Source organism: Lagenorhynchus albirostris, chromosome 17 (assembly GCF_949774975.1).
Source record: "Lagenorhynchus albirostris chromosome 17, mLagAlb1.1, whole genome shotgun sequence".
NCBI classification, from domain to species: Eukaryota; Metazoa; Chordata; class Mammalia; order Artiodactyla; family Delphinidae; genus Lagenorhynchus; species Lagenorhynchus albirostris.
Genome location: NC_083111.1, coordinates 55,325,373 through 55,397,461, shown reverse-complemented (window position 1 = coordinate 55,397,461; position 72,089 = coordinate 55,325,373).

The window sequence follows — 72,089 nt, the reverse complement described above, 5'->3', positions numbered from 1 at the left end:
TACGCTCCCCCTAAAGCGTTTTTGGACCCTCACCTGGACCCTAAACCGTCCCCGTCCCCTAACCCTAACCCTAGCCCGAACCCTAACCCTAACCCTTCCCCGAAGCGTGACCCTCACCCATCCCCTAATCCTAACCCGTACGCTAACACTAACCCACGTCGTCACACGTACACTCCCCCTAAAGCGTTGTCGTACCCTCACCTGGACCCTAAATCGTCCCCGTCCCCTAACCCTAACCCTAGCCCGAACCCTAACCCTAACCCTTCCCCGAAGCCTGACCCTCACCCGTCCCCTAATGCTAACCCGTACGCTAACACTAACCCACGCCCTCACACGTACGCTCCCCCTAAATCGTTATCGGACCCTCACCTGGACCCTAAACCGACCCCGTCCCGTAACCCTAACCCTAGCCCGAACCCTAACCCTAACCCTTCCCCGAAGCGTGACCCTCACACGTCCCCTAATCCTAAACCGTCCGCTAACACTAACCCACGCCCTCACACGTACGCTCCCCCTAAAGCGTTGTCGTACCCTCACCTGGATCCTAAACCGTCCCTGTCCCCTAACCCTAACCCTAGCTCGATCCCTAACCCTAACACTTCCCCGAAGCCTGACCCTCACCCGTCCCCTAATCCTGACCCGTACGCTAACACTAACCCGTGCCCTCACACTTACGCTCCTCCTAAAGCGTTGGCGTACCCTCAACTGGACCCTAAACCGTCCCCGTCCCCTAACCCTAACCCTAGCCCGAACCCTAACCCTAACCCTTCCCCGAAGCCTGACCCTCACCCGTCCCCTAATCCTAACACGTACGCTAACACTAACCCGCGCCCTCACAAGTGCGCTCCCCCTAAAGCGTTGTCGGACCCTCACCTGGACCCTAAACCGTCCCCGTCCCCAACCCTAACCCTAGCCCAAACCCTAACCCTAACCCTTCCCCGAATCCTGACCCTCACCCGTCCCGTAAACCTAACCCGTACGGTAGCACTAACCCGTGCCCTCACACGTACGCTCCCCCTAAAGCATTGTCGTACCCTCAACTGGACCGTAAACCGTCCCCGTCCCCTAACCCTAACCCTAGCCCGAACCCTAACCCTAAAACTTCCCCGAAACCTGACCCTCACCCGTCCCCTAATCCTAACCCGTGCGCTACACACTAACCCGTGCCCTCACACATACGCTCCCCCTAAAGCGTTGTCGTACCCTCACCTGGACCCTAAAACGTCCCCGTCCCCTAACACTAACCCTAGCCCGAACCCTAACCCTAACCCTTCCCCGAAGCCTGACCCTCACCCGTCCCCTAATCCTAACCCGTACGCTAACACTAACCCACGCCCTCACACGTACGCTCCCCCTAAAGCGTTTCCATACCCTCAGCTGGAACCTAAATCGTCCCCGTCCCCTAACCCTAACCCTAGCCCGAACCCTAACCATAACCCTTCCTCGAAGGCTGACACTCACCCGTCCCCTAACCTAACCCGTACGCTAACACTAACCCGCGCCCTCACACGTATGCTCCCCCTAAAGCGTTGTCGAACCCTCACCTGGACCCTAAACCGTCCCCGTTCCCCAACCCTAAGCCTAGCCCGAACCCTAACCCTAACACTTCCCCGAATCCTGATCCTCACCCGTCCCCTAAACCTAACCCGTACGCTAGCACTAACCCGTGCCCTCACACGTACGCTCCCCCTAAAGCGTTGTCGTACCCTCACCTGGACCCTAAACTGTCCCCGTCCCCTAACCCTAACCCTAGCCCGAACTCTAACCCTAACCCTTCCCCGAAGCCTGACCCTCACCCGTCCCCTAATCCTAACCCGTACGCTAACACTAACCCGCGCCCTCACACGTACGCTCCCCCTAAAGCGTTGTCGGACCCTCACCTGGACCATAAACCATTCCCGTCTCCTAACCCTAACCCTAGCCCGAACCCTAACCCTAACTCTTCCCCGAAGCCTGACCCTCACCCGTCCCCTAATCCTAACCCGTACGCTAACACTGACCCGCGCCCTCACACGTGTGCTCCCCCTAAAGCGTTGTCGGACCCTCACCTGGACCCTAAACCGTCCCTGTCCCCTAACCCTAACCCTAGCCCGAACCCTAACCCTAACCCTTCCCCGAAGCCTGACCCTCACCCGTGCCCTAATCCTAAACAGTACGCTAACACTAACCCGCGCCCTCACACGTACACTCCGCCTAAAGCGTTGGCGTACCCTCACATGGACCCTAAACCGTCCCCGTCCCCTAACCCTAACCCTAGCCCGAACCCTAACCCTACCCTTCCCTGAAGCCTGACCCTCACCCGTCCCCTAATCCTAACCCGTACGCTAACACTGACCCGCGCCCTCACACGTGTGCTCCCCCTAAAGCGTTGTCGGACCCTCACCTGGACCCTAAACCGTCCCCGTCCCCTAACCCTAACCCTAGCCCGAGACCTAACCCTAACCCTTCCTCGAAGCCTGACACTCACCCGTCCCCTAATCCTAAACCGTACGCTAACACTAACCCGCGCCGTTACACGTACGCTCCCCCTAAAGCGTTGTCGGACCCTCACCTGGACCATAAACCATTCCCGTCTCCTAACCCTAACCCTAGCCCGAAACCTAACCCTAACCCTTCCCCGAAGCCTGACCCTCACCCGTCCCCTAATCCTAACCCGTACGCTAACACTAACCCACGCCCTCACACGTATGCTACCCCTAAAGCGTTGTCGTACCCTCACCTGGACCCTAAACCGTCCCTGTCCCCTAACCCTAACCCTAGCCCGAACCCTAACCCTAACCCTTCCCCGAAGCCTGACCCTCACCCGTGCCCTAATCCTAAACAGTACGCTAACACTAACCCGCGCCCTCACACGTACGCTCCCCCTAAAGCGTTGGCGTACCCTCACATGGACCCTAAACCGTCCCCGTCCCCTAACCCTAACCCTAGCCCGAACCGTAACCCTAACCCTTCCCTGAAGCCTGACCCTCAACCGTCCCCTAATCCTAACCCGTACGCTAACACTGACCCGCGCCCTCACACGTGTGCTCCCCCTAAAGCGTTGTCGGACCCTCACCTGGACCCTAAACCGTCCCCGTCCCCTAACCCTAACCCTAGCCCGAGACCTAACCCTAACCCTTCCTCGAAGCCTGACACTCACCCGTCCCCTAATCCTAACACGTACGCTAACACTAACCCGCGCGGTTACACGTACGCTCCCCCTAAAGCGTTGTCGTACCCTCACCTGGACCCAAAACCGTCCCCGTCCCCTAACCCTAACCCTAGCCCGAACCGTTACCCTAACCCTTCCCCGAAGCCTGACCCTCACACGACCCCTAATCCTAACCTGTACGCTAACACTAACCCGCGCCCTCACACGTATGCTCCCCCTAAAGCGTTGTCGGACCCTCACCTGGACCCTAAACCGTCCCCGTCCCCTAACCCTAACCCTAGCCCGAACCCTAACCCTAACACTTCCCCGAAGCCTGACCCTCACCCGTCCCCTAATCCTAACCCGTACGCTAACACTAACCCTTGTCCTCACACGTACGCTCCCCCTAAAGCATTGTCGGACCCTCACCTGGACCCTAAACCGTCCCCGTCCCCTAAACCTAACCCTAACTCGAACCCTAACACTAACACTTCCCCGAAGCCTGACCCTCACCCGTCCCCTAATCCTAAACCGTAACCTAATACTAACCCACGACCTCACACGTACGCTCCCCCTAAAGCGCTGTCGGACCCTCACCTGGACCCTAAACCGTCCCCGTCCCCGTCCCCTAACCCTAGCCTGAACCCTAACCCTAACCCTTCCCCGAAGCGTGACCCTCACCCGTCCCTTAATCCTAACCCGTACGCTAACACTAACCCACGCCGTCACACGTACACTCCCCCTAAAGCGTTGTCGTACCCTCACCTGGACCCTAAATCGTCCCCGTACCCTAATCCTAGCCCGAACCCTAACCCTAAACTTTCCCCGAAGCATGACCCTCACCCGTCCCCATCCTAACCCGTACGCTAACACTAACCCACGCCCTCACACGTACGCTCCCCCTAAAGCGTTGTCGGACCCTCACCTGGACCCTAAACCGTCCCCGTCCCCTAACCCTAACCCTAGCCCGAAGCCTAACACTAACCCTTCCCCGAAGCCTGACCCTCACCCGTCCACTAATCCTAACCCGTAACCTAACACTAAACCACGCCCTCACACGTACGCTCCCCCTAAAGCGCTGTCGGACCCTCACCTGGACCCTAAACCGTCCCCGTCCCCTAACCCTAACCCTAGCCCGAACCCTAACCCTAACCCTTCCCCGAAGCGTGACCCTCACCCGTCCCCTAATCCTAACCCGTACGCTAAGACTAACCCACGCCGTCACACGTACACTCCCCCTAAAGCGTTGTCGTACCCTCACCTGGACCCTAAATCGTCCCCGTACCCTAACCCTAACTCTAGCCCAAACCCTAACCCTAACCCTTCCCCGAAGCCTGACCCTCACCCGTCCCCTAATCCTAACCCGTACACTAACACTAACCCGTGCCCTCACACGTACGCTCCCCCTAAAGCGTTGTCAGACCCTCAACTTGACCCTAAACCGTCCCCATCCCCTAACCCTAACCCTAGCCCGAACCCTAACCCTAACCCTTCCCCGAAGCCTGACTCTCACCTGTCCCCTAATCCTAACCCGTACGCTAACACTAACCCATGCCCTCACACGTATGCTCCACCTAAAGCATTGTCGGACCGTCACCTGGACCCTAAACCGTCCCCGCCCCCTAACCCTAACCCTAGCCCGAACCCTAACCCTAACCCTTCCCCGAAGCCTGACACTCACCCATCCCCTAATCCTAACCCGTACGCTAACACTAACCCGCGCCCTCACACGTGCGCTCCCCCTAAAGCGTTTTTGGACACTCACCTGAACCCTAAACCGTCCCCGTCCCCTAAACCTAACCCTAGCCCGAACCCTAACCCTAAGCCTTCCCCGAAGTCTGAACCTCACCCGTCCCCTAATCCTAACCCGTACGCTAACACTAACCCGCGCCGTCACACGTACGCTCCCCCTAAAGCGTTGTCGGACCCTCACCTGGACCCAAAACCGTCCCCGTCCAATAACCCTAACCCTAGCCCGAACCGTAACCCTAACCCTTCCCCGAAGCCTGACCCTCACCCGTCCCCTAATCCTAACCCGTACGCTAACACTAACCCACGCCCTCACACGTATACTCCCCCTAAAGCGTTGTCGTACCCTCACCTGGACCCTAAACCGTCCCTGTCCCCTAACCCTAACCCTAGCCCGAATCCTAACCCTAACCCTTCCCCGAAGCCTGACCCTCACCCGTGCCCTAATCCTAACCCGTATGCTAACACTAACCCGCGCCCTCACACGTACGCTCCCCCTAAAGCGTTGGGGTACCCTCACATGGACTCTAAACCGTCCCCGTCCCCTAACCCTAACCCTAAACCGAACCCTAACCCTAACCCTTCCCCGAAGCCTGACCCTCACCCGACCCCTAATCCTAACCCGTACGCTAACACTAACCCACGCCCTCACACGTATGGTCCCCCTAAAGTGTTGTCGGACCCTCACCTGGACCCTAAACCGTCCCCGTCCCCTAACCCTAACCCTAGCCCGAACCCTAACCCTAACCCTTCCCCGAAGCCTGACCCTCACCCGTCCCCTAATCCTAAACCGTACGCTAACACTAACCCATGCCCTCACACGTACGCTCCTCCTAAAGCATTGTCGGACCCTCACCTGGATCCTAAACCGTCCCCGTCCCCTAACCCTAACCCTAGCCCGAACCCTAACCCTAACCCTTCCCCGAAGCCTGACCCTCAACCGTCCCCTAATCCTAACCCATACCCTAACACTGACACGCGCCCTCACACGTGCGCTCCCCCTAAAGCGTTGTCGGAACCTCACCTGGACCCTAAACCGTCCCCGTCCCCTAACCCTAAACCTAGACCGAACCCTAACCCTAACCCTTCCTCGAAGCCTGACACTCACCCGTCCCCTAATCCTAACCCGTACGCTAACACTAACCCGCGCCCTTACACGTACGCTCCCCCTAAAGCGTTGTCGGACCCTCACCTGGACCCAAAACCGTCCCCGTCCCCTAACCCTAACCCTAGCCCGAACCGTAACCCTAACCCTTCCCCGAAGCCTGACCCTCACCCGACCCCTAATTCTAACCCGTACGCTAACACTAACCCACGCCCTCACACGTACGCTCCCCCTAAAGCGTTGTCGGACCCTCACCTGGACCCTAAACCGTCCCCGTCCCCTAACCCTAACCCTAGCCCGAACCCTAACCCTAACCCTTCCCCGAAGCCTGACCCTCACCCGTCCCCTAATCCTAACCCGTACGCTAACACTAACCCGCACCCTCACACGTACGCTCCCCCTAAAGCGTTGTCGGACCCTCACCTGGACCCAAAACCGTCCCCGTCCCCTAACCCTAACCCTAGCCCGAAATCTAACCCTAACCCTTCCCCGAAGCCTGACTCTCACCCGTTCCCTAATCCTAACCCGTACGCTAACACTAACCCATGCCCTCACACGTACGCTCCAACTAAAGCATTGTCGGACCCTCACCTGGACCCTAAACCGTCCCCGTCCCCTAACCCTAACCCTAGCCCGAACCCTAACACTAACCCTTCCCCGAAGCCTGACCCTCACCCATCCAATAATCCTAACCCGGACGGTAACACTAACCCGCGCCCTCACACGGGTGCTCCCCCTAAAGCGTTGTCGGACCCTCACCTGGACCCTAAACCGTCCCCGTCCCCTAACCCTAACCCTAGCCCGAACCCTAACCCTAACCCTTCCCCGAAGCCTGACCCTCACCCGTCCCCTAATCCTAACCCATACGCTAACACTAACCCACGCCCTCACACGTACGCTCCCCCTAAAGCGTTGTCGGACCCTCACCTGGACCCTAAACCGTCCCCGTCCCCTAACCCTAACCCTAGCCCGAACCTTAACCCTAACTCTTCCCCGAAGTCTGACCCTCACCCGTCCCCAAATCCTAACCCGTACGCTAACACTAACCCACGCCCTCACACGTACACTCCCCCTAAAGCGTTGTCGGACCCTCACCTGGACCCTAAACTGTCCCCGTCCCTTAACCCTAACCCTAGCCCGAACCCTAACCCTAACCCTTCCCCGAAGCCTGACCCTCACCCGTCCCCTAATCCTAACCCGTACGCTAACACTAACCCGCGCCCTCACACGTACGCTCCCCCTAAAGCGTTGTCGGACCCTCACCTGGACCCTAAACCGTCCCCATCCCCTAACCCTAACCCTAGCCCGAACCCTAACCCTAACCCTTCCCCGAAGCCTGACCCTCACCCGTCCCCTAATCCTAACCCGTACGCTAACACTAACCCACGCCCTCACACGTACGCTCCCCCTAAAGCGTTTCCATACCCTAAGATGGAACCTAAATCGTCCCCGTCCCCTAACCCTAACCCTAGCCCGAACCCTAACCATAACCCTTCCTCGAAGGCTGACACTCACCCGTCCCCTAATCCTAACCCGTACGCTAACACTAGCCCGCGCCCTCACACGTATGCTCCCCCTAAAGCGTTGTCGGACCCTCACCTGGACCCTAAACCGTCCCCGTCCCCCAACCCTAAGCCTAGCCCGAACCCTAACCCTAACCCTTCCCCGAATCCTGATCCTCACCCGTCCCCTAAACCTAACCCGTACGCTAGCACTAACCCGTGCCCTCACACGTACGCTCCCCCTAAAGCATTGTCGTACCCTCACCTGGACCCTAAACCGTCCCCGTCCCCTATCTCTAACCCTAGCCTGAACTCTAACCCTAACCCTTCCCCGAAGCCTGACCCTCACCCGTCCCCTAATCCTAACCCGTACGCTAACACTAACCCGCGCCCTCACACGTACACTCCCCCTAAAGCGTTGTCGGACCCTCACCTGGACCATAAACCATTCCCGTCTCCTAACCCTAACCCTAGCCCGAACCCTAACCCTAACTCTTCCCCGAAGCCTGACCCTCACCCGTCCCCTAATCCTAACCCGTACGCTAACACTAACGCACGCCCTCAGACGTATGCTCCCCCTAAAGCGTTGTCGTACCCTCACCTGGACCCTAAACCGTCCCTGTCCCCTAACCCTAACCCTAGCCCGAACCCTAACCCTAACCCTTCCCCGAAGCCTGACCCTCACCCGTGCCCTAATCCTAAACAGTACGCTAACACTAACCCGCGCCCTCACACGTACGCTCCCCCTAAAGCGTTGGCGTACCCTCACATGGACCCTAAACCGTCCCCGTCCCCTAACCCTAACCCTAGCCCGAGACCTAACCCTAACCCTTCCTCGAAGCCTGACACTCACCCGTCCCCTAATCCTAACCCGTACGCTAACACTAACCCGCGCCGTTACACGTACGCTCCCCCTAAAGCGTTGTCGGACCCTCACCTGGACCCAACACCGTCCCCGTCCCCTAACCCTAACCCTAGCCCGAACCGTTACCCTAACCCTTCCCCGAAGCCTGACCCTCACACGACCCATAATCCTAACCCGTACGCTAACACTAACCCGCGCCCTCACACGTATGCTCCCCCTAAAGCGTTGTCGGACCCTCACCTGGACCCTAAACCGTCCCCGTCCCCTAGCCCTAACCCTAGCCCGAGACCTAACCCTAACCCTTCCCCGAAGCCTGACCCTCACCCGTCCCCTAATCCTAACCCGTACGCTAACACTAACCCGTGCCCTCACACGTACGCTCTCCCTAAAGCATTGTCGGACCCTCACCTGGACCCTAAACCGTCCCCGTCCCCTAAACCTAACCCTAGCTCGAACCCTAACACTAACACTTTCCCGAAGCCTGACCCTCACCCGTCCCCTAATCCTAAACCGTAACCTAATACTAACCCACGCCCTCACACGTACGCTCCCCCTAAAGTGCTGTCGGACCCTCACCTGGACCCTAAACCGTCCCCGTCCACGTCCCCTAACCCTAGCCCGAACCCTAACCCTAACCCTTCCCCGAAGCTTGACCCTCACCCGTCCCTTAATCCTAACCCGTACGCTAACACTAACCCACGCCGTCACACGTACACTCCCCCTAAAGCGTTGTCGTACCCTCACCTGGACCCTAAATCGTCCCCGTACCCTAATCCTAGCCCGAACCCTAATCCTAAACCTTCCCCGAAGCCTGACCCTCACCCGTCCCCAATCCTAACCCGTACGCTAACACTAACCCACGCCCTCACACGTACGCTCCCCCTAAAGCATTGTCGGACCCTCACCTGGACCCTAAACCGTCCCCGTCCCCTAACCGTAATCCTAGCCCGAACCCTAACACTAACCCTTCCCCGAAACCTGACCCTCACCCGTCCCCTAATCCTAACCCGTACGCTAACACTAACCCACGCCGTCACACGTACGCTCCCCCTAAAGCGTTGTCGGACCCTCACCTGGACCCAAAACCGTCCCCGTCCGATAACCCTAACCCTAGCCCGAACCGTAACCCTAACCCTTCCCCGAAGCCTAACCCTCACCCGTCCCCTAATCCTAACCCGTACGCTAACACTAACCCACGCCCTCACACGTATACTCCCCCTAAAGCGTTGTCGTACCCTCACCTGGACCCTAAACCGTCCCTGTCCCCTAACCCTAACCCTAGCCCGAATCCTAACCCTAACCCTTCCCCGAAGCCTGACCCTCACCCGTGCCCTAATCCTAACCCGTATGCTAACACTAACCCGCGCCCTCACACGTACGCTCCCCCTAAAGCGTTGGGGTACCCTCACATGGACCCTAAACCGTCCCCGTCCCCTAACCCTAACCATAGCCCGAACCCTAACCCTAACCCTTCCCCGAAGCCTGACCCTCACCCGTCCCCTAATCCTAACCCGTACGCTAACACTGACACGCGCCCTCACACGTGCGCTCCCCCTAAAGCGTTGTCGGACCCTCACCTGGACCCTAAACCGTCCCCGTCCCCTAACCCTAACCCTAGCCCGAACCCTAACCCTAACCCTTCCCCGAAGCCTGACCCTCACCCGTCCCCTAATCCTAAACCGTACGCTAACACTAACCCATCCCCTCACACGTACGCTCCTCCTAAAGCATTGTCGGAACCTCACCTGGACCCTAAACCGTCCCCGTCCCCTAACCCTAACCCTAGCCCGAACCCTAACCCTAACCCTTCCCCGAAGCGTGACCCTCACCCATCCCCTAATCCTAACCCGTACGCTAACACTAACCCACGTCGTCACACGTACACTCCCCCTAAAGCGTTGTCGTACCCTCACCTGGACCCTAAATCGTCCCCGTCCCCTAACCCTAACCCTAGCCCGAACCCTAACCCTAACCCTTCCCCGAAGCCTGACCCTCACCCGTCCCTTAATCCTAACCCGTACTCTAACACTAACCCACGCCCTCACGCGTACGCTCCCCCTAAAGCGTTTTTGGACCCTCACCTGGACCCTAAACCGTCCCCGTCCCCTAACCCTAACCCTAGCCCGAACCCTAACCCTAACCCTTCCCCGAAGCGTGACCCTCACCCATCCCCTAATCCTAACCCGTACGCTAACACTAACCCACGTCGTCACACGTACACTCCCCCTAAAGCGTTGTCGTACCCTCACCTGGACCCTAAATCGTCCCCGTCCCCTAACCCTAACCCTAGCCCGAACCCTAACCCTAACCCTTCCCCGAAGCCTGACCCTCACCCGTCCCATAATGCTAACCCGTACGCTAACACTAACCCACGCCCTCACACGTACGCTCCCCCTAAATCGTTATCGGACCCTCACCTGGACCCTAAACCGACCCCGTCCCATAACCCTAACCCTAGCCCGAACCCTAACCCTAACCCTTCCCCGAAGCGTGACCCTCACACGTCCCCTAATCCTAAACCATCCGCTAACACTAACCCACGCCCTCACACGTACGCTCCCCCTAAAGCGTTGTCGTACCCTCACCTGGATCCTAAACCGTCCCTGTCCCCTAACCCTAACCCTAGCTCGATCCCTAACCCTAACCCTTCCCCGAAGCCTGACCCTCACCCGTCCCCTAATCCTGACCCGTACGCTAACACTAACCCGTGCCCTCACACTTACGCTCCTCCTAAAGCGTTGGCGTACCCTCAACTGGACCCTAAACCGTCCCCGTCCCCTAACCCTAACCCTAGCCCGAACCCTAACCCTAACCCTTCCCCGAAGCCTGACCCTCACCCGTCCCCTAATCCTAACACGTACGCTAACACTAACCCGCGCCCTCACAAGTGCGCTCCCCCTAAAGCGTTGTCGGACCCTCACCTGGACCCTAAACCGTCCCCGTCCCCAACCCTAACCCTAGCCCGAACCCTAACCCTAACCCTTCCCCGAATCCTGACCCTCACCCGTCCCGTAAACCTAACCCGTACGGTAGCACTAACCCGTGCCCTCACACGTACGCTCCCCCTAAAGCATTGTCGTACCCTCAACTGGACCGTAAACCGTCCCCGTCCCCTAACCCTAACCCTAGCCCGAACCCTAACCCTAAAACTTCCCCGAAACCTGACCCTCACCCGTCCCCTAATCCTAACCCGTGCGCTAACACTAACCCGCGCCCTCACACATACGCTCCCCCTAAAGCGTTGTCGTACCCTCACCTGGACCCTAAAACGTCCCCGTCTCCTAACACTAACCCTAGCCCGAACCCTAACCCTAACCCTTCCCCGAAGCCTGACCCTCACCCGTCCCCTAATCCTAACCCGTACGCTAACACTAACCCACGCCCTCACACGTACGCTCCCCCTAAAGCGTTTCCATACCCTCAGCTGGAACCTAAATCGTCCCCGTCCCCTAACCCTAACCCTAGCCCGAACCCTAACCATAACCCTTCCTCGAAGGCTGACACTCACCCGTCCCCTAATCCTAACCCGTACGCTAACACTAACCCGCGCCCTCACACGTATGCTCCCCCTAAAGCGTTGTCGAACCCTCACCTGGACCCTAAACCGTCCCCGTTCCCCAACCCTAAGCCTAGCCCGAACCCTAACCCTAACACTTCCCCGAATCCTAATCCTCACCCGTCCCCTAAACCTAACCCGTACGCTAGCAGTAACCCGTGCCCTCACACGTACGCTCCCCCTAAAGCGTTGTCGTACCCTCACCTGGACCCTAAACTGTCCCCGTCCCCTAACCCTAACCCTAGCCCGAACTCTAACCCTAACCCTTCCCCGAAGCCTGACCCTCACCCGTCCCATAATCCTAACCCGTACGCTAACACTAACCCGCGCCCTCACACGTACGCTCCCCCTAAAGCGTTGTCGGACCCTCACCTGGACCATAAACCATTCCCGTCTCCTAACCCTAACCCTAGCCCGAACCCTAACCCTAACTCTTCCCCGAAGCCTGACCCTCACCCGTCCCCTAATCCTAACCCGTACGCTAACACTGACCCGCGCCCTCACACGTGTGCTCCCCCTAAAGCGTTGTCGGACCCTCACCTGGACCCTAAACCGTCCCTGTCCCCTAACCCTAACCCTAGCCCGAACCCTAACCCTAACCCTTCCCCGAAGCCTGACCCTCACCCGTGCCCTAATCCTAAACAGTACGCTAACACTAACCCGCGCCCTCACACGTACACTCCCCCTAAAGCGTTGGCGAACCCTCACATGGACCCTAAACCGTCCCCGTCCCCTAACCCTAACCCTAGCCCGAACCCTAACCCTACCCTTCCCTGAAGCCTGACCCTCACCCGTCCCCTAATCCTAACCCGTACGCTAACACTGACCCGCGCCATCACACGTGTGCTCCCCCTAAAGCGTTGTCGGACCCTCACCTGGACCCTAAACCGTCCCCGTCCCCTAACCCTAACCCTAGCCCGAGACCTAACCCTAACCCTTCCTCGAAGCCTGACACTCACCCGTCCCCTAATCCTAACCCGTATGCTAACACTAACCCGCGCCGTTACACGTACGCTCCCCCTAAAGCGTTGTCGGACCCTCACCTGGACCCAACACCGTCCCCGTCCCCTAACCCTAACCCTAGCCCGAACCGTTACCCTAACCCTTCCCCGAAGCCTGACCCTCACACGACCCCTAATCCTAACCCGTACGCTAACACTTACCCGCGCCCTCACACGTATGCTCCCCCTAAAGCGTTGTCGGACCCTCACCTGGACCCTAAACCGTCCCCGTCCCCTAACCCTAACCCTAGCCCGAACCCTAACCCTAACCCTTCCCCGAAGCCTGACCCTCACCCGTCCCCTAATCCTAACCCGTACGCTAACACTAACCCTTGCCCTCACACGTACGCTCCCCCTAAAGCATTGTCGGAACCTCACCTGGACCCTAAACCGTCCCCGTCCCCTAAACCTAACCCTAGCTCGAACCCTAACACTAACACTTTCCCGAAGCCTGACCCTCACCCGTCCCCTAATCCTAAACCGTAACCTAATACTAACCCACGCCCTCACACGTACGCTCCCCCTAAAGCGCTGTCGGACCCTCACCTGGACCCTAAACCGTCCCCGTCCACGTCCCCTAACCCTAGCCCGAACCCTAACCCTAACCCTTCCCCGAAGCTTGACCCTCACCCGTCCCTTAATCCTAACCCGTACGCTAACACTAACCCACGCCGTCACACGTACACTCCCCCTAAAGCGTTGTCGTACCCTCACCTGGACCCTAAATCGTCCCCGTACCCTAATCCTAGCCCGAACCCTAACCCTAAACCTTCCCCGAAGCCTGACCCTCACCCGTCCCCAATCCTAACCCGTACGCTAACACTAACCCACGCCCTCACACGTACGCTCCCCCTAAAGCGTTGTCGGACCCTCACCTGGACCCAAAACCGTCCCCGTCCGATAACCCTAACCGTAGCCCGAACCGTAACCCTAACCCTTCCCCGAAGCCTAACCCTCACCCGTCCCCTAATCCTAACCCGTACGCTAACACTAACCCACGCCCTCACACGTATACTCCCCCTAAAGCATTGTCGTACCCTCACCTGGACCCTAAACCGTCCCTGTCCCCTAACCCTAACCCTAGCCCGAATCCTAACCCTAACCCTTCCCCGAAGCCTGACCCTCACCCGTGCCCTAATCCTAACCCGAATGCTAACACTAACCCGCGCCCTCACACGTACGCTCCCCCTAAAGCGTTGGGGTACCCTCACATGGACCCTAAACCGTCCCCGTCCCCTAACCCTAACCCTAGCCCGAACCCTAACCCTAACCCTTCCCCGAAGCCTGACCCTCACCCGTCCCCTAATCCTAACCCGTACGCTAACACTGACACACGCCCTCACACGTGCGCTCCCCCTAAAGCGTTGTCGGACCCTCACCTGGACCCAAAACCGTCCCCGTCCCCTAACCCTAACCCTAGCCCGAACCCTAACACTAACCCTTCCCCGAAGCCTGACCCTCACCCGTCCCCTAATCCTAACCCGTACGCTAACACTAACCAGCACCCTCACATGTACGCTCCCCCTAAAGCGTTTCTGGACCCTCACCTGGACCCTAAACCGTCTCCGTCCGCTAACCCTAAGCCTAGCCCGAACCCTAACACTAACCCTTCCCCGAAGCCTGACCCTCACCCGTCCCCTAATGCTAACCCGTACGCTAACACTAACCCACGCCCTCACACGTACGCTCCCCCTAAATCGTTATTGGACCCTCACCTGGACCCTAAACCGACCCCGTCCCGTAACCCTAACCCTAGCCCGAACCCTACCCCTAACCCTTCCCCGAAGCGTGACCCTCACACGTCCCCTAATCCTAAACCGTCCGCTAACACTAACCCACGCCCTCACACGTACGCTCCCCCTAAAGCGTTGTCGTACCCTCACCTGGATCCTAAACCGTCCCTGTCCCCTAACCCTAACCCTAGCCCGATCCCTAACCCTAACCCTTCCCCGAAGCCTGACCCTCACCCGTCCCCTAATCCTGACCCGTACGCTAACACTAACCCGTGCCCTCACACTTACGCTCCTCCTAAAGCGTTGGCGTACCCTCAACTGGACCCTAAACCGTCCCCGTCCCCTAACCCTAACCCTAGCCCGAACCCTAACCCTAACCCTTCCCCGAAGCCTGACCCTCACCCGTCCCCTAATCCTAACACGTACGCTAACACTAACCCGCGCCCTCACAAGTGCGCTCCCCCTAAAGCGTTGTCGGACCCTCACCTGGACCCTAAACCGTCCCCGTCCCCAACCCTAACCCTAGCCCGAACCCTAACCCTAACCCTTCCCCGAATCCTGACCCTCACCCGTCCCGTAAACCTAACCCGTACGGTAGCACTAACCCGAGCCCTCACACGTACGCTCCCCCTAAAGCATTGTCGTACCCTCAACTGGACCGTAAACCGTCCCCGTCCCCTAACCCTAACCCTAGCCCGAACCCTAACCCTAAAACTTCCCCGAAACCTGACCCTCACCCGTCCCCTAATCCTAACCCGTGCGCTAACACTAACCCGCGCCCTCACACATACGCTCCCCCTAAAGCGTTGTCGTACCCTCACCTGGACCCTAAAACGTCCCCGTCCCCTAACACTAACCCTAGCCCGAACCCTAACCCTAAACCTTCCCCGAAGCCTGACCCTCCCCCGTCCCCTAATCCTAACCCGTACGCTTACACTAACCCGTGACCTCACACGTACGCTCCCCCTAAAGCGTTGTCGTACCCTCACCTGGACCCTAAACCGTCCCCGTCCCCTAACCCTAACCCTATCTCGAACCTTAACCCTAACCTTACCCGAAGCCTACACTCACCCGTCCCTTAATCCTAACACGTGCGCTAACACTAATCCGCGTCCTCACACATACGCTCCCCCTAAAGCATTGTCGTACCCTCACCTGGACCCTAAACCGTCCCCGTCCCCTAAGACTAACCCTTGCCTGAACCCTAACCCTAACCCTTCCCCGTAGCCTGACCCTCATCCGTCCCCTAATCCTAACCTGTACGCTAACACTAACCTGCGCCCTCACACGTACGCTCTCCATAAAGCGTTGTCGTACCCTCACCTGGACCCTAAACCGTCCCCGTCCCCTAACCCTAGCCCGAACCCTAAACCTAACACTTCCCAGAAGCGTGACCCTCACCCGTCCCCTAATCCTAACCCGTACGATAACACTAACCCGCGAACTCTCACGTACGCTCCCCCTAAAGCGTTGTCGGACCCTCACCTGGACCCTAAACCGTCCCCGTCCCCTAACCCTAACCCTAGCCCGAACCCTAACCATAACCCTTCCCCGAAGCCTGACCCTCACCCGAACCCTAATCCTAACCCGTACGCTAACACTAACCCGCGCCCTCACACGTACCCTCCCCCTAAAGCGTTGTCGGACCCTCACCTGGATCCTAAACCGTCCCCGTCCCCTAACCCTAACCCAAGCCCGAACCCTAACCCTAACCCTTCCCTGAAGCCTGACCCTCACCCGTCCCCTAATCCTAACCCGTACGCTAACACTAACCTGCGCTCTCACAATTACGCTCCCCCTAAAGCGTTGTCGGACCCTCACCTGGACCCTAAACCGTCCCCGTCCCCTAACCCTAACCCTAGCCCGAACCCTAACCCTAACCCTTCCCCGAAGCCTGACCCTCACCCGTCCCCTAATCCTAACCCGTACGCTAACACTAACCCACGCCGTCACACGTAAGCTCCCCCTAAAACGTTTCCGGACCCTCACCTGGACCCTAAACTGTCCTCGTGCCCTAAACCTAACCCTAGCCCGAACCCTAACCCTAACCCTTCCCCGAAGCCTGACACTCACCCGTCCCCTAATCCTAACCCGTACGCTAACACTAACCCGCACCCTCACACGTATGCTCCCCCTAAAGCGTTGTCGGACCCTCACCTGGACCCTAAACCGTCCCCGTCCCCTAACCCTAACCCTAGCCCGAAACCTAACCCTAACCCTTCCCCGAAACCTGACCCTCACCCATCCCCTAATCCTAACTCGTACGCTAACACTAACCCGCGCCCTCACACGTGCGCTCCCCCTAAAGCGTTGTTGGACCCTCACCTGGACCCTAAACCGTCCCCGTCCCCTAATCCTAACCCTAGCCCGAACCCTGACCCTAAGCCTTCCGTGAAGCCTGACCCTCACCCGTCCCCTAATCCTAACCCGTACGCTAACACTAACCCGCGCCCTCACACATACGCTCCCCCTAAAGCATTGTCGGACCCTCACCTGGACCCAAAACCGTCCCCGTCCCATAACCCTAACCCTAGCCCGAACCGTAACCCTAACCCTTCCCCGAAGCATGACCCTCACCCGTCCCCAATCCTAACCCGCGCCCTCACACGTACGCTCCCCCTAAAGCGTTGTCGGACCCTCACCTGGACCCTAAACCATTCCCGTCTCCTAACCCAAACCCTAGCCCGAACCCTAACCCTAACCCTTCCCCGAAGCCTGACCCTCACCCGTCCCCTAATCCTAACCCGTACGCTAACACTAAACCGCGCCCTCACACGTACGCTCCCCCTAAAGTGTTGGCGTAGCCTCACATGGACCCTAAACCATCCCCGTCCCCTAACCCTAACCCTAGCCCGAACCCTAACCCTAACCCTTCCCCGAAGCCTGACCTTCAACCGTCCCCTAATCCTAACCCGTACCCTAACACTGACCCGCGCCCTCACACGTGCGCTCCCCCTAAAGCGTTGTCGGACCCTCACCTGGACCCTAAACCGTCCCCGTCCCCTAACCCTAACCCTAGCCCGAACCCTAACCCTAACCCTTCCTCGAAGCCTGACACTCACCCGTCCCCTAATCCTAACCCGTACGCTAACACTAACCCGCGCCCTTACACGTACGCTCCCGCTAAAGCGTTGTCGGACCCTCACCTGGACCCAAAACCGTCCCCGTCCCCTAACCCTAACCGTAGCCCGAACCGTAACCCTAACCCTTCCCTGAAGCCTGACCCTCACCCGTCCCCTAATCCTAAACCGTAACCTAACACTAACCCACGTCCTCACACGTACGCTCCCCCTAAAGCGCTGTCGGACCCTCACCTGGACCCTAAACCGTCCCCGTCCCCTAACCCTAACCCTAGCCTGAACCCTAACCCTAACCCTTCCCCGAAGCGTGAACCTCACCCGTCCCCTAATCCTAACCCGTACGCTAACACTAACCCACGCCGTCACACGTACACTCCCCCTAAAGCATTGTCGTACCCTCACCTGGACCCTAAATTGTCCCCGTACCCTAATCCTAGCCCGAACCCTAACCCTAACCCTTCCCCGAAGCCTGACCCTCACCCGTCCCCAATCCTAACCCGTACGCTAACACTAACCAGCGCCTTCACACGGACGCTCCCCCTAAAGCGTTGTCGGACCCGCACCTGGACCCTAAACCGTCCCCGTCCCCTAACCCTAACCCTAGCCCGAACCCTAACACTAACCCTTCCCCGAAGAGTGACCCTCACCCGTCCCCTAATCCTAACCCGTAAACTAACACTAACCCACGCCCTCACACGTACGCTCCCCCTAAATTGCCGTCGGACCCTCACCTGGACCCTAAACCGTCCCCGTCCCCTAACCCTAACCCTAGCCCGAACCCTAACCCTAACCCTTCCCCGAAGCGTGACCCTCACCCGTCCCCTAATCCTAAACCATACGCTAAGACTAACCCACGCCGTCACACGTACACTCCCACTAAAGCGTTGTCGTACCCTCACCTGAACCCTAAATCGTCCCCGTCCCCTAACCCTAACCCTAGCCCGAACCCTAACCCTAAACCTTCCCCGAAGCCTGACCCTCACCCGTCCCCAATCCTAACCCGTACGCTAACACTAACCCGCGCCTTCACACGTACGCTCCCCCTAAAGCATTGTCGGACCCTCACCTGGACCCTAAACCGTCCCCGTCCCCTAACCCTAACCCTAGCCCGAACCCTAACCCTAACCCTTCCCCGAAGCCTGACCCTCACCCGTCCCCTAATCCTAACCCGTACGTTAACACTAACCAGCGCCCTCACACGTACGCTCCCCCTAAAGCGTTGTCGGACCCTCACCTGGACCCTAAACCGTCCCCGTCCCCTAACCCTAGCCCGAACCCTAACCCTAACCCTTCCCCGAAGCCTGACCCTCACCCGTCCCCTAATCCTAACCCGTACGCTAACACTAACCCACGCCCTCACACGTACGCTCCCCCTAAAGCGTTTCCGTACCCTCAGCTGGAACCTAAACCGTCCCCGTCCCCTAACCCTAACCCTAGCCCGAACCCTAACCCTAACCCTTCCCCGAAGCCTGACCCTCACCCGTCCCCTAATCCTAACCCGTACGCTAACACTAACCCACGCCCTCACACGTACGCTCCCCCTAAAGCGTTGTCGGACCCTCACCTGGACCCTAAACCGTCCCCGTCCCCTAACCCTAACCCTAGCCCGAAACCTAACCCTAACCCTTCCCCGAAGCCTGACCCTCACCCATCCCCTAATCCTAACTCGTACGCTAACACTAACCCGCGCGATCACACGTGCGCTCCCCCTAAAGCGTTGTTGGACCCTCACCTGGACCCTAAACCGTCCCCGTCCCCTAACCCTAACCCTAGCCCGAACCCTAACCCTAAGCCTTCCGCGAAGCCTGACCCTCACCCGTCCCCTAATCCTCACCCGTACGCTAACACTAACCCGCGCCCTCACACGTACGCTCCCCCTAAAGCGTTGTCGGACCCTCACCTAGACCCAAAACCGTCCCCATCCCATAACCCTAACCCTAGCCCGAACCGTAACCCTAACCCTTCCCCGAAGCATGACCCTCACCCGTCCCCAATCCTAACCCGTACGCTAACACTAACCCGCGCCCTCACACGTACGCTCCCCCTAAAGCGTTGTCGGACCCTCACCTGGACCCTAAACCATTCCCGTCTCCTAACCCTAACCCTAGCCCGAACCCTAACCCTAACCCTTCCCCGAAGCCTGACCCTCACCCGTCCCCTAATCCTAACCCGTACGCTAACACTAACCCACGCCCTCACACGTACGCTCCCCCTAAAGCGTTGTCGGACCCTCACCTGGACCCTAAACCGTCCCCATCCCCTAACACTAACCCTAGCCCGAACCCTAACCCTAACCCTTCCCCGAAGCCTGACCCTCACCCGTCCCCTAATGCTAACCCGTACACTAACACTAACCCGTGCCCTCACACGTACGCTCCCCCTAAAGCGTTGTCGGACCCTCACCTGGACCCTAAACCGTCCCCGTCCCCTAACCCTAACCCTAGCCCGAACCCTAACCCTAACCCTTCCCCGAAGCCTGACCCTCACCCGTCCCCTAATCCTAACCCGTACGCTAACACTAACCCGCACCCTCACACGTACGCTCCCCCTAAAGCGTTGTCGGACCCTCACCTGGACCCAAAACCGTCCCCGTCCCCTAACCCTAACCCTAGCCCGAACTCTAACCCTAACCCTTCCCCGAAGCCTGACTCTCACCCGTCCCCTAATCCTAACCCGTACGCTAACACTAACCCATGCCCTCACACGTACGCTCCAACTAAAGCATTGTCGGACCCTCACCTGGACCCTAAACCGTCCCCGTCCCCTAACCCTAACCCTAGCCCGAACCCTAACACTAACCCTTCCCCGAAGCCTGACCCTCACCCGTCCCCTAATCCTAACCCGGACGCTAACACTAACCCACGCCCTCACACGTACGCTCCCCCTAAAGCGTTGTCGGACCCTCACCTGGACCCTAAACCGTCCCCGTCCCCGAACCCTAACCCTAGCCCGAACCCTAACCCTAACCCTTCCCCGAAGCCTGACCCTCACCAGTCCCCTAATCCTAACCCGAAAGCTAACAGTAACCCACGCACTCACACGTACGCTCCCCCTTAAGCGTTGTCGGACCCTCACCTGGACCCTAAACCGTCCCCGTCCCCTAACCCTAACCCTAGCCCGAACCCTAACCCTAACCCTTCCCCAAAGCCTGACCCTCACCCGTCCCCTAATCCTAACCCGTAACCTAACACTAACCCGCACCCTCACACGTACGCTCCCCCTAAAGCGCTGTCGGACCCTCACATGGACCCTAAACCGTCCCCGTCCCCTAACCCTAACCCTAGCCCGAACCCTAACCCTAACCCTTCCCCGAAGCCTGACCCTCACCCGTCCCCTAATCCTAACCCGTACGCTAACACTAACCCACGCCCTCACACGTACGCTCCCCCTAAAGCGTTTCCGTACCCTCAGCTGGAACCTAAACAGTCCCCGTCCCCTAACCCTAACCCTAGCCCGAACCCTAACCCTAACCCTTCCCCGAAGCCTGACCCTCACCCGTCCCCTAATCCTAACCCGTACGCTAACACTAACCCGCGCCCTCACACGTACGCTCCCCCTAAAGCGTTGTCGGACCCTCACCTGGACCCTAAACCGTCCCCGTCCCCTAACCCTAACCCTAGCCCGAACCCTAACCCTAACCCTTCCCCGAAGCCTGACCCTCACCCGTCCCCTAATCCTAACCCGTACGCTAACACTAATCCGCACCCTCACACGTACGCTCCCCCTAAAGCGTTGTCGGACCCTCACCTGGACCCTAAACCGTCCCCGTCCCCTAACCCTAACCCTAGCCCGAACTCTAACCCTAACCCTTCCTCGAAGCCTGACTCTCACCCGTCCCCTAATCCTAACCCGTACGCTAACACTAACACATGCCCTCACACGTACGCTCCAACTAAAGCATTGTCGGACTCTCAACTGGACCCTAAACCGTCCCCGTCCCCTAACCCTAACCCTAGCCCGAACCCTAACACTAACCCTTCCCCGAAGCCTGACCCTCACCCATCCCCTAATCATAACCCGGACGCTAACACTAACCCGCGCCCTCACACGGGCGCTCCCCCTAAAGCGTTGTCGGACCCTCACCTGGACCCTAAACCGTCCCCGTCCCCTAAACCTAACCCTAGCCCGAACCCTAACCCTAACCCTTCCCCGAAGCCTGACCCTCACCCGTCCCCTAATGCTAACCCATACGCTAACACTAACCCACGCCCTCACACATACGCTCCCCCTAAAGCGTTGTCGGACCCTCACCTGGACCCTAAACCGTCCCCGTCCCCTAACCCTAACCCTAGCCCGAACCCTAACACTAACCCTTCCCCGAAGCCTGACCCTCACCCGTCCCCTAATCCTAACCCGTAACCTAACACTAACCCACGCCCTCACACGTACGCTCCCCCTAAAGCGCTGTCGGACCCTCACATGGACCCTAAACCGTCCCCGTCCCCAACCCTAACCCTAGCCCGAACCCTAACCCTAACCCTTCCCCGAAGACTGACACTCACCCGTCCCCTAATCCTAACCCGTACTCTAACACTAACCCGCGCCCTCACACGTACGCTCCCCCTAAAGCGCTGTCGTACCCTCACATGGACCCTAAACCGTCCCCGTCCCCTAAGCCTAACCCTAGCCCGAACCCTAACCCTAACCCTTCCCCGAAGTGTGACCCTCACCCGTCCCCTAATCCTAACCCGTACGCTAAGACTAACCCACGCCGTCACACGTACACTCCCGCTAAAGCGTTGTCGTACCCTCACCTGGACCCAAAATCGTCCCTGTACCCTAACCCTAACCCTAGCCCGAACCCTAACCCTAACCCTTCCCCGAAGCCTGACTATCACCCGTCCCCAATCCTAACCCGTACGCTAACACTAACCCGCGCCCTCACACGTACGCTCCCCCTAAAGCGTTGTCAGACCCTCACCTGGACCCTAAACCGTCCCCGTCCCCTAACCCTAACCCTAGCCCGAACCTTAACCCTAACTCTTCCCCGAAGCCTGACCCTCACCCGTCCCCAAATCCTAACCCGTACGCTAACACTAACCCACGCCCTCACACGTACACTCCCCCTAAAGCGTTGTCGGACCCTCACCTGGACCCTAAACCGTCCCTGTCCCATAACCCTAACCCTAGCCCGAACCCTAACCCTAACCCTTCCCCGAAGCCTGACCCTCACCCGTCCCCTAATCCTAACCCGTACGCTAACACTAACCCGCGCCCTCACACGTACGCTCCCGCTAAAGTGTTGTCGGACGCTCACCTGGACCCTAAACCGTCCCCGTCCCCTAACCCTAACCCTAGCCCGAACCCTAACCCTAACCCTTCCCCGAAGCCTGACCCTCACCCGTCCCCTAATCCTAACCCGTACGCTAACACTAACCCACGGCCTCACACGTACGCTCCCCCTAAAGCGTTTCCATACCCTCAGCTGGAACCTAAACCGTCCCCGTCCCCTAACCCTAACCCTAGCACGAACCCTAACCCTAACCCTTCCCCGAAGCCTGACACTCACCCGTCCCCTAATCCTAACCCGTACGCTAACACTAACCCGCGCCCTCACACGTATGCTCCCCCTAAAGCGTTGTCGGACCCTCACCTGGACCCTAAACCGTCCCCGTCCCCCAACCCTAAGCCTAGCCCGAACCCTAACCCTAACCCTTCCCCGAATCCTGATCCTCACCGGTCCCCTAAACCTAACCCGTACGCTAGCACTAACCCGTGCCCTCACACGTACGCTCCCCCTAAAGCGTTGGCGTACCCTCACATGGACCCTAAACCGTCCCAGTCCCCTAACCCTAACCCTAGCCCGAACCCTAACCCTAACCCTTCCCCGAAGCCTGACCCTCACCCGTGCCCTAATCCTAAACAGTACGCTAACACTAACTCGCGCCCTCACACGTACGCTTGCCCTAAAGCGTTGGCGTACCCTCATATGGACCCTAAACCGTCCCCGTCCCCTAACCCTAACCCTAGCCCGAACCCTAACCCTAACCCTTCCCTGAAGCCTGACCCTCACCCGTCCCCTAATCCTAACCCGTACGCTAACACTGACCCGTGCCCTCACACGTATGCTCCCCCTAAAGCGTTGTCGGACCCTCACCTGGACCCTAAACCTTCCCCGTCCCCTAACCCTAACCCTAGCCCAAACCCTAACCCTAACCCTTCCCCGAAGCCTGACCCTCACCCGTCCCCTAATCCTAACCCGTACGCTAACACTAACCCGCGCCCTCACACGTACGCTCCCCCTAAAGCGTTGTCGGACCCTCACCTGGACCCTAAACCGTCCCCGTCCCCTAACCCTAACCCTAGCCCGAACCCTAACCCTAACCCTTCCCCGAAGCCTGACTCTCACCCGTCCCCTAATCCTAACCCGTACGCTAACAGTAACCCATACCCTCACACGTATGCTCCTCCTAAAGCATTGTCGGACCGTCACCTGGACCCTAAACCGTCCCCGCCCCCTAACCATAACCCTAGCCCGAACCCTAACCCTAACCCTTCCCCGAAGCCTGACACTCACCCATCCCCTAATCCTAACCCGTACGCTAACACTAACCCACGCCCTCACACGTGCGCTCCCCCTAAAGCGTTTTTGGACACTCACCTGGACCCTAAACCGTCCCCGTCCCCTAACCCTAACCCTAGCCCGAACCCTAACCCTAAGCCTTCCCCGAAGTCTGACCCTCACCCGTCCCCTAATCCTAACCCGTACGCTGACACTGACTCGCGCCGTCACACGTACGCTCCCCCTAAAGCGTTGTCGGACCCTCACCTGGACCCAAAACCGTCCCCGTCCGATAAGCCTAACCCTAGCCCGAACCGTAACCCTAACCCTTCCCCGAAGCCTGACCCTCACCCGTCCCCTAATCCTAACCCGTACGCTAACACTAACCCACGCCCTCACACATATACTCCCCCTAAAGCGTTGTCGTACCCTCACCTGGACCCTAAACCGTCCCTGTCCCCTAACCCTAACCCTAGCCCGAATCCTAACCCTAACCCTTCCCCGAAGCCTGACCCTCACCCGTGCCCTAATCCTAACCCGTATGCTAACACTAACCCGCGCCCTCACACGTACGCTCCCCCTAAAGCGTTGGGGTACCCTCACATGGACCCTAAACCGTCCCCGTCCCCTAACCCTTCCCCGAAGCCTGACCCTCACCCGTCCCCTAATCCTAACCTGTACGCTAACACTAACCCGCGCCCTCACACGTACGCTCCCCCTAAAGCGTTGTCGGACCCTCACCTGGACCCTAAACCGTCCGCATCCCCTAACCCTAAACCTAGCCCGAACCCTAACCCTAACCCTTCCCCGAAGCCTGACCCTCACCCGTCCCCTAATCCTAACCCGTACGCTAACACTAACCCACGCACTCACACGTACGCTCCCCCTGAAGCGTTGCCGTACCCTCAACTGGACCCTAAACCGTCCCCTAACCCTAACCCTAACCCTAGCCCGAACCCTAACCCTAACCCTTCCCCGAAACCTGACCCTCACCCGTCCCCTAATCCTAACCCGTACGATAACACTAACCCACGCCCTCACACGTACGCTCCCCCTAAAGCGTTGTCGGACCCTCACCTGGACCCTAAACCGTCCCCGTCCCCTAACCCTAACCCTAGCCCGAACCCTAACCCTAACCCTTCCCCGAAGCCTGACCCTCACCCGTCCCCTAATCCTAACCCGTACGCTAACACTAACCCGCACCCTCACACGTACGCTCCCCCTAAAGCGTTGTCGGACCCTCACCTGGACCCTAAACCGTCCCCGTCCCCTAACCCTAACCCTAGCCCGAACCCTAACCCTAACACTTCCCCAAAGCCTGACCCTCACCTGTCCCCTAATCCTAACCCGTACGCTAACACTAACCCGCGCCCTCACACGTACGCTCCCCCTAAAGCGTTGTCGGACCCTCACCTGGACCCTAAACCGTCCCCGTCCCCTAACCCTAACCCTAGCCCGAACCCTAACCCTAACCCTTCCCCGAAGCCTGACCCTCACCCGTCCCCTAATCCTAACCCGTACGCTAACACTAACCCGCACCCTCACACGTACGCTCCCCCTAAAGCGTTGTCGGACCCTCACCTGGACCCTAAACCGTCCCCGTCCCCTAACCCTAACCCTAGCCCGAACCCTAACCCTAACACTTCCCCAAAGCCTGACCCTCACCTGTCCCCTAATCCTAACCCGTACGCTAACACTAACCCGCGCCCTCACACGTACGCTCCCCCTAAAGCGTTGTCGGACCATCACCTGGACCCTAAACCGTCCCCGTCCCCTAACCCTAACACTAGCCCGAACCCTAACCCTAACCCTTCCCCGAAGCCTGACCCTCACCCGTCCCCTAATCCTAACCCGTACGCTAACACTAACCCACGCCCTCACACGTACGCTCCACCTAAAGCGTTGCCGAAATCTCACCTGGACCCTAAACTGTCCCTGTCCCCTAACCCTAACCCTAGCCTGAACCCTAACCCTAACCCTTCCCCGAAGCCTGACCCTCACCCGTCCCCTAATCCTAACCCGTACGCTAACACTAACCCGCGCCCTCACACGTACGCTCCCCCTAAAGCGTTGTCGGACCCTCACCTGGACCCTAAACCGTCCCCATCCCCTAACCCTAAACCTAGCCCGAACCCTAACCCTAACCCTTCCCCGAAGCCTGACCCTCACCCGTCCCCTAATCCTAACCCGTACGCTAACACTAACCCACGCACTCACACGTACACTCCCCCTGAAGCGTTGCCGTACCCTCAACTGGACCCTAAACCGTCCCCTAACCCTAACCCTAGCCCGAAACCTAACCCTAACCCTTCCCCGAAACCTAACCCTCACCCATCCCCTAATCCTAACTCGTACGCTAACACTAACCCGCGCCCTCACACGTGCGCTCCCCCTAAAGCGTTGTTGGACCCTCACCTGGACCCTAAACCGTCCCCGTCCCCTAATCCTAACCCTAGCCCGAACCCTGACCCTAAGCCTTCCGTGAAGCCTGACCCTCACCCGTCCCCTAATCCTAACCCGTACGCTAACACTAACCCGCGCCCTCACACATACGCTCCCCCTAAAGCATTGTCGGACCCTCACCTGGACCCAAAACCGTCCCCGTCCCATAACCCTAACCCTAGCCCGAACCGTAACCCTAACCCTTCCCCGAAGCATGACCCTCACCCGTCCCCAATCCTAACCCGCGCCCTCACACGTACGCTCCCCCTAAAGCGTTGTCGGACCCTCACCTGGACCCTAAACCATTCCCGTCTCCTAACCCAAACCCTAGCCCGAACCCTAACCCTAACCCTTCCCCGAAGCCTGACCCTCACCCGTCCCCTAATCCTAACCCGTACGCTAACACTAAACCGCGCCCTCACACGTACGCTCCCCCTAAAGTGTTGGCGTAGCCTCACATGGACCCTAAACCATCCCCGTCCCCTAACCCTAACCCTAGCCCGAACCCTAACCCTAACCCTTCCCCGAAGCCTGACCTTCAACCGTCCCCTAATCCTAACCCGTACCCTAACACTGACCCGCGCCCTCACACGTGCGCTCCCCCTAAAGCGTTGTCGGACCCTCACCTGGACCCTAAACCGTCCCCGTCCCCTAACCCTAACCCTAGCCCGAACCCTAACCCTAACCCTTCCTCGAAGCCTGACACTCACCCGTCCCCTAATCCTAACCCGTACGCTAACACTAACCCGCGCCCTTACACGTACGCTCCCGCTAAAGCGTTGTCGGACCCTCACCTGGACCCAAAACCGTCCCCGTCCCCTAACCCTAACCGTAGCCCGAACCGTAACCCTAACCCTTCCCTGAAGCCTGACCCTCACCCGTCCCCTAATCCTAAACCGTAACCTAACACTAACCCACGTCCTCACACGTACGCTCCCCCTAAAGCGCTGTCGGACCCTCACCTGGACCCTAAACCGTCCCCGTCCCCTAACCCTAACCCTAGCCTGAACCCTAACCCTAACCCTTCCCCGAAGCGTGAACCTCACCCGTCCCCTAATCCTAACCCGTACGCTAACACTAACCCACGCCGTCACACGTACACTCCCCCTAAAGCATTGTCGTACCCTCACCTGGACCCTAAATTGTCCCCGTACCCTAATCCTAGCCCGAACCCTAACCCTAACCCTTCCCCGAAGCCTGACCCTCACCCGTCCCCAATCCTAACCCGTACGCTAACACTAACCAGCGCCTTCACACGGACGCTCCCCCTAAAGCGTTGTCGGACCCGCACCTGGACCCTAAACCGTCCCCGTCCCCTAACCCTAACCCTAGCCCGAACCCTAACACTAACCCTTCCCCGAAGAGTGACCCTCACCCGTCCCCTAATCCTAACCCGTAAACTAACACTAACTCACGCCCTCACACGTACGCTCCCCCTAAATTGCCGTCGGACCCTCACCTGGACCCTAAACCGTCCCCGTCCCCTAACCCTAACCCTAGCCCGAACCCTAACCCTAACCCTTCCCCGAAGCGTGACCCTCACCCGTCCCCTAATCCTAAACCATACGCTAAGACTAACCCACGCCGTCACACGTACACTCCCACTAAAGCGTTGTCGTACCCTCACCTGAACCCTAAATCGTCCCCGTCCCCTAACCCTAACCCTAGCCCGAACCCTAACCCTAAACCTTCCCCGAAGCCTGACCCTCACCCGTCCCCAATCCTAACCCGTACGCTAACACTAACCCGCGCCTTCACACGTACGCTCCCCCTAAAGCATTGTCGGACCCTCACCTGGACCCTAAACCGTCCCCGTCCCCTAACCCTAACCCTAGCCCGAACCCTAACCCTAACCCTTCCCCGAAGCCTGACCCTCACCCGTCCCCTAATCCTAACCCGTACGTTAACACTAACCAGCGCCCTCACACGTACGCTCCCCCTAAAGCGTTGTCGGACCCTCACCTGGACCCTAAACCGTCCCCGTCCCCTAACCCTAGCCCGAACCCTAACCCTAACCCTTCCCCGAAGCCTGACCCTCACCCGTCCCCTAATCCTAACCCGTACGCTAACACTAACCCACGCCCTCACACGTACGCTCCCCCTAAAGCGTTTCCGTACCCTCAGCTGGAACCTAAACCGTCCCCGTCCCCTAACCCTAACCCTAGCCCGAACCCTAACCCTAACCCTTCCCCGAAGCCTGACCCTCACCCGTCCCCTAATCCTAACCCGTACGCTAACACTAACCCACGCCCTCACACGTACGCTCCCCCTAAAGCGTTGTCGGACCCTCACCTGGACCCTAAACCGTCCCCGTCCCCTAACCCTAACCCTAGCCCGAAACCTAACCCTAACCCTTCCCCGAAGCCTGACCCTCACCCATCCCCTAATCCTAACTCGTACGCTAACACTAACCCGCGCGATCACACGTGCGCTCCCCCTAAAGCGTTGTTGGACCCTCACCTGGACCCTAAACCGTCCCCGTCCCCTAACCCTAACCCTAGCCCGAACCCTAACCTTAAGCCTTCCGCGAAGCCTGACCCTCACCCGTCCCCTAATCCTCACCCGTACGCTAACACTAACCCGCGCCCTCACACGTACGCTCCCCCTAAAGCGTTGTCGGACCCTCACCTAGACCCAAAACCGTCCCCATCCCATAACCCTAACCCTAGCCCGAACCGTAACCCTAACCCTTCCCCGAAGCATGACCCTCACCCGTCCCCAATCCTAACCCGTACGCTAACACTAACCCGCGCCCTCACACGTACGCTCCCCCTAAAGCGTTGTCGGACCCTCACCTGGACCCTAAACCATTCCCGTCTCCTAACCCTAACCCTAGCCCGAACCCTAACCCTAACCCTTCCCCGAAGCCTGACCCTCACCCGTCCCCTAATCCTAACCCGTACGCTAACACTAACCCACGCCCTCACACGTACGCTCCCCCTAAAGCGTTGTCGGACCCTCACCTGGACCCTAAACCGTCCCCATCCCCTAACACTAACCCTAGCCCGAACCCTAACCCTAACCCTTCCCCGAAGCCTGACCCTCACCCGTCCCCTAATGCTAACCCGTACACTAACACTAACCCGTGCCCTCACACGTACGCTCCCCCTAAAGCGTTGTCGGACCCTCACCTGGACCCTAAACCGTCCCCGTCCCCTAACCCTAACCCTAGCCCGAACCCTAACCCTAACCCTTCCCCGAAGCCTGACCCTCACCCGTCCCCTAATCCTAACCCGTACGCTAACACTAACCCGCACCCTCACACGTACGCTCCCCCTAAAGCGTTGTCGGACCCTCACCTGGACCCAAAACCGTCCCCGTCCCCTAACCCTAACCCTAGCCCGAACTCTAACCCTAACCCTTCCCCGAAGCCTGACTCTCACCCGTCCCCTAATCCTAACCCGTACGCTAACACTAACCCATGCCCTCACACGTACGCTCCAACTAAAGCATTGTCGGACCCTCACCTGGACCCTAAACCGTCCCCGTCCCCTAACCCTAACCCTAGCCCGAACCCTAACACTAACCCTTCCCCGAAGCCTGACCCTCACCCGTCCCCTAATCCTAACCCGGACGCTAACACTAACCCACGCCCTCACACGTACGCTCCCCCTAAAGCGTTGTCGGACCCTCACCTGGACCCTAAACCGTCCCCGTCCCCGAACCCTAACCCTAGCCCGAACCCTAACCCTAACCCTTCCCCGAAGCCTGACCCTCACCAGTCCCCTAATCCTAACCCGAAAGCTAACACTAACCCACGCACTCACACGTACGCTCCCCCTTAAGCGTTGTCGGACCCTCACCTGGACCCTAAACCGTCCCCGTCCCCTAACCCTAACCCTAGCCCGAACCCTAACCCTAACCCTTCCCCAAAGCCTGACCCTCACCCGTCCCCTAATCCTAACCCGTAACCTAACACTAACCCGCACCCTCACACGTACGCTCCCCCTAAAGCGCTGTCGGAACCTCACATGGACCCTAAACCGTCCCCGTCCCCTAACCCTAACCCTAGCCCGAACCCTAACCCTAACCCTTCCCCGAAGCCTGACCCTCACCCGTCCCCTAATCCTAACCCGTACGCTAACACTAACCCACGCCCTCACACGTACGCTCCCCCTAAAGCGTTTCCGTACCCTCAGCTGGAACCTAAACAGTCCCCGTCCCCTAACCCTAACCCTAGCCCGAACCCTAACCCTAACCCTTCCCCGAAGCCTGACCCTCACCCGTCCCCTAATCCTAACCCGTACGCTAACACTAACCCGCGCCCTCACACGTACGCTCCCCCTAAAGCGTTGTCGGACCCTCACCTGGACCCTAAACCGTCCCCGTCCCCTAACCCTAACCCTAGCCCGAACCCTAACCCTAACCCTTCCCCGAAGCCTGACCCTCACCCGTCCCCTAATCCTAACCCGTACGCTAACACTAATCCGCACCCTCACACGTACGCTCCCCCTAAAGCGTTGTCGGACCCTCACCTGGACCCTAAACCGTCCCCGTCCCCTAACCCTAACCCTAGCCCGAACTCTAACCCTAACCCTTCCTCGAAGCCTGACTCTCACCCGTCCCCTAATCCTAACCCGTACGCTAACACTAACACATGCCCTCACACGTACGCTCCAACTAAAGCATTGTCGGACTCTCAACTGGACCCTAAACCGTCCCCGTCCCCTAACCCTAACCCTAGCCCGAACCCTAACACTAACCCTTCCCCGAAGCCTGACCCTCACCCATCCCCTAATCATAACCCGGACGCTAACACTAACCCGCGCCCTCACACGGGCGCTCCCCCTAAAGCGTTGTCGGACCCTCACCTGGACCCTAAACCGTCCCCGTCCCCTAAACCTAACCCTAGCCCGAACCCTAACCCTAACCCTTCCCCGAAGCCTGACCCTCACCCGTCCCCTAATGCTAACCCATACGCTAACACTAACCCACGCCCTCACACATACGCTCCCCCTAAAGCGTTGTCGGACCCTCACCTGGACCCTAAACCGTCCCCGTCCCCTAACCCTAACCCTAGCCCGAACCCTAACACTAACCCTTCCCCGAAGCCTGACCCTCACCCGTCCCCTAATCCTAACCCGTAACCTAACACTAACCCACGCCCTCACACGTACGCTCCCCCTAAAGCGCTGTCGGACCCTCACATGGACCCTAAACCGTCCCCGTCCCCTAACCCTAACCCTAGCCCGAACCCTAACCCTAACCCTTCCCCGAAGACTGACCCTCACCCGTCCCCTAATCCTAACCCGTACTCTAACACTAACCCGCGCCCTCACACGTACGCTCCCCCTAAAGCGCTGTCGGACCCTCACATGGACCCTAAACCGTCCCCGTCCCCTAAGCCTAACCCTAGCCCGAACCCTAACCCTAACCCTTCCCCGAAGTGTGACCCTCACCCGTCCCCTAATCCTAACCCGTACGCTAAGACTAACCCACGCCGTCACACGTACACTCCCGCTAAAGCGTTGTCGTACCCTCACCTGGACCCTAAATCGTCCCTGTACCCTAACCCTAACCCTAGCCCGAACCCTAACCCTAACCCTTCCCCGAAGCCTGACTATCACCCGTCCCCAATCCTAACCCGTACGCTAACACTAACCCGCGCCCTCACACGTACGCTCCCCCTAAAGCGTTGTCAGACCCTCACCTGGACCCTAAACCGTCCCCGTCCCCTAACCCTAACCCTAGCCCGAACCTTAACCCTAACTCTTCCCCGAAGCCTGACCCTCACCCGTCCCCAAATCCTAACCCGTACGCTAACACTAACCCACGCCCTCACACGTACACTCCCCCTAAAGCGTTGTCGGACCCTCACCTGGACCCTAAACCGTCCCTGTCCCATAACCCTAACCCTAGCCCGAACCCTAACCCTAACCCTTCCCCGAAGCCTGACCCTCACCCGTCCCCTAATCCTAACCCGTACGCTAACACTAACCCGCGCCCTCACACGTACGCTCCCGCTAAAGTGTTGTCGGACGCTCACCTGGACCCTAAACCGTCCCCGTCCCCTAACCCTAACCCTAGCCCGAACCCTAACCCTAACCCTTCCCCGAAGCCTGACCCTCACCCGTCCCCTAATCCTAACCCGTACGCTAACACTAACCCACGGCCTCACACGTACACTCCCCCTAAAGCGTTTCCATACCCTCAGCTGCAACCTAAACCGTCCCCGTCCCCTAACCCTAACCCTAGCACGAACCCTAACCCTAACCCTTCCCCGAAGCCTGACACTCACCCGTCCCCTAATCCTAACCCGTACGCTAACACTAACCCGCGCCCTCACACGTATGCTCCCCCTAAAGCGTTGTCGGACCCTCACCTGGACCCTAAACCGTCCCCGTCCCCCAACCCTAAGCCTAGCCCGAACCCTAACCCTAACCCTTCCCCGAAGCCTGATCCTCACCGGTCCCCTAAACCTAACCCGTACGCTAGCACTAACCCGTGCCCTCACACGTACGCTCCCCCTAAAGCGTTGGCGTACCCTCACATGGACCCTAAACCGTCCCAGTCCCCTAACCCTAACCCTAGCCCGAACCCTAACCCTAACCCTTCCCCGAAGCCTGACCCTCACCCGTGCCCTAATCCTAAACAGTACGCTAACACTAACCCGCGCCCTCACACGTACGCTTGCCCTAAAGCGTTGGCGTACCCTCATATGGACCCTAAACCGTCCCCGTCCCCTAACCCTAACCCTAGCCCGAACCCTAACCCTAACCCTTCCCTGAAGCCTGACCCTCACCCGTCCCCTAATCCTAACCCGTACGCTAACACTGACCCGTGCCCTCACACGTATGCTCCCCCTAAAGCGTTGTCGGACCCTCACCTGGACCCTAAACCTTCCCCGTCCCCTAACCCTAACCCTAGCCCAAACCCTAACCCTAACCCTTCCCCGAAGCCTGACTTTCACCCGTCCCCTAATCCTAACCCGTACGCTAACACTAACCCGCGCCCTCACACGTACGCTCCCCCTAAAGCGTTGTCGGACCCTCACCTGGACCCTAAACCGTCCCCGTCCCCTAACCCTAACCCTAGCCCGAACCCTAACCCTAACCCTTCCCCGAAGCCTGACTCTCACCCGTCCCCTAATCCTAACCCGTACGCTAACAGTAACCCATACCCTCACACGTATGCTCCTCCTAAAGCATTGTCGGACCGTCACCTGGACCCTAAACCGTCCCCGCCCCCTAACCATAACCCTAGCCCGAACCCTAACCCTAACCCTTCCCCGAAGCCTGACACTCACCCATCCCCTAATCCTAACCCGTACGCTAACACTAACCCACGCCCTCACACGTGCGCTCCCCCTAAAGCGTTTTTGGACACTCACCTGGACCCTAAACCGTCCCCGTCCCCTAACCATAACCCTAGCCCGAACCCTAACCCTAAGCCTTCCCCGAAGTCTGACCCTCACCCGTCCCCTAATCCTAACCCGTACGCTGACACTAACCCGCGCCGTCACACGTACGCTCCCCCTAAAGCGTTGTCGGACCCTCACCTGGACCCAAAACCGTCCCCGTCCGATAAGCCTAACCCTAGCCCGAACCGTAACCCTAACCCTTCCCCGAAGCCTGACCCTCACCCGTCCCCTAATCCTAACCCGTACGCTAACACTAACCCACGCCCTCACACATATACTCCCCCTAAAGCGTTGTCGTACCCTCACCTGGACCCTAAACCGTCCCTGTCCCCTAACCCTAACCCTAGCCCGAATCCTAACCCTAACCCTTCCCCGAAGCCTGACCCTCACCCGTGCCCTAATCCTAACCCGTATGCTAACACTAACCCGCGCCCTCACACGTACGCTCCCCCTAAAGCGTTGGGGTACCCTCACATGGACCCTAAACCGTCCCCGTCCCCTAACCCTTCCCCGAAGCCTGACCCTCACCCGTCCCCTAATCCTAACCTGTACGCTAACACTAACCCGCGCCCTCACACGTACGCTCCCCCTAAAGCGTTGTCGGACCCTCACCTGGACCCTAAACCGTCCGCATCCCCTAACCCTAAACCTAGCCCGAACCCTAACCCTAACCCTTCCCCGAAGCCTGACCCTCACCCGTCCCCTAATCCTAACCCGTACGCTAACACTAACCCACGCACTCACACGTACGCTCCCCCTGAAGCGTTGCCGTACCCTCAACTGGACCCTAAACCGTCCCCTAACCCTAACCCTAACCCTAGCCCGAACCCTAACCCTAACCCTTCCCCGAAACCTGACCCTCACCCGTCCCCTAATCCTAACCCGTACGATAACACTAACCCACGCCCTCACACGTACGCTCCCCCTAAAGCGTTGTCGGACCCTCACCTGGACCCTAAACCGTCCCCGTCCCCTAACCCTAACCCTAGCCCGAACCCTAACCCTAACCCTTCCCCGAAGCCTGACCCTCACCCGTCCCCTAATCCTAACCCGTACGCTAACACTAACCCGCACCCTCACACGTACGCTCCCCCTAAAGCGTTGTCGGACCCTCACCTGGACCCTAAACCGTCCCCGTCCCCTAACCCTAACCCTAGCCCGAACCCTAACCCTAACACTTCCCCAAAGCCTGACCCTCACCTGTCCCCTAATCCTAACCCGTACGCTAACACTAACCCGCGCCCTCACACGTACGCTCCCCCTAAAGCGTTGTCGGACCCTCACCTGGACCCTAAACCGTCCCCGTCCCCTAACCCTAACCCTAGCCCGAACCCTAACCCTAACCCTTCCCCGAAGCCTGACCCTCACCCGTCCCCTAATCCTAACCCGTACGCTAACACTAACCCGCACCCTCACACGTACGCTCCCCCTAAAGCGTTGTCGGACCCTCACCTGGACCCTAAACCGTCCCCGTCCCCTAACCCTAACCCTAGCCCGAACCCTAACCCTAACACTTCCCCAAAGCCTGACCCTCACCTGTCCCCTAATCCTAACCCGTACGCTAACACTAACCCGCGCCCTCACACGTACGCTCCCCCTAAAGCGTTGTCGGACCATCACCTGGACCCTAAACCGTCCCCGTCCCCTAACCCTAACACTAGCCCGAACCCTAACCCTAACCCTTCCCCGAAGCCTGACCCTCACCCGTCCCCTAATCCTAACCCGTACGCTAACACTAACCCACGCCCTCACACGTACGCTCCACCTAAAGCGTTGCCGAAATCTCACCTGGACCCTAAACTGTCCCTGTCCCCTAACCCTAACCCTAGCCTGAACCCTAACCCTAACCCTTCCCCGAAGCCTGACCCTCACCCGTCCCCTAATCCTAACCCGTACGCTAACACTAACCCGCGCCCTCACACGTACGCTCCCCCTAAAGCGTTGTCGGACCCTCACCTGGACCCTAAACCGTCCCCATCCCCTAACCCTAAACCTAGCCCGAACCCTAACCCTAACCCTTCCCCGAAGCCTGACCCTCACCCGTCCCCTAATCCTAACCCGTACGCTAACACTAACCCACGCACTCACACGTACACTCCCCCTGAAGCGTTGCCGTACCCTCAACTGGACCCTAAACCGTCCCCTAACCCTAACCCTAACCCTAGCCCGAACCCTAACCCTAACCCTTCCCCGAAACCTGACCCTCACCCGTCCCCTAATCCTAACCCGTACGATAACACTAACCCACGCCCTCACACGTACGCTCCCCCTAAAGCGTTGTCGGACCCTCACCTGGACCCTAAACCGTCCCCGTCCCCTAACCCTAACCCTAGCCCGAACCCTAACCCTAACCCTTCCCCGAAGCCTGACCCTCACCCGTCCCCTAATCCTAACCCGTACGCTAACACTAACCCGCGCCCTCACACGTACGCTCCACCTAAAGCGTTGCCGAAATCTCACCTGGACCCTAAACTGTCCCTGTCCCCTAACCCTAACCCTAGCCTGAACCCTAACCCTAACCCTTCCCCGAAGCCTGACCCTCACCGTTCCCCTAATCCTAACCCGTACGCTAACACCCGCGCCCTCACACGTACGCTCCCCCTAAAGCGTTGTCGGACCCTCACCTGGACCCTAAACCGTCCCCATCCCCTAACCCTAACCCTAGCCCGAACCCTAACCCTAACCCTTCCCCGAAGCCTGACCCTTACCCGTCCCCTAATCCTAACCCGTACGCTAACACTAACCGACGCCCTCACACGTACGCTCCCCCTAAAGCGCTGCCGTACGCTCAGCTGGACCCTAAACCGTCCCCATCCCCTAACCCTAACCCTAGCCCGAACCCTAACCCTAACCCTTCCCCGAAACCTGACCCTCACCCGTCCCCTAATCCTAACCCGTACGCTAACACTAACCCACGCCCTCACACGTACGCTCGCCCTAAAGCGTTGTCGGACCCTCACCTGGACCCTAAACCGTCCCCGTCCCCTAACCCTAACCCTAGCCCGAACCCTAACCCTAACCCTTCTCCGAAGCCTGACTCTCACACGTCCCCTAATCCTAACCCGTACGCTAACACTAACCCATGCCCTCACATGTACGCTCCTCCTAAAGCATTGTCGGACCCTCACCTGGACCCTAAACTGTCCCCGTCCCCTAACCCTAACCCTAGCCCGAACCCTAACCCTAACCCTTCCCCGAAGCCTGACCCTCACCCGTCCCCTAATCCTAACCCGTACGCTAACACTAACCCGTGACTTCACACGTACGCTACCCCAAAGCGTTGTCGTACCCTCACCTGGACACTAAACCGTCCCCGTCCCCTAACCCTAACCCTAGCCCGAAGCCTAACCCTAACCCTTCCCCGAAGCATGACCCTCACCTGTCCCCTAATCCTAACCCGTACGCTAACACTAACCCGCACCCTCACACGTACGCTCCCCCTAAAGCGTTGTCGGACCCTCACCTGGACCCTAAACCGTCCCCGTCCCCTAAGCCTAACCCTAGCCCGAACCCTAACCCTAACCCTTCCCCGAAGCCTGACCCTCACCCTTCCCCTAATCCTAAGCCGTACGCTAACACTAACCCGCGGCCTCACATGTACGCTCCCCCTAAAGCGTTGTTGGACCCTCACCTGGACCCAAAACCGTCCCCATCCCCTAACCCTAACCCGAGCCAGAACCCTAAACCTAACCCTTCCCCGAAGCCTGACCCTCACCCGTCCCCTAATCCTAAACCGTACGCTAACACAAACCCGCGCCCGCACACGTACGCTCCCCCTAAAGCGTTGTCGGACCGTCACCTGGACCCTAAACCGTCCCCATCCCCTAAACCTAACCCTAGCCCAAACCCTAACCCTAACCCTTCCCCGAAGCCTGACCCTCACCCGTACCCTAATCCTAACCCGTATGCTAACACTAACCCACGCCCTCACACGTACGCTCCCCCTAAAGCATTGCCGTACCCTCAGCTGGACCCCAAACCGTCCACGTCCCCTAACCCTAACCCTAGCCCGAACCCTAACCCTAACCCTTCCCCGAAGCCTGACCCTCACCCTTCCCCTATTCCTAACCCGTACGCTAACACTAAACCACGCCCTCACACGTACGCTCCCCCTAAAGCGTTTCCGTACCCTCAGCTGGACCCTAAACCGTCCCCGTCCCCTAACCCTAACCCTAGCCCGAACCCTAACCCTAACCCTTCCCCGAAACCTGACCCTCACCCGTCCCCTAATCCTAACCCGTACACTAACACTAACCCACGCCCTAACACGTACGCTCCCCCTAAAGCGTTGTCGGACTCTCACCTGGACCCTAAACCGTCCCCGTCCCCTAACCCTAACCCTAGCCCGAACCCTAACCCTAACCCTTCCCCGAAGCCTGACCCTCACCCGTCCCCTAATCCTAACCCGTACGCTAACACTAACCCGCACCCTCACACGTACACTCCCCCTAAAGCGTTGTCGGACCCTCACCTGGAACCTAAACCGTCCCCGTCCCCGTCCCCTAACCCTAGCCCGAACCCTAACCCTAACTCTTCCCCGAAGCCTGACTCTCACACGTCCCCTAATCCTAACCCGTACGCTAACACTCACCCACGCCCTCACACGTACGCTCCCCCTGAAGCGTTGCCGTACCCTCACCTGGACCCTAAACTGTCCCTGTCCCCTAACACTAACCCTAGCCTGAACCCTAACCCTAAACGTTCCCCATGCGTGACCCTCACCCGTCTCCTAATCCTAACCCGTACACTAACACTAACCCACGCCCTCACACGTACGCTCCCCCTAAAGAGTTGTCGGACCCTCACCTGAACCCTAAACCGTCCCCATCCCCTAACCCTAACCCTAGCCCGAACCCTAACCCTAACACTTCCCCGAAGTCTGACCCTCACCCGTTCCCTAATCCTAACCCGTACGCTAACACTAACCCACGCCCTCACACGTACGCTCCCCCTAAAGCGTTGTCGGACCCTCACCTGGACCCTAAACCGTCCCCGTCCCCTAACCCTAAACCTAGCCCGAACCCTAACCCTAACCCTTCCTCGAAGCCTGACCCTCACCCCTCCCCTAATCCTAACTCGTACGCTGACACTAACCCACGCCCTCACACGTACGCTCCCCCTAAACCGTTGTCGGACCCTCACCTGGACCCTAAACCGTCCCCGTCCCCTAACCCTAACCCTAGCCCGAACCCTAACCCTAACCCTTCCCCGAAGCCTGACCCTCACCCGTCCCCTAATCCTAACCCGTACGCTAACACTAACCCGCGCCCTCACACGTACGCTCCCCCTAAAGCGTTGTCGGACCCTCACCTGGACCCTAAACCGTCCCCGTCCCCTAACCCTAACACTAGCCCGAACCCTAACCCTAACACTTCCCCGAAGCCTGACCCTCACCCGTCCCCTAATCCTAACCCGTACGCTAACACTAACCCGCGCCCTCACATGTACACTCCCCCTGAAGCGTTGTCGGACCCTCACCTGGACCCTAAACCGTCCCCATCCCCTAACCCTAACCCTAGCCCGAACCCTAACTCTAACCCTTCCCCGAAGCCTGACACTCACCCGTCCCCTAATCCTAACCCGTACGCTAACACTAACCCACGCCCTGACACGTACGCTCCCCCTGAAGCGTTGCCGTACCCTCAGCTGGACCCTAAACCGTCCCCGTCCCCTAACCCTAACCCTAGACCGAACCCTAACCCTAACCCTTCCCCGAAACCTGACCCTCACCCGTCCCCTAATCCTAACCCGTACGCTAACACTAACCCACGCCCTCACACGTACGCTCCCCCTAAAGCGTTGTCGGACCCTCACCTGGACCCTAAACCGTCCCCATCCCCTAACCCTAACCCTAGCCCGAACCCTAACCCTAACCCTGCCCCGAAGCCTGACCCTCACCCGTCCCCTAATCCTAACCCGTACGCTAACACTAACCCGCGCCCTCACACGTACGCTCCCCCTAAAGCGTTGTCGGACCCTCACCTGGACCCTAAACCGTCCCCGTCCCCTAACCCTAACCCTAGCTCGAACCCTAACCCTAACCCTTCTCCGAAGCCTGACTCTCACACGTCCCCTAATCCTAACCCGTACGCTAACACTAACCCATGCCCTCACATGTACGCTCCTCCTAAAGCATTGTCGGACCCTCACCTGGACCCTAAACCGTCCCCGTCCCCTAACCCTAACCCTAGCCCGAACCCTAACCCTAACCCTTCTCCGAAGCCTGACTCTCACACGTCCCCTAATCCTAACCCGTACGCTAACACTAACCCATGCCCTCACATGTACGCTCCTCCTAAAGCATTGTCGGACCCTCACCTGGACCCTAAACCGTCCCCGTCCCCTAACCCTAACCCTAGCCCGAACCCTAACCCTAACCCTTCCCCGAGCCTGACCCTCACCCGTCCCCTAATCCTAACAGGTACGCTAACACTAACCCGTGACTTCACACGTACACTCCCCCAAAGCGTTGTCGTACCCTCACCTGGACACTAAACCGTCCCCGTCCCCTAACCCTAACCCTAGCCCGAAGCCTAACCCTAACCCTTCCCCGAAGCATGACCCTCACCTGTCCCCTAATCCTAACCCGTACGCTAACACTAACCCGCACACTCACACGTACGCTCCCCCTATAGCGTTGTCGGACCCTCACCTGGACCCTAAACCGTCCCCGTCCCTTAAGCCTAACCCTAGCCCGAACCCTAACCCTAACCCTTCCCCGAAGCCTGACCCTCACCCTTCCCCTAATCCTAAGCCGTACGCTAACACTAACCCACGCCCTCACACGTACGCTCCCCCTAAAGCGTTGTCGGACCCTCACCTGGACCGTAAACCGTCCCCGTCACCTAACCATAACCCTAGCCCGAACCCTAACCCTAACACTTCCCCGAAGCCTGAAACTCTCCCGTCCCCTATTCCTAACCCGTACGCTAACACTAACCCACGCCCTCACACGTACGCTCCCCCTAAAGCGTTGTGGGACCCTCACGTGGACCCTAAACCGTCCCCGTCCCCTAACCCTAAACCTAGCCCGAACCCTAACCCTAACACTTCCCCGAAGCCTGACCCTCACCCGTCCCCTAATCCTAACCCGTACGCTAACACTAACCCACGCCCTCACACATACACTCCCGCTAAAGCGTTTTCGTACCATCACCTGGACCCTAAACCGTCCCCGTCCCCTAACACTAACCATAGCCCGAACCCTAACCCTAACCCTTCCCCGAAGCCTGACCCTCACCCGTCCCCTAATCCTCACCCGTACGCTAACAGTAACCCACGCCCTCACACGTACGCTCCCCCTAAAGCATTGTCGGACCCTCACCTGGATCCTAAACCGTCCCCATCCCCTAACCCTAACCCTAGCCCGAACTCTAACCCTAACCCTTCCCCGAAGCCTGACTCTCACCCGTCCCCTAATCCTAACCCGTACGCTAACACTAACCCATGCCCTCACACGTACGCTCCAACTAAAGTATTGTAGGACCCTCACCTGGACCCTAAACCGTCCCCATCCCCTAACCCTAACCCTAGCCCGAACCCTAACACTAACCCTTCCCCGAAGCCTGACCCTCACCCATCCCCTAATCCTAACCTGGACGCTAACACTAACCCGCGCCCTCACACGGGCGCTCCCCCTAAAGCGTTGTTGGATCCTCACCTGGACCCTAAACCGTCCCCGTCCCCTAACCCTAACCCTAGCCCGAACCCTAACCCTAACCCTTCCCCGAAGCCTGACCCTCACCCGTCCCCTAATCCTAACCCATACGCTAACACTAACCCACGCCCTCACACGTACGCTCCCCCTAAAGCGTTGTCGGACCCTCACCTGGACCCTAAACCGTCCCCGTCCCCTAACCCTAACCCTAGCCCGAACCCTAACCCTAACCCTTCCCCGAAGCCTGACCCTCACCAGTCCCCTAATCCTAACCCGTACGCTAACACTAACCCACGCACTCACACATACGCTCCCCCTTAAGCGTTGTCGGACCCTCACCTGGACCCTAAACCGTCCCCGTCCCCTAACCCTAACCCTAGCCCGAACCCTAACCCTAACCCTTCCCGAAAGCCTGACCCTCACCCGTCCCCTAATCCTAACCCGTAACCTAACACTAACCCACGCCCTCACACGTACGCTCCCCCTAAAGCGCTGTCGGACCCTCACATGGACCCTAAACCGTCCCCGTCCCCTCACCCTAACCCTAGCCCGAACCCTAACCCTAACCCTTCCCCGAAGCCTGACCTTCACCCGTCCCCTAATCCTAACCCGTACGCTAACACTAACCCACGCCCTCACACGTACGCTCCCCCTAAAGCGTTTCCGTACCCTCAGCTGGAACCTAAACCATCCCCGTCCCCTAACCCTAACCCTAGCCCGAACCCTAACCCTAACCCTTCCCCGAAGCCTGACCCTCACCCGTCCCCTAATCCTAACCCGTACGCTAACACTAACCCACGCCCTCACACGTACGCTCCCCCTAAAGCGTTGTCGGACCCTCACCTGGACCCTAAACCGTCCCCGTCCCCTAACCCTAACCCTAGCCCGAACTCTAACCCTAACCCTTCCCCGAAGCCTGACTCTCACCCGTCCCCTAATCCTAACCCGTACGCTAACACTAACCCATGCCCTCACACGTACACTCCAACTAAAGCATTGTCGAACCCTCACCTGGACCCTAAACCGTCCCCGTCCCCTAACCCTAACCCTAGCCCGAACCCTAACACTAACCCTTCCCCGAAGCCTGACCCTCACCCATCCCCTAATCCTAACCCGGACGCTAACACTAACCCGCGCCCTCACACGGGCGCTCCCCCTAAAGCGTTGTCGGACCCTCACCTGGACCCTAAACCGTCCCCATCCCCTAACCCTAACCCTAGCCCGAACCCTAACCCTAACCCTTCCCCGAAGTGTGACCCTCACCCGTCCCCTAATCCTAACCCGTACGCTACGACTAACCCACGCCGTCACACGTACACTCCTGCTAAAGCGTTGTCGTACCCTCACCTGGATCCTGAATCGTCCCTGTACCCTAACCCTAACCCTAGCCCGAACCCTAACCCTAACCCTTCCCCGAAGCCTGACTCTCACCCGTCGCCAATCCTAACCCGTACGCTAACACTAACCCGCGCCCTCACACGTACGCTCCCCCTAAAGCGTTGTCGGACCCTCACCTGGACCCTAAACCGTCCCCGTCCCATAAACCTAACCCTAGCCCGAAACTTAACCCTAACTCTTCCCCGAAGCCTGACCCTCAGCCGTCCCCAAATCCTAACCCGTACGCTAACACTAACCCACGCCCTCACACGTACGCTCCCCCTAAAGCGTTGTAGGACCCTCACCTGGACCCTAAACCGTCCCCGTCCCCTAACCCTAACCCTAGCCCGAACCCTAACCCTAACCCTTCCCCGAAGCCTGACCCTCACCCGTCCCCTAATCCTAACCCGTACGCTAACACTAACCCACGCCCTCACACGTACGCTCCCCCTAAAGTGTTGTCGGACCCTCACCTGGACCCTAAACCGTCCCCATCCCCTAACCCTAACCCTAGCCCGAACCCTAACCCTAACACTTCCCCGAAGCCTGACCCTCACCCGTCCCCTAATCCTAACCCGTACGCTAACACTAACCCACGCCCTCACACGTACGCTCCCCCTAAAGCGTTTCCATACCCTCAGCTGGAACCTAAACAGTCCCCGTCCCCTAACCCTAACCCTAGCTCAAACCCTAACCATAACCCTTCCCCGAAGGCTGACACTCACCCGTCCCCTAATCCTAACCCGTACGCTAACACTAACCCGCGCCCTCACACGTATGCTTCCCCTAAAGCGTTGTCGGACCCTCACCTGGACCCTAAACCGTCCCCGTCCCCCAACCCTAAGCCTAGCCCGAACCCTAACCCTAACCCTTCCCCGAATCCTGATCCTCACCCGTCCCCTAAACCTAACCCGTACGCTAGCACTAACCCGTGCCCTCACACGTACGCTCCCCCTAAAGCGTTGTCGTACCCTCACCTGGACCCTAAACCATCCCCGTCCCCTAACCCTAACCCTAGCCCGAACCCTAACCCTAACCCTTCCCCGAAGCCTGACCCTCACCCGTCCCCTAATCCTAACCCGTACTCTAACACTAACCCGCGCCCTCACACATACGCTCCCCCTAAAGCGTTGTCGGACCCTCACCTGGACCATAAACCATTCCCGTCTCCTAACCCTAACCCTAGCCCGAACCCTAACCCTAACTCTTCCCCGAAGCCTGACCCTCACCCGTCCCCTAATCCTAACCCGTACGCTAACACTAACCTGCGCCCTCACACGTATGCTACCCCTAAAGCGTTGTCGTACCCTCACCTGGACCCTAAACCGTCCCTGTCCCCTAACCCTAACCCTAGCCCGAACCCTAACCCTAACCCTTCCCCGAAGCCTGACCCTCACCCGTGCCCTAATCCTAAACAGTACGCTAACACTAACACGCGCCCTCACACGTACGCTCCCCCTGAAGCGTTGGCGTACCCTCACATGGACCCTAAACCGTCCCCGTCCCCTAACCCTAACCCTAGCCTGAACCGTAACCCTAACCCTTCCCTGAAGCCTGACCCTCAACCGTCCCCTAATCCTAACCCGTACGCTAACACTGACCCGCGCCCTCACACGTGTGCTCCCCCTAAAGCGTTGTCGGCCCCTCACCTGGACCCTAAACCGTCCCCGTCCCCTAACCCTAACCCTAGCCCGAGACCTAACCCTAACACTTCCTCGAAGCCTGACACTCACCCGTCCCCTACTCCTAACCCGTACGCTAACACTAACCCGCGCCGTTACACGTATGCTCCCCCTAAAGCATTGTCGTACCCTCACCTGGACCCAAAACCGTCCCCGTCCCCTAACCCTAACCCTAGCCCGAACCGTTACCCTAACCCTTCCCCGAAGCCTGACCCTCACACGACCCCTAATCCTAACCCGTAGGCTAACACTAACCCGCACCCTCACACGTATGCTCCCCCTAAAGCGTTGTCGGACCCTCACCTGGACCCTAAACCGTCCCCGTCCCCTAACCCTAATCCTAGCCCGAATCCTAAGCCTAAACCTTCCCCGAAGCATGACCCTCACCCGTCCCCAATCCTAACCCGTACGCTAACACTAACCCACGCCCTCACACGTACGCTCCCCCTAAAGCGTTGTAGGACCCTCACCTGGACCCTAAACCGTCCCCGTCCCCTAACCCTAACCCTAGCCCGAACCCTAACACTAACCCTTCCCCGAAGCCTGACCCTCACCCGTCCCCTAATCCTAACCCGTAACCTAACACTAAACCACGCCCTCACACGTACGCTCCCCCTAAAGCGCTGTCGGACCCTCACCTGGACCCTAAACCTTCCCCGTCCCCTAAACCTAACCCTAGCCCGAACCCTAACCCTAACCCTTCCCCGAAGCGTGACCCTCACCCGTCCCCTAATCCTAACCCGTACGCTAAGACTAACCCACGCCGTCACACGTACACTCCCCCTAAAGCGTTGTCGTACCCTCACCTGGACCCTAAATCGTCCCCGTACCCTAACCCTAACTCTAGCCCAAACCCTAACCCTAACCCTTCCCCGAAGCCTGACCCTCACCCGTCCCCTAATCCTAACCCGTACGCTAACACTAATCCGCGCCCTCACACGTACGCTCCCCCTAAAGCGTTGTCACACCCTCAACTTGACCCTAAACCGTCCCCGTCCCCTAACCCTAACCCTAGCCCGAACCCTAACCCTAACCCTTCCCCGAAGCCTGACTCTCACCCGTCCCCTAATCCTAACCCGTACGCTAACACTAACCCATGCCCTCACACGTATGCTCCACCTAAAGCATTGTCGGACCGTCACCTGGACCCTAAACCGTCCCCGCCCCCTAACCCTAACCCTAGCCCGAACCCTAACCCTAACCCTTCCCCGAAGCCTGACACTCACCCATCCCCTAATCCTAACCCGTACGCTAACACTAACCCGCGCCCTCACACGTGTGCTCCCCCTAAAGCGTTTTTGGACACTCACCTGAACCCTAAACCGTCCCCGTCCCCTAAACCTAACCCTAGCCCGAACCCTAACCCTAAGCCTTCCCCGAAGTCTGACGCTCACCCGTCCCCTAATCCTAACCCGTACGCTAACACTAACCCGCGCCGTCACACGTACGCTCCCCCTAAAGCGTTGTCGGACCCTCACCTGGACCCAAAACCGTCCCCGTCCGATAACCCTAACCCTAGCCCGAACCGTAACCCTAACCCTTCCCCGAAGCCTGACCCTCACCCGTCCCTTAATCCTAACCCGTACACTAACACTAACCCACGCCCTCACACGTATACTCCCCCTAAAGCGTTGTCGTACCCTCACCTGGACCCTAAACCGTCCCTGTCCCCTAACCCTAACCCTAGCCCGAATCCTAACCCTAACCCTTCCCCGAAGCCTGACCCTCACCCGTGCCCTAATCCTAACCCGTATGCTAACACTAACCCGCGCCCTCACACGTACGCTCCCCCTAAAGCGTTGGGGTACCCTCACATGGACCCTAAACCGTCCCCGTCCCCTAACCCTAACCCTAAACCGAACCCTAACCCTAACCCTTCCCCGAAGCCTGACCCTCACCCGTCCCCTAATCCTAACCCGTACGCTAACACTGACACGTGCCCTCACACGTGCGCTCCCCCTAAAGCGTTGTCGGACCCTCACCTGGACCCTAAACCGTCCCCGTCCCCTAACCCTAACCCTAACCCGAACCCTAACCCTAACCCTTCCTAGAAGCCTGACACTCACCCGTCCCCTAATCCTAACCCGTACGCTAACACTAACCCGCGCCCTTACACGTACGCTCCCCCTAAAGCGTTGTCGGACCCTCACCTGGACCCAAAACCGTCCCCGTCCCCTAACCCTAACCCTAGCCCGAACCGTAACCCTAACCCTTCCCCGAAGCCTGACCCTCACCCGACCCCTAATCCTAACCCGTACGCTAACACTAACCCGCGCCCTCACACGTATGGTCCCCCTAAAGCGTTGTCGGACCCTCACCTGGACCCTAAACCGTCCCCGTCCCCTAACCCTAACCCTAGCCCGAACCCTAACCCTAACCCTTCCCCGAAGCCTGACCCTCACCCGTCCCCTAATCCTAAACCGTACGCTAACACTAACCCATGCCCTCACACGTACGCTCCTCCTAAAGCATTGTCGGACCCTCACCTGGATCCAAAACCGTCCCCGTCCCCTAACCCTAACCCTAGCCCGAACCCTAACCCTAACCCTTCCCCGAAGCCTGACCCTCAACCGTCCCCTAATCCTAACCCGTACCCTAACACTGACCCGCGCCCTCACACGTGCGCTCCCCCTAAAGCGTTGTCGGAACCTCACCTGGACCCTAAACCGTCCCCGTCCCCTAACCCTAACCCTAGACCGAACCCTAACCCTAACCCTTCCTCAAAGCCTGACACTCACCCGTCCCCTAATCCTAACCCGTACGCTAACACTAACCCGCGCCCTTACACGTACGCTCCCCCTAAAGCGTTGTCGGACCCTCACCTGGACCCAAAACCGTCCCCGTCCCCTAACCCTAACCCTAGCCCGAACCGTAACCCTAACCCTTCCCCGAAGCCTGACCCTCACCCGACCCCTAATTCTAACCCGTACGCTAACACTAACCCACGCCCTCACACGTACGCTCCCCCTAAAGCGTTGTCGGACCCTCACCTGGACCCTAAACCGTCCCCGTCACCTAACCCTAACCCTAGCCCGAACCCTAACCCTAACCCTTCCTCGAAGCCTGACCCTCCCACGTCCCCTAATCCTAACCCGTACGCTAACACTAACCCGCACCCTCACACGTACGCTCCCCCTAAAGCGTTGTCGGACCCTCACCTGGACCCAAAACCGTCCCCGTCCCCTAACCCTAACCCTAGCCCGAACTCTAACCCTAACCCTTCCCCGAAGTCTGACTCTCACCCGTCCCCTAATCCTAACCCGTACGCTAACACTAACCCATGCCCTCACACGTACGCTCCAACTAAAGCATTGTCGGACCCTCACCTGGACCCTAAACCGTCCCCGTCCCCTAACCCTAACCCTAGCCCGAAACCTAACCCTAACCCTTCCCCGAAGCCTGACCCTCACCCGTCCCCTAATCCTAACCCGTACGCTAACACTAACCCACGCCCTCACACGTACGCTCCCCCTAAAGCATTGTCGGACCCTCACCTGGACCCTAAACCGTCCCCGTCCCCTAACCCTAACCCTAGCCCGAACCCTAACCCTAACCCTTCCCCGAAGCCTGACCATCACCCGTCCCCTAATCCTAACCCGTACGCTAACACTAACCCGCACCCTCACACGTACGCTCCCCCTAAAGCGTTGTCGGACCCTCACCTGGACCCTAAACCGTCCCCGTCCCCTAACCCTAACCCTAGCCCGAACTCTAACCCTAACCCTTCCCCGAAGCCTGACTCTCACCCGTCCCCTAATCCTAACCCGTACGCTAACACTAACCCATGCCCTCACACGTACGCTCCAACTAAAGCATTGTCGGACCCTCACCTGGACCCTAAACTGTCCCCGTCCCCTAACCCTAACCCTAGCCCGAACCCTAACACTAACCCTTCCCCGAAGCCTGACCCTCACCCATCCCCTAATCCTAACCCGGACGCTAACACTAACCCGCGCCCTCACACGGGCGCTCCCCCTAAAGCGTTGTCGGACCCTCACCTGGACCCTAAACCGTCCCCGTCCCCTAACCCTAACCCTAGCCCGAACCCTAACCCTAACCCTTCCCCGAAGCCTGACCCTCACCCGTCCCCTAATCCTAACCCATACGCTAACACTAACCCGCGCCCTCACACGTACGCTCCCCCTAAAGCGTTGTCGGACCCTCACCTGGACCCTAAACCGTCCCCGTCCCCTAACCCTAACCCTACCCCGAACCCTAACACTAACCCTTCCCCGAAGCCTGACCCTCACCCGTCCCCTAATCCTAACCCATAACCTGACACTAACCCACGCCCTCACACGTACGCTCCCCCTAAAGCGCTGTCGGACCCTCACCTGGACCCTAAACCGTCCCCGTCCCCTAAGCCTAACCCTAGCCCGAACCCTAACCCTAACACTTCCCCGAAGCGTGACCCTCACCCGTCCCCTAATCCTAACCCGTACGCTAAGACTAACCCACGCCGTCACACGTACACTCCCGCTAAAGCGTTGTCGTACCCTCACCTGGACCCTAAATCGTCCCTGTACCCTAACCCTAACCCTAGCCCGAACCCTAACCCTCACCCTTCCCCGAAGCCTGACTCTCACCCGTCCCCAATCCTAACCCGTACGCTAACACTAACCCGCGCCCTCACACGTACGCTCCCCCTAAAGCGTTGTCGGACCCTCACCTGGACCCTAAACCGTCCCCGTCCCCTAACCCTAACCCTAGCCCGAACCTTAACCCTAACTCTTCCCCGAAGTCTGACCCTCACCCGTCCCCAAATCCTAACCCGTACGCTAACACTAACCCACGCCCTCACACGTACACTCCCCCTAAAGCGTTGTCGGACCCTCACCTGGACCCTAAACCGTCCCCGTCCCCTAACGCTAACCCTAGCCCGAACCCTAACCCTAACCCTTCCCCGAAGCCTGACCCTCACCCGTTCCCTAATCCTAACCCGTACGCTAACACTAACCCACGCCCTCACACGTACGCTCCCCCTAAAGTGTTGTCGGACCCTCACCTGGACCCTAAACTGTCCCCATCCCCTAACCCTAACCCTAGCCCGAACCCTAACCCTAACCCTTCCCCGAAGCCTGACCCTCACCCGTCCCCTAATCCTAACCCGTACGCTAACACTAACCCACGCCCTCACACGTACGCTCCCCCTAAAGCGTTACCATACCCTCAGCTGGAACCTAAATCGTCCCCGTCCCCTAACCCTAACCCTAGCCCGAACCCTAACCATAACCTTTCCTCGAAGGCTGACACTCACCCGTCCCCTAATCCTAACCCGTACGCTAACACTAACCCGCGCCCTCACACGTATGCTCCCCCTAAAGCGTTGTCGGACCCTCACCTGGACCCTAAACCGTCCCCGTCCCCCAACCCTAAGCCTAGCCCGAACCCTAACCCTAACCCTTCCCCGAATCCTGATCCTCACCCGTCCCCTAAACCTAACCCGTACGCTAGCACTAACCCGTGCCCTCACACGTACGCTCCCCCTAAAGCGTTGTCGTACCCTCACCTGGACCCTAAACCGTCCCCGTCCCCTAACCCTAACCCTAGCCCGAACTCTAACCCTAACCCTTCCCCGAAGCCTGACCCTCACCCGTCCCCTAATCCTAACCCGTACGCTAACACTAACCCGCGCCCTCACACGTACGCTCCCCCTAAAGCGTTGTCGGACCCTCACCTGGACCATAAACCATTCCCGTCTCCTAACCCTAACCCTAGCCCGAACCCTAACCCTAACTCTTCCCCGAAGCCTGACCCTCACCCATCCCCTAATCCTAACCCGTACGCTAACACTAACCCACGCCCTCACACGTATGCTCCCCCTAAAGCGTTGTCGTACCCTCACCTGGACCCTAAACCGTCCCTGTCCCCTAACCCTAACCCTAGCCCGAACCCTAACCCTAACCCTTCCCCGAAGCCTGACCCTCACCCGTGCCCTAATCCTAAACAGTACGCTAACAGTAACCCGCGCCCTCACACGTACGCTCCCCCTAAAGCGTTGGCGTACCCTCACATGGACCCTAAACCGTCCCCGTCCCCTAACCCTAACCCTAGCCCGAACCCTAACCCTAACCCTTCCCTGAAGCCTGACCCTCACCCGTCCCCTAATCCTAACCCGTACGCTAACACTGACCCGCGCCCTCACACGTGTGCTCCCCCTAAAGCGTTGTCAGACCCTCACCTGGACCCTAAACCGTCCCCGTCCCCTAACCCTAACCCTAGCCCGAGACCTAACCCTAACCCTTCCTCGAAGCCTGACACTCACCCTTCCCCTAATCCTAACCCGTACGCTAACACTAACCCGCGCCGTTACACGTACGCTCCCCCTAAAGCGTTGTCGGACCCTCACCTGGACCCAACACCGTCCCCGTCCCCTAACCCTAACCCTAGCCCGAACCGTTACCCTAACCCTTCCCCGAAGCCTGACCCTCACACGACCCCTAATCCTAACCCGTACGCTAACACTAACCCGTGCCCTCACACGTATGCTCCCCCTAAAGCGTTGTCGGACCCTCACCTGGACCCTAAACCGTCCCCGTCCCCTAACCCTAACCCTCGCCCGAACCCTAACCCTAACCCTTCCCCGAAGCCTGACCCTCACCCGTCCCCTAATCCTAAACCGTAACCTAATACTAACCCACGCCCTCACACGTACGCTCCCCCTAAAGCGCTGTCGGACCCTCACCTGGATCCTAAACCGTCCCCGTCCACGTCCCCTAACCCTAGCCCGAACCCTAACCCTAACCCTTCCCCGAAGCTTGACCCTCACCCGTCCCTTAATCCTAATCCGTACACTAACACTAACCCACGCCGTCACACGTACACTCCCCCTAAAGCGTTGTCGTACCCTCACCTGGACCCTAAATCGTCCCCGTACCCTAATCCTAGCCCGAACCCTAACCCTAAACCTTCCCCGAAGCCTGACCCTCACCCGTCCCCAATCCTAACCCGTACGCTAACACTAACCCACGCCCTCACACGTACGCTCCCCCTAAAGCATTGTCGGACCCTCACCTGGACCCTAAACCGTCCCCGTCCCCTAACCCTAATCCTAGCCCGAACCCTAACACTAACGCTTCCCCGAAGCCTGACCCTCACCCGTCCCCTAATCCTAACCCGTACGCTAACACTAACCCATGCCCTCACACGTACGCTCCCCCTAAAGCGTTGTCGGACCCTCACCTGGACCCAAAACCGTCCCCGTCCCCTAACCCTAACCCTAGCCCGAACCCTAACACTAACCCTTCCCCGAAGCCTGACCCTCACCCGTCCCCTAATCCTAACCCGTAACCTAACACTAACCCACGCCCTCACACGTACGCTCCCCCTAAAGCGTTGTCGGACCCTCACCTGGACCCAAAACCGTCCCCGTCCCCTAACCCTAACCCTAGCCCGAACCCTAACCCTAACCCTTCCCCGAAGCCTGACCCTCACCCGTCCCCTAATCCTAACACGTACGCTAACACTAACCCGCGCCCTCACAAGTGCGCTCCCCCTAAAGCGTTGTCGGACCCTCACCTGGACCCTAAACCTTCCCCGTCCCCAACCCTAACCCTAGCCCAAACCCTAACCCTAACCCTTCCCCGAACCCTGACCCTCACCCGTCCCGTAAACCTAACCCGTACGGTAGCACTAACCCGTGCCCTCACACGTACGCTCCCCCTAAAGCATTGTCGTACCCTCAACTGGACCGTAAACCGTCCCCGTCCCCTAACCCTAACCCTAGCCCGAACCCTAACCCTAAAACTTCCCCGAAACCTGACCCTCACCCGTCCCCTAATCCTAACCCGTGCACTAACACTAACCCGCGCCCTCACACATACGCTCCTCCTAAAGCGTTGTCGTACCCTCACCTGGACCCTAAAACGTCCCCGTCCCCTAACACTAACCCTAGCCCGAACCCTAAACCTAACACTTCCCAGAAGCGTGACCCTCACCCGTCCCCTAATCCTAACCCGTACGATAACACTAACCCGCGCCCTCACACGTACCCTCCCCCTAAAGCGTTGTCGGACCCTCACCTGGATCCTAAACCGTCCCCGTCCCCTAACCCTAACCCTAGCCCGAACCCTAACCCTAACCCTTCCCTGAAGCCTGACCCTCACCCGTCCCGTAATCCTAACCCGTACGCTAACACTAACCTGCGCCCTCACAATTACGCTCCCCCTAAAGCGTTGTCGGACCCTCACCTGGACCCTAAACCGTCCCCGTCCCCTAACCCTAACCCTAGCCCGAACCCTAACCCTAACCCTTCCCCGAAGCCTGACCCTCACCCGTCCCCTAATCCTAAACCGTACGCTAACACTAACCCATGCCCTCACACGTACGCTCCTCCTAAAGCATTGTCGGACCCTCACCTGGACCCTAAACCGTCCCCGTCCCCTAACCCTAACCCTAGCCCGAAACCTAACCCTAACCCTTCCCCGAAACCTGACCCTCACCCATCCCCTAATCCTAACTCGTACGCTAACACTAACCCGCGCCCTCACACGTGCGCTCCCCCTAAAGCGTTGTTTGACCCTCACCTGGACCCTAAACCGTCCCCGTCCCCTAATCCTAACCCTAGCCCGAACCCTGACCCTAAGCCTTCCGTGAAGCCTGACCCTCACCCGTCCCCTAATCCTAACCCGTACGCTAACACTAACCCGTGCCCTCACACGTACGCTCCCCCTAAAGCGTTGTCGGACCCTCACCTGGACCCAAAACCGTCCCCGTCCCATAACCCTAACCCTAGCCCGAACCGTAACCCTAACCCTTCCCCGAAGCATGACCCTCACCCGTCCCCAATCCTAACCCGCGCCCTCACACGTACGCTCCCCCTAAAGCGTTGTCGGACCCTCACCTGGACCCTAAACCATTCCCGTCTCCTAACCCAAACCCTAGCCCGAACCCTAACCCTAACCCTTCCCCGAAGCCTGACCCTCACCCGTCCCCTAATCCTAACCCGTACGCTAACACTAAACCGCGCCCTCACACGTACGCTCCCCCTAAAGTGTTGGCGTAGCCTCACATGGACCCTAAACCGTCCCCGTCCCCTAACCCTAACCCTAGCCCGAACCCTAACCCTAACACTTCCCCGAAGCCTGACCTTCAACCGTCCCCTAATCCTAACCCGTACCCTAACACTGACCCGCGCCCTCACACGTGCGCTCCCCCTAAAGCGTTGTCGGACCCTCACCTGGACCCTAAACCGTCCCCGTCCCCTAACCCTAACCCTAGCCCGAACCCTAACCCTAACCCTTCCTCGAAGCCTGACACTCACCCGTCCCCTAATCCTAACCCGTACGCTAACACTAACCCGCGCCCTTACATGTACGCTCCCCCTAAAGCGTTGTCGGACCCTCACCTGGACCCAAAACCGTCCCCGTCCCCTAACCCTAACCCTAGCCCGAACCGTAACCGTAACCCTTCCCTGAAGCCTGACCCTCACCTGACCCCTAATCCTAACCCGTACGCTAACACTAACCCGCGCCCTCACACGTAAGCTCCCCCTAAAGCGTTGTCGGACCCTCACCTGGACCCTAAACCGTCCCCGTCCCCTAACCCTAACCCTAGCCCGAACCCTAACCCTAACCCTTCCCCGAAGCCTGACCCTCACCCGTCCCCTAATCCTAACCCGTACGCTAACACTAACCCGTGCCCTCACACGTACGCTCCCCCTAAAGCGTTGTCGGACCTTCACCTGGACCCTAAACCGTCCCCGTCCCCTAACCATAACCCTAGCCCGAACCCTAACACTAACCCTTCCCCGAAGCCTGACCCTCACCCGTCCCCTAATCCTAACCCGTAACCTAACACTAACCCACGCCCTCACACGTACGCTCCCCATAAAGCGCTGTCGGACCCTCACCTGGACCCTAAACCGTCCCCGTCCCCTAACCCTAACCCTAGCCCGAACCCTAACCCTAACCCTTCCCCGAAGCGTGAACCTCACCCGTCCCCTAATCCTAACCCGTACGCTAACACTAACCCACGCCGTCACACGTACACTCCCCCTAAAGCATTGTCGTACCCTAACCTGGACCCTAAATTGTCCCCGTACCCTAATCCTAGCCCGAACCCTAACCCTAACCCTTCCCCGAAGCCTGACCCTCACCCGTCCCCAATCCTAACCCGTACGCTAACACTAACCAGCGCCTTCACACGGACGCTCCCCCTAAAGCGTTGTCGGACCCGCACCTGGACCCTAAACCGTCCCCGTCCCCTAACCCTAACCCTAGCCCGAACCCTAACACTAACCCTTCCCCGAAGAGTGACCCTCACCCGTCCCCTAATCCTAACCCGTAACCTAACACTAACCCACGCCCTCACACGTACGCTCCCCCTAAAGTGCCGTCGGACCCTCACCTGGACCCTAAACCGTCCCCGTCCCCTAACCCTAACCCTAGCCCGAACCCTAACCCTAACCCTTCCCCGAAGCGTGACCCTCACCCGTCCCCTAATCCTAAACCATACGCTAAGACTAACCCACGCCGTCACACGTACACTCCCACTAAAGCGTTGTCGTACCCTCACCTGAACCCTAAATCGTCCCCGTACCCTAACCCTAACCCTAGCCCGAACCCTAACCCTAACCCTTCCCCGAAGCCTGACCCTCACCCGTCCCCAATCCTAACCCGTACGCTAACACTAACCCGCGCCTTCACACGTACGCTCCCCCTAAAGCATTGTCGGACCCTCACCTGGACCCTAAACCGTCCCCGTCCCCTAACCCTAACCCTAGCCCGAACCTTAACCCTAACTCTTCCCCGAAGCCTGACCCTCACCCGTCCCCAAATCCTAACCCGTACGCTAACACCAACCCACGCCCTCACACGTATGCTCCCCCTAAAGCGTTGTCGGACCCTCACCTGGACCCTTTACCGTCCCCGTCCCCTAACCCTAACGTAGCCCGAACCCTAACCCTAAACCTTCCCCGAAGCCTGACCCTCACCTGTCCCCTAATCCTAACCCGTACGCTAAGACTAACCCGCGCCCTCACACGTACGCTCCGCCTAAAGCGTTGTCGGACCCTCACCTGGACCCTAAACCGTCCCCGTCCCCTAACCCTAACCCTAGCCCGAACCCTAACCCTAACCCTTCCCCGAAGCCTGACCCTCACCCGTCCCCTAATCCTAACCCGTATGCTAACAGTAACCCACGCCCTCACACATACGCTCCCCGTAAAGCGTTGTCGGACCCTCACCTGGACCCTAAACCGTCCCCATCCCCTAACCCTAACCCTAGCCCGAACCCTAACCCTAACCCTTCCCCGAAGCCTGACCCTCACCCATCCCCTAATCCTAACTCGTACGCTAACACTAACCCGCGCCATCACACGTGCGCTCCCCCTAAAGCGTTGTTGGACCCTCACCTGGACCCTAAACCGTCCCCGTCCCCTAACCCTAACCCTAGCCCGAACCCTAACCCTAAGCCTTCCGCGAAGCCTGACCCTCACCCGTCCCCTAATCCTCACCCGTACGCTAACACTAACCCGCGCCCTCACACGTACGCTCCCCCTAAAGCGTTGTCGGACCCTCACCTAGACCCAAAACCGTCCCCGTCCCATAACCCTAACCCTAGACCGAACCGTAACCCTAACCCTTCCCCGAAGCATAACCCTCACCCGTCCCCAATCCTAACCCGTATGCTAACACTAACCCGCGCCCTCACACGTACGCTCCCCCTAAAGCGTTGTCGTACCATCACCTGGACCCTAAACCGTCCCTGTCCCCTAACCCTAACCCTAGCCCGAACCCTAACCCTAACCCTTCCCCGAAGCCTTACCCTCACCCGTGCCCTAATCCTAACCCGTACGCTAACACTAACCCGCGCCGTCACCCGTACGCTCCCCCTAAAGCGTTGGCGTAGCCTCACATGGACCCTAAACCGTCCCCGTCCCCTAACCCTAACCCTAGCCCGAACCCTAACCCTAACCCTTCCCCGAAGCCTGAACCTCACCCGTCCCCTAATCCTAACCCGAACGCTAACACTAACCCACGCCCTCACACGTACGCTCCCCCTAAAGCGTTGTCGGACCCTCACCTGGACCCTAAACCGTCCCCATCCCCTAACCCTAACCCTACCCCGAACCCTAACCCTAACCCTTCCCCGAAGCCTGACCCTCACCCGTCCCCTAATGCTAACCCGTACACTAACACTAACCCGTGCCCTCACACGTACGCTCCCCCTAAAGCGTTGTCGGACCCTCACCTGGACCCTAAACCGTCCCCGTCCCCTAACCCTAACCCTAGCCCGAACCCTAACCCTAACCCTTCCCCGAAGCCTGACCCTCACCCGTCCCCTAATCCTAACCCGTACGCTAACACTAACCCGCACCCTCACACGGGCGCTCCCCCTAAAGCGTTGTCGGACCCTCACCTGGACCCAAAACCGTCCCCGTCCCCTAACCCTAACCCTAGCCCGAACTCTAACCCTAACCCTTCCCCGAAGCCTGACTCTCACCCGTCCCCTAATCCTAACCCGTACGCTCACACTAACCCATGCCCTCACACGTACGCTCCAACTAAAGCATTGTCGGACCCTCACCTGGACCCTAAACCGTCCCCGTCCCCTAACCCTAACCCTAGCCCGAACCCTAACACTAACCCTTCCCCGAAGCCTGACCCTCACCCATCCCCTAATCCTAACCCGGACGCTAACACTAACCCGTGCCCTCACACGGGCGCTCCCCCTAAAGCGTTGTCGGACCCTCACCTGGACCCTAAACCGTCCCCGTCCCCTAACCCTAACCCTAGCCCGAACCCTAACCCTAACCCTTCCCCGAAGCCTGACCCTCACCCGTCCCCTAATCCTAACCCATACGCTAACACTAACCCACGCCCTCACACGTACGCTCCCCCTAAAGCATTGTCGGACCCTCACCTGGACCCTAAACCGTCCCCGTCCCCTAACCCTAACCCTAGCCCGAACCCTAACCCTAACCCTTCCCCGAAGCCTGACCCTCACCAGTCCCATAATCCTAACCCGTACGCTAACACTAACCCACGCACTCACACGTACGCTCCCCCTTAAGCGTTGTCGGACCCTCACCTGGACCCTAAACCGTCCCCGTCCCCTAACCCTAACCCTAGCCCGAACCCTAACCCTAACCCTTCCCCAAAGCCTGACCCTCACCCGTCCCCTAATCCTAACCCGTAACCTAACATTAACCCGCGCCCTCACACGTACGCTCCCCCTAAAGCGCTTTCGGACCCTCACATGGACCCTAAACCGTCCCCGTCCCCTAACCCTAACCCTAGCCCGAACCCTAACCCTAACCCTTCCCCGAAGCCTGACCCTCACCCGTCCCCTAATCCTAACCCGTACGCTAACACTAACCCACGCCCTCACACGTACGCTCCCCCTAAAGCGTTTCCGTACCCTCAGGTGGAACCTAAACCGTCCCCGTCCCCTAACCCTAACCCTAGCCCGAACCCTAACCCTAACCCTTCCCCGAAGCCTGACCCTCACCCGTCCCCTAATCCTAACCCGTACGCTAACACTAACCCGCGCCCTCACACGTACGCTCCCCCTAAAGCGTTGTCGGACCCTCACCTGGACCCTAAACCGTCCCCGTCCCCTAACCCTAACCCTAGCCCGAACCCTAACCCTAACCCTTCCCCGAAGCCTGACCCTCACCCGTCCCCTAATCCTAACCCGTACGCTAACACTAACCCGCACCCTCACACGTACGCTCCCCCTAAAGCGTTGTCGGACCCTCACCTGGACCCTAAACCGTCCCCGTCCCCTAACCCTAACCCTAGCCCGAAATCTAACCCTAACCCTTCCTCGAAGCCTGACTCTCACCCGTCCCCTAATCCTAACCCGTACGCTAACACTAACACATGCCCTCACACGTACGCTCCAACTAAAGCATTGTCGGACCCTCACCTGGACCCTAAACCGTCCCCGTCCCCTAACCCTAACCCTAGCCCGAACCCTAACCCTAACCCTTCCCCGAAGCCTGACCCTCACCCATCCCCTAATCATAACCCGGACGCTAACACTAACCCGCGCCCTCACACGGGCGCTCCCCCTAAAGCGTTGTCGGACCCTCACCTGGACCCTAAACCGTCCCCGTCCCCTAAACATAACCCTAGCCCGAACCCTAACCCTAACCCTTCCCCGAAGCCTGACCCTCACCCGTCCCCTAATGCTAACCCATACGCTAACACTAACCCACGCCCTCACACATACGCTCCCCCTAAAGCGTTGTCGGACCCTCACCTGGACCCTAAACCGTCCCCGTCCCCTAACCCTAACCCTAGCCCGAACCCTAACACGAACCCTTCCCCGAAGCCTGACCCTCACCCGTCCCCTAATCCTAACCCGTAACCTAACACTAACCCACGCCCTCACACGTACGCTCCCCCTAAAGCGCTGTCGGACCCTCACATGGACCCTAAACCGTCCCCGTCCCCTAACCCTAACCCTAGCCCGAACCCTAACCCTAACCCTTCCCCGAAGCCTGACACTCACCCGTCCCCTAATCCTAACCCGTACGCTAAAACTAACCTGCGCCCTCACACGTACGCTCCCCCTAAAGCGCTGTCGGACCCTCACATGGACCCTAAACCGTCCCCGTCCCCTAAGCCTAACCCTAGCCCGAACCCTAACTCTAACCCTTCCCCGAAGTGTGACCCTCACCCGTCCCCTAATCCTAACCCGTACGCTAAGACTAACCCACGCCGTCACACGTACACTCCCGCTAAAGCGTTGTCGTACCCTCACCTGGACCCTAAATCGTCCCTGTACCCTAACCCTAACCCTAGCCCGAACCCTAACCCTAACCCTTCCCCGAAGCCTGACTATCACCCGTCCCCAATCCTAACCCGTACGCTAACACTAACCCGCGCCCTCGCACGTACGCTCCCCCTAAAGCGTTGTCAGACCCTCACCTGGACCCTAAACCGTCCCCGTCCCCTAACCCTAACCCTAGCCCGAACCTTAACCCTAACTCTTCCCCGAAGCCTGACCCTCACCCGTCCCCAAATCCTAACCCGTACGCTAACACTAACCCACGCCCTCACACGTACACTCCCCCTAAAGGGTTGTCGGACCCTCACCTGGACCCTAAACCGTCCCCGTCCCCCAACCCTAAGCCTAGCCCGAACCCTAACCCTAACCCTTCCCCGAATCCTGATCCTCACCGGTCCCCTAAACCTAACCCGTACGCTAGCACTAACCCACGCCCTCACACGTACGCTCCCCCTAAAGCGTTGGCGTACCCTCACATGGACCCTAAACCGTCCCCGTCCCCTAACCCTAACCCTAGCCCGAACCCTAACCCTAACCCTTCCCCGAAGCCTGACCCTCACCCATGCCCTAATCCTAAACAGTACGCTAACACTAACCCGCGCCCTCACACGTACGCTCCCCCTAAAGCGTTGGCGTACCCTCACATGGACCCTAAACCGTCCCCGTCCCCTAACCCTAACCCTAGCCCGAACCCTAACCCTAACCCTTCCCTGAAGCCTGACCCTCACCCGATCCCTAATCCTAACCCGTACGCTAACACTAACCCGCGCCCTCACACGTGTGCTCCCCCTAAAGCGTTGTCGGACCCTCACCTGGACCCTAAACCGTCCCCGTCCCCTAACCCTAACCCTAGCCCGAGACCTAACCCTAACCCTTCCTCGAAGCCTGACACTCACCCGTCCCCTAATCCTAACCCGTACGCTAACACTAACACGCGCCGTTACACGTACGCTCCCCCTAAAGCGTTGTCGGACCCTCACCTGGACCCAAAACCGTCCCCGTCCCCTAACCCTAACCCTAGCCCGAACCGTTACCCTAACCCTTCCCCGAAGCCTGACCCTCACACGACCCCTAATCCTAACCCGTACGCTAACACTAACCCGCGCCCTCACACGTATGCTCCCCCTAAAGCGTTGTCGGACCCTCACCTGGACCCTAAACCGTCCCCGTCCCCTAACCCTAACCCTAGCCCAAACCCTAACCCTAACCCTTCCCCGAAGCCTGACCCTCACCCGTCCCCTAATCCTAACCCGTACGCTAACACTAACCCGCGCCCTCACACGTACGCTCCCCCTAAAGCGTTGTCGGACCCTCACCTGGACCCTAAACCGTCCCCGTCCCCTAACCCTAACCCTAGCCCGAACCCTAACCCTAACCCTTCCCCGAAGCCTGACTCTCACCCGTCCCCTAATCCTAACCCGTACGCTAACACTAACCCATACCCTCACACGTATGCTCCTCCTAAAGCATTGTCGGACCGTCACCTGGACCCTAAACCGTCCCCGCCCCCTAACCCTAACCCTAGCCCGAACCCTAACCCTAACCCTTCCCCGAAGCCTGACACTCACCCATCCCCTAATCCTAACCCGTACGCTAACACTAACCCGCCCCCTCACACGTGCGCTCCCCCTAAAGCGTTTTTGGACACTCACCTGGACCCTAAACCGTCCCCGTCCCCTTACCCTAACCCTAGCCCGAACCCTAACCCTAAGCCTTCCCCGAAGTCTGACCCTCACCCGTCCCCTAATCCTAACCCGTACGCTAACACTAACCCGCGCCGTCACACGTACGCTCCCCCTAAGCGTTGTCGGACCCTCACCTGGACCCAAAACCGTCCCCGTCCGATAACCCTAACCCTAGCCCGAACCGTAACCCTAACCCTTCCCCGAAGCCTGACCCTCACCCGTCCCCTAATCCTAACCCGTACGCTAACACTAACCCACGCCCTCACACATATACTCCCCCTAAAGCGTTGTCGTACCCTCACCTGGACCCTAAACCGTCCCTGTCCCCTAACCCTAACCCTAGCCCGAATCCTAACCCTAACCCTTCCCCGAAGCCTGACCCTCACCCGTGCCCTAATCCTAACCCGTATGCTAACACTAACCCGCGCCCTCACACGTACGCTCCCCCTAAAGCGTTGGGGTACCCTCACATGGACCCTAAACCGTCCCCGTCCCCTAACCCTAACCCTAGCCCGAACCCTAACCCTAACCCTTCCCCGAAGCCTGACCCTCACCCGTCCCCTAATCCTAACCCGTACGCTAACAGTAACCCGCGCCCTTACACGTACGCTCCCCCTAAATCGTTGTCGGACCCTCACCTGGACCCAAAACCGTCCCCGTCCCCTAACCCTAACCCTAGCCCGAACCGTAACCCTAACCCTTCCCCGAAGCCTGACCCTCACCCGACCCCTAATCCTAACCCGTACGCTAACACTAACCCGCGCCCTCACACGTATGGTCCCCCTAAAGCGTTGTCGGACCCTCACCTGGACCCTAAACCGTCCCCGTCCCCTAACCCTAACCCTAGCCCGAACCCTAACCCTAAACCTTCCCCGAAGCCTGACCCTCACCCGTCCCCTAATCCTAAGCCGTACGCTAACACTAACCCATGCCCTCACACGTACGCTCCTCCTAAAGCATTGTCGGACCCTCACCTGGACCCTAAACCGTCCCCGTCACCTAACCGTAACCCTAGCCCGAAACCTAACCCTAACCCTTCCCTGAAGCCTGACCCTCACCCATCCCCTAATCCTAACTCGTACGCTAACACTAACCCGCGCCCTCACACGTGCGCTCCCCCTAAAGCGTTGTTGGACCCTCACCTGGACACTAAACCGTCCCCGTCCCCTAACCCTAACCCTAGCCCGAACCCTAACCCTAAGCCTTCTGCGAAGCCTGACCCTCACCCGTCCCCTAATCCTAACCCGTACGCTAACACTAACCCGCGCCCTCACACGTACGCTCCCCCTAAAGCGTTGTCGGACCCTCACCTGGACCCAAAACCGTCCCCGTCCCATAACCCTAACCCTAGCCCGAACCCTAACCCTAACCCTTCCCCGAAGTGTGACCCTCACCCGTGCCCTAATCCTAACCCGTACGCTAAGACTAACCCACGCCGTCACACGTACACTCCCGCTAAAGCGTTGTCGTACCCTCACCTGGACCCTAAATCGTCCCTGTACCCTAACCCTAACCCTAGCCCGAACCCTAACCTAACCCTTCCCCGAAGCCTGACTCTCACCCGTCCCCAATCCTAACCCGTACGCTAACACTAATCCGCGCCCTCACACGTACGCTCCCCCTAAAGCGTTGTCGGACCCTCACCTGGACCCTAAACCGTCCCCGTCCCCTAACCCTAACCCTAGCCCGAACCTTAACCCTAACTCTTCCCTGAAGCCTGACCCTCACCCGTCCCCAAATCCTAACCCGTACGCTAACACTAATCCACGCCCTCACACGTACACTCCCCCTAAAGTGTTGTCGGACCCTCACCTGGACCCTAAACCGTCCCCGTCCCCTAACCCTAACCCTAGCCCGAACCCTAACCCTAACCCTTCCCCGAAGCCTGGCCCTCACACGTCCCCTAATCATAACCCGTACACTAACACTAACCCACGCCCTCACACGTACGCTCCCCCTAAAGCGTTTCCATACCCTCAGCTGGAACCCAGACCGTCCCCGTCCCCTAACCCTAACCCTAGCCCGAACCCTAACACTAACCCTTCCCCGAAGCCTGACCCTCACCCATCCCCTAATCCTAACCCGGACGCTAACACTAACCCGCGCCCTCACACGGGCGCTCCCCCTAAAGCGTTGTCGGACCCTCACCTGGACCCTAAACCGTCCCCGTCCCCTAACCCTAACCCTAGCCCGAACCCTAACCCTAACCCTTCCCCGAAGCGTGACCCTCACCCATCCCCTAATCCTAACCCGTACGCTAAGACTAACCCACGCCGTCACACGTACACTCCCCCTAAAGCGTTGTCGTACCCTCACCTGGACCCTAAATCGTCCCCGTACCCTAACCCTAACCCTAGCCCGAACCCTAAACCTAACCCTTCCCTGAAGCCTGACCCTCACCCGTCCCCAATCCTAACCGGTACGCTAACACTAACCCGCGCCTTCACACGTACGCTCCCCCTAAAGCATTGTCGGACCCTCACCTGTACCCTAAACCGTCCCCGTCCCCTAACCCTAACCCTAGCCCGAACCTTAACCCTAACTCTTCCCCGAAGCCTGACCCTCACCCGTCCCCTAATCCTAACCCGTACGCTAACAGTAACCCACGCCCTCACACGTACACTCCCCCTAAAGCGTTGTCGGACCCTCACATGGACCCTAAACCATCCCCGTACCCTAACCCTAACCCTAGCCCGAACCCTAACCCTAACTCTTCCCCGAAGCCTGACCCTCACCCGTCCCCTAATCCTAACCCGTATGCTAACACTAACCCGCGCCCTCACACGTACGCTCCCCCTAAAGCGTTGGGGTACCCTCACATGGACCCTAAACCGTCCCCGTCCCCGAACCCTAACCCTAGCCCGAACCCTAACCCTAACCCTTCCCCGAAGCCTGACCCTTACCCGTCCCCTAATCCTAACCCGTACGCTAACACTGACACGCGCCCTCACACGTGCGCTCCCCCTAAAGCGTTGTCGGACCCTCACCTGGACCCTAAACCGTCCCCGTCCCCTAACCCTAACCCTAGCCCGAACCCTAACCCTAACACTTCCTCGAAGCCTGACACTCACCCGTCCCCTAATCCTAACCCGTACGCTAACAGTAACCCGCGCCCTTACACGTACGCTCCCCCTAAAGCGTTGTCGGACCCTCACCTGGACCCAAAACCGTCCCCATCCCCTAACCCTAACCCTAGCCCGAACCGTAACCCTAACCCTTCCCCGAAGCCTGACCCTCACCCGACCCCTAATCCTAACCCGTACGCTAACACTAACCCGCGCCCTCACACGTATGGTCCCCCTATAGCGTTGTCTGACCCTCACCTGGACCCTAAACCGTCCCCGTCCCCTAACCCTAACCCTAGCCCGAACCCTAACCCTAACCCTTCCCCGAAGCCTGACCCTCACCCGTCCCCTAATCCTAAACCGTACGCTAACACTAACCCATGCCCTCACACGTACGCTCCTCCTAAAGCATTGTCGGACCCTCACCTGGACCCTAAACCGTCCCCGTCCCCTAACCCTAACCCTAGCCAGAAACCTAACCCTAACCCTTCCCCGAAGCCTGACCCTCACCCATCCCCTAATCCTAACTCGTACGCTAACACTAACCCGCGCCCTCACACGTGCGCTCCCCCTAAAGCGTTGTTGGACCCTCACCTGGACCCTAAACCGTCCCCGTCCCCTAACCCTAACCATAGCCCGAACCCTAACCCTAAGCCTTCCGCGAAGTCTGACCCTCACCCGTCCCCTAATCCTAACCTGTACGCTAACACTAACCCGCGCCCTCACACGTACGCTCCCCCTAAAGCGTTGTCGGACCCTCACCTGGACCCAAAACCGTCCCCGTCCCATAACCCTAACCCTAGCCCGAACCCTAACCCTAACCCTTCCCCGAAGCATGACCCTCACCCGTCCCCAATCCTAACCCGTACGCTAAAACTAACCCGCGCCCTCACACGTACGCTCCCCCTAAAGCGTTGTCGGACCCTCACCTGGACCCTAAACCATTCCCGTCTCCTAACCCTAACCCTAGCCCGAACCCTAACCCTAACCCTTCCCCGAAGCCTGACCCTCACCCGTCCCCTAATCCTAACCCGTACGCTAACACTAACCCACGCCCTCACACGTACGCTCCCCCTAAAGCGTTTCCGTACCCTCAGCTGGAACCTAAACCGTCCCCGTCCCCTAACCCTAACCCTAGCCCGAACCCTAACCCTAACCCTTCCCCGAAGCCTGACACTCACCCGTCCCCTAATCCTAACCCGTACGCTAACACTAACCCACGCCCTCACACGTACGCTCCCCCTAAAGCGTTGTCGGACCCTCACCTGGACCCTAAACCGTCCCCGTCCCCTAACCCTAACCCTAGCCCGAACCCTAACCCTAACCCTTCCCCGAAGCCTGACCCTCACCCGTCCCCTAATCCTAACCCGTACGCTAACACTAACCCGCACCCTCACACGTACGCTCCCCCTAAAGCGTTGTCGGACCCTCACCTGGACCCTAAACCGTCCCCGTCCCCTAACTCTAACCCTAGCCCGAACTCTAACCCTAACCCTTCCCCGAAGCCTGACTCTCACCCGTCCCCTAATCCTAACCCGTACGCTAACACTAACCCATGCCCTCACACGTACGCTCCAACTAAAGCATTGTCGGACCCTCACCTGGACCCTAAACCGTCCCCGTCCCCTAACCCTAACCATAGCCCGAACCCTAACACTAACCCTTCCCCGAAGCCTGACCCTCACCCATCCCCTAATCCTAACCCGGACGCTAACACTAACCCGAGCCCTCACACGGGCGCTCCCCCTAAAGCGTTGTCGGACCCTCACCTGGACCCTAAACCGTCCCCGTCCCCTAACCCTAACCCTAGCCCGAACCCTAACCCTAACCCTTCCCCGAAGCCTGACCCTCACTCGTCCCCTAATCCTAACCCATACGCTAACACTAACCCACGCCCTCACACGTACGCTCCCCCTAAAGCGTTGTCGGACCCTCACCTGGACCCTAAACCGTCCCCATCCCCTAACCCTAACCCTAGCCCGAACCCTAACCCTAACCCTTCCCCGAAGCCTGACCCTCACCAGTCCCCTAATCCTAACCCGTACGCTAACACTAACCCACGCACTCACACATACGCTCCCCCTTAAGCGTTGTCGGACCCTCACCTGGACCCTAAACCGTCCCCGTCCCCTAACCCTAACCCTAGCCCGAACCCTAACCCTAACCCTTCCCCAAAGCCTGACCCTCACCCGTCCCCTAATCCTAACCCGTAACCTAACACTAACCCGCGCCCTCACACGTACGCTCCCCCTAAAGCGCTTTCGGACCCTCACATGGACCCTAAACCGTCCCCGTCCCCTAACCCTAACCCTAGCCCGAACCCTAACCCTAACCCTTCCCCGAAGCCTGACCCTCACCCGTCCCCTAATCCTAACCCGTACGCTACCACTAACCCACGCCCTCACACGTACGCGCCCCCTAAAGCGTTTCCGTACCCTCAGCTGGAACCTAAACCGTCCCCGTCCCCTAACCCTAACCCTAGCCCGAACCCTAACCCTAACCCTTCCCCGAAGCCTGACCCTCACCCGTCCCCTAATCCTAACCCGTACGCTAACACTAACCCGCGTCCTCACACGTACGCTCCCCCTAAAGTGTTGTCGGACCCTCACCTGGACCCTAAACCGTCCCCATCCCCTAACCCTAACCCTAGCCCGAACCCTAACCCTAACCCTTTCCCGAAGCCTGACCCTCACCCGTCCCCTAATCCTAACCCGTACGCTAACACTAACCCACGCCCTCACACGTACGCTCCCCCTAAAGCGTTTCCATACCCTCAGCTGGAACCTAAACCGTCCCCGTCCCCTAACCCTAACCCTAGCCCGAACCCTAACACTAACCCTTCCCCGAAGCCTGACCCTCAACCATCCCCTAATCCTAACCCGGACGCTAACACTAACCCGCGCCCTCACATGGGCGCTCCCCCTAAAGCGTTATCGGACCCTCACCTGGACCCTAAACCGTCCCCGTCCCCTAACCCTAACCCTAGCCCGAACCCTAACCCTAACCCTTCCCCGAAGCCTGACCCTCACCCGTCCCCTAATCCTAACCCATATGCTAACACTAACCCACGCCCTCACACGTACGTTCCCCCTAAAGCGTTGTCGGACCCTCACCTGGACCCTAAACCGTCCCCGTCCCCTAACCCTAACCCTAGCCCGAACCCTAACCCTAACCCTTCCCCGAAGCCTGACCCTCACCAGTCCCCTAATCCTAACCCGTACGCTAACACTAACCCACGCACTCACACGTACGCTCCCCCTTAAGCGTTGTCGGACCCTCACCTGGACCCTAAACCGTCCCAGTCCCATAACCCTAACCCTAGCCCGAACTCTAACCCTAACCCTTCCCCAAAGCCTGACCCTCACCCGTCCCCTAATCCTAACCCGTAACCTAACACTAACCCACGCCCTCACACGTACGCTCCCCCTAAAGCGCTGTCGGACCTCACATGGACCCTAAACCGTCCCCGTCCCCTAACCCTAACCCTAGCCCGAACCCTAACCCTAACCCTTCTCCGAAGCCTGACCCTCACCCGTCTCCTAATCGTAACCCGTACGCTAACACTAACCCACGCCCTCACACGTACGCTCCCCCTAAAGCGTTTCCGTACCCTCAGCTGGAACCTAAACCGTCCCCGTCCCCTAACCCTAACCCTAGCCCGAACCCTAACCCTAACCCTTCCCCGAAGCCTGACCCTCACCCGTCCCCTAATCCTAACCCGTACGCTAACACTAACCCACGCCCTCACACGTACGCTCCCCCTAAAGCGTTGTCGGACCCTCACCTGGATCCTAAACCGTCCCCGTCCCCTAACCCTAACCCTAGCCCGAACCCTAACCCTAAACCTTCCCCGAAGCCTGACCCTCACCCGTCCCCTAATCCTAACCCGTACGCTAACACTAACCCGCACCCTCACACGTACGCTCCCCCTAAAGCGTTGTCGGACCCTCACCTGGACCCTAAACCGTCCCCGTCCCCTAACCCTAACCCTAGCCCGAACTCTAACCCTAACCCTTCCCCGAAGCCTGACTCTCACCCGTCCCCTAATCCTAACCCGTACGCTAACACTAACCCATGCCCTCACACGTACGCTCCAACTAAAGCATTGTCGGACCCTCACCTGGACCCTAAACCGTCCCCGTCCCCTAACCCTAACCCTAGCCCGAACCCTAACACTAACCCTTCCCCGAAGCCTGACACTCACCCATCCCCTAATCCTAACCCGGACGCTAAAACTAACCCGCGCCCTCACACGGGCGCTCCCCCTAAAGCGTTGTCGGACCCTCACCTGGACCCTAAACCGTCCCCGTCCCCTAACCCTAACCCTAGCCCGAACCCTAACCCTAACCCTTCCCCGAAGCCTGACCCTCACCCGTCCCCTAATCCTAACCCGTAACCTAACACTAACCCACGCCCTCACACGTACGCTCCCCCTAAAGCGCTGTCGGACCCTCACATGGACCCTAAACCGTCCCCGTCCCCTAAGCCTAACCCTAGCCCGAACCCTAACCCTAACCCTTCCCCGAAGTGTGACCCTCACCCGTCCCCTAATCCTAACCCGTACGCTAAGACTAACCCACGCCGTCACACGTACACTCCCGCTAAAGCGTTGTCGTACCCTCACCTGGACCTTAAATCGTCCCTGTACCCTAACCCTAACCCTAGCCCGAACCCTAACCCTAACCCTTCCCCGAAGCCTGACTCTCACCCGTCCCCAATCCTAACCCGTACGCTAACACTAACCCGCGCCCTCACACGTACGCTCCCCCTAAAGCGTTGTCAGACCCTCACCTGGACCCTAAACCGTCCCCGTCCCCTAACCCTAACCCTAGCCCGAACCCTAACCCTAACCCTTCCCCGAAGCCTGACCCTTACTCGTCCCCTAATCCTAACCCGTACGCTAACACTAACCCGCGCCCTCACACGTACGCTCCCGCTAAACTGTTGTCGGACCCTCACCTGGACCCTAAACCGTCCCCATCCCCTAAACCTAACCCTAGCCCGAACCCTAACCCTAACTCTTCCCCGAAGCCTGACCCTCACCCGTCCCCTAATCCTAACCCGTACGCTAACACTAACCCACGCCCTCACACGTATGCTACCCCTAAAGCGTTGTCGTACCCTCACCTGGACCCTAAACCGTCCCTGTCCCCTAACCCTAACCCTAGCCCGAACCCTAACCCTAACCCTTCCCCAAAGCCTGACCCTCACCCGTGCCCTAATCCTAAACAGTACGCTAACACTAACCCACGCCGTCACACGTACACTCCCCCTAAAGCGTTGTCGTACCCTAACCTGGACCCTAAACCGTCCCCGTCCCCTAACCCTAACCCTACCCCGAACCCTAACACTAACCCTTCCCCGAAGCCTGACCCTCACCCGTCCCCTAATCCTAACCCATAACCTAACACTAACCCACGCCCTCACACGTATGCTCCCCCTAAAGTGCCGTCGGACCCTCACCTGGACCCTAAACCGTCCCCGTCCCCTAACCCTAACCCTAGCCCGAACCCTAACCCTAACCCTTCCCCGAAGCGTGACCCTCACCCGTCCCCTAATCCTAACCCGTACGCTAAGACTAACCCACGCCGTCACACGTACACTCCCCCTAAAGCGTTGTCGTACCCTCACCTGGACCCTAAATCGTCCCCGTACCCTAACCCTAACCCTAGCCCAAACCCTAACCCTAACCCTTCCCCGAAGCCTGACCCTCACCCGTCCCCTAATCCTAACCCGTACGCTAACACTAACCCGCGCCCTCACACGTGCGCTCCCCCTAAAGCGTTTTTGGACACTCACCTGGACCCTAAACCGTCCCCGTCCCCTAACCCTAACCCTAGCCCGAACCCTAACCCTAAGCCTTCCCCGAAGTCTGACCCTCACCCGTCCCCTAATCCTAACCCGTACACTAAAACTAACCCGCGCCGTCACACGTACGCTCCCCCTAAAGCGTTGTCGGACCCTCACCTGGACCCAAAACCGTCCCCGTCCGATAACCCTAACCCTAGCCCGAACCGTAACCCTAACCCTTCCCCGAAGCCTGACCCTCACCCGTCCCCTAATCCTAACCCGTACGCTAACACTAACCCACGCCCTCACACGTATACTCCCCCTAAAGCGTTGTCGTACCCTCACCTGTACCCTAAACCGTCACTGTCAACTAACCCTATCCCTAGCCCGAATCCTAAACCTAACCCTTCCCCGAAGCCTGACCCTCACTCGTGCCCTAATCCTAACCCGTATGCTAACACTAACCCGCGCCCTCACACGTACGCTCCCCCTAAAGCGTTGGGGTACCCTCACATGGACCCTAAACCGTCCCCGTCCCCTAACCCTAACCCTAGCCCGAACCCTAACCCTAACCCTTCCCCGAAGCCTGACCCTCACCCGTCCCATAATCCTAACCCGTACGCTAACACTGACACGCGCCCTCACACGTGCGCTCCCCCTAAAGCGTTGTTGGACCCTCACCTGGACCCTAAACCGTCCCCGTCCCCTAACACTAACTGTAGCCCGAACCCTAACCCTAACCCTTCCTCGAAGCCTGACATTCACCCGTCCCCTAATCCTAACCCGTACGCTAACAGTAACCCGCGCCCTTACACGTACGCTCCCCCTAAAGCGTTGTCGGACCCTCACCTGGACCCAAAACCGTCCCCGTCCCCTAACCCTAAACCTAGCCCGAACCGTAACCCTAACCCTTCCCCGAAGCCTGACCCTCACCCGACCCCTAATCCTAACCCGTACGCTAACACTAACCCGCGCCCTCACACGTATGGTCCCCCTAAAGCGTTGTCGGACCCTCACCTGGACCCTAAACCGTCCCCGTCCCCTAACCCTAACCCTAGCCCGAACCCTAACCCTAACCCTTCCCCGAAGCCTGACCCTCACCCGTCCCCTAATCCTAAACCGTACGCTAACACTAACCCATGCCCTCACACGTACGCTCCTCCTAAAGCATTGTCGGACCCTCACCTGGATCCTAAACCGTCCCCGTCCCCTAACCCTAACCCTAGCCCGAAACCTAACGCTAACCCTTCCCCGAAGCCTGACCCTCACCCATCCCCTAATCCTAACTCGTACGCTAACACTAACCCGCGCCCTCACACGTGCGCTCCCCCTAAAGCGTTGTTGGACCCTCACCTGGACCCTAAACCGTCCCCGTCCCCTAACCCTAACCCTAGCCCGAACCCTAACCCTAAGCCTTCTGCGAAGCCTGACCCTCACCCGTCCCCTAATCCTAACCCGTACGCTAACACTAACCCGCGCCCTCACACGTACGCTCCCCCTAAAGCGTTGTCGGACCCTCACCTGGACCCAAAACCGTCCCCGTCCCATAACCCTAACCCTAGCCCGAACCCTAACCCTAACCCTTCCCCGAAGCATGACCCTCACCCGTCCCCAATCCTAACCCGTACGCTAACACTAACCCGCGCCCTCACACGTACGCTCCCCCTAAAGCGTTGTCGGACCCTCACCTGGACCCTAAACCATTCCCGTCTCCTAACCCTAACCCTAGCCCGAACCCTAACCCTAACCCTTCCCCGAAGCCTGACCCTCACCCGTCCCCTAATCCTAACCCGTACGCTAACACTAACCCACGCCCTCACACGTATGCTCCCCCTAAAGCGTTGTCGTCCCCTCACCTGGACCCTAAACCGTCCATGTCCCCTAACCCTAACCCTAGCCCGAACCCTAACCCTAACCCTTCCCCGAAGCCTGACCCTCACCCGTGCCCTAATCCTAACCCGTACACTAACACTAACCCACGCCCTCACACGTACGCTCCCCCTAAAGCGCTGTCGGACCCTCACCTGGACCCTAAACCGTCCCCGTCCCCTAAGCCTAACCCTAGCCCG